The 69,640-nt window shown below is 55.4% G+C and overlaps 1 protein-coding gene across 1 annotated transcript; it reads left to right on the forward strand.

The window, feature by feature from the left end:
• Nucleotides 1–22,350: 22,350 nt before the first annotated feature.
• On the forward strand, nt 22,351–50,185 carry GFRA2 (GDNF family receptor alpha 2). The gene is made up of 9 exons (XM_037371837.1): nt 22,351–22,665; nt 28,430–28,744; nt 32,347–32,430; nt 36,889–37,237; nt 47,714–47,823; nt 47,908–48,048; nt 48,131–48,306; nt 48,894–48,947; nt 49,149–50,185. Exons 1-9 carry the CDS (start codon nt 22,626–22,628, stop codon nt 49,275–49,277), a joined length of 1,398 nt encoding a protein of 465 aa, XP_037227734.1. The 5' UTR covers nt 22,351–22,625; the 3' UTR covers nt 49,278–50,185.
• Nucleotides 50,186–69,640: the final 19,455 nt, after the last annotated feature.

A 69,640-nucleotide genomic window follows, 5' to 3' on the forward strand; every position in this document is an offset into this window, starting at 1 on the left:
AGAGCATGGGCAGGAGCAGATATTCAAGGGGAAAAGGTCTGTTCACAGCAACAGGGACTCACTTGGACATGGAACCTCCCCAAAGGGGTTTCTCCTTTGGGTCTGTCTGGCCTCAGCTTCCAGTGAGACCCTGGTCCTTGGGAAGAGCTGGTTTGCAAAACTGCTCCCACGGGTCCCTCCACATCATGCTTTTCTCCACCCTTTGGTAAGACCAATAGATCAAGGTCCTTGGAGGGCTCCAGAGATCCCGCTGGATTAACACTATCCCACATCCACCAGCATGGAGCACCTCCTGATGCCTGAAGAAGGATAACAAGAGATCACTCCCAGAGGCTCTTGGTCCCATACCTGGGGGGATCCGTGGAGCCTTTGCCCTGGCGGGAGGCTGCAGCATCACTGCCTCAGCCCCCAGGGACCCCCGGAAGCAGGTGGCAGGAGCGGCAGAGTTTCTTTAAATCCCACAACCGGAATCGGGAGCAAAGCATCTCCAGGGGAGAGGGGTAAAAATAGATGCTGCTCTGTGTCAGCGACAGGAGCATGGGAGGTGGAGCAGCCGGGGGTTTTATTGAGGGCAGGTTGTGAACGCTCGGTTATAAATAGGAGTAATTACTTGACTGGGGGCATAGCACTTAATGAGGGGTTGGGCTGACACCAGCGCTGTGATCACAGGATGCTTCCCAGCAGGGGGTCAGGAGAGATTCGTACCATGGCCCAAAGCCCAACGGGAGCGAAGGAGCCCTGGGAAGGAAGACGTGCCATTGCTGCAGGTCCTGGGGGATGCGGTGATGCCTGGGAGGGCAGGAGCATCGCAGGGAGGACGGCTGCTTCGTGCCAGGGCGGAGGTGGTGGCTGGGGAAGGAGAAACCTTCACATCTTAATTACATTCCCTGTCAGTGGACTTGATACCTGGTGACTGAGTAATTGTGTCCAGGAGCTGCGGGCAACAGTTAATTTTAATTAAAACCTGTGGCCACAGCTGCCTGAGCTTTCTGCATTGGCAATGGTGGGCAAGGGCTCTGCTAGGGAGGATCTTCCCTTGACAAAAGCCAGCTCTCGTGCCCCCTGTACCCCCCTGGTCAGCCCCCCAGACAGGCTGCCTGCTGCAGCCTGGGGAGTGCCAAGACCTGGGGGTTTCCCCTCGGGGCTGCTCCAACGAGGAGGGTGAAGGATGGTGAGAGGAGGAAGGAGCAAGAACAGGAATAAAGCACCAGGAGGGAGAAGAGAGCTTGCGAAGAGGCAGCGTGTGGGGCTGGTGCCTATGGGAAGGACAGGCAAGAGGGGAAGATCTATGGGGCAGCCCCAGCTGCCTCCTGCCCCTCACCCTGGCATCGTGCCAGCAAAGCCCCCCCACCTCGGCATGTAACAGGCATGACCTGCCTTTGTTGCAGTCACATAAAATACACATTTGAGTGATAATGGAGCGAGAAGCAACTGAGCACAGTCTCGAAGAAATATTGGTGCATTAAAAGACAGCAGAAGCTGCTGCTGCAGCTGGTTAAGAGATGGCAGCGGCAGAGCCCTTTCCCCAGCAGCGGGGTCCCCACCTCCTCCCCTTCCCTGCCCTCTGGAGAGGGATCCCGGGAGGCAGCAGGGATGCTCAGAGCGGGCAAAGGCTGAGGGGTCTGGGGCTCTGCTCCTCACCCTGTTGCAGAGCTGGGCTAAGCACTGGAGGACATTCATTGTAGCAGATTTCCAGTGCCCCAAGACCCCAGAGCCCATTCCCAGCCCTGGGGGACTGAGGGCATGAGGCAGGATCAGCCGTGGTGCAGGCAGAGCTGATGGCAGCTCCCGTTCCTGCTGACCCAGCTGGGGGAGTGTGATTCATGGCCCCATCGATACTGTGTATTTATGCATAAGGAAGTAATAACGGAGACGAAGCAAAGCCGTCCTCTCCGCCAGCGCTTGGCAAGATTTATGGAGTGCAGCCGGCTCGCCTGACCTTGTGGGCTCTCCCCCACATCCCGCAGGGCTCAGCACCAACCTCTCCCCAGCCCTGGCACACGGCTGTGCCGGGAAGGTGCCACCCAGGGCACATCCCCATCCCCAGCGCCACGGGGAGATGGAGGAGCCCGGCAGAGCAGCACCAGATCCATCTTTGCTGAACAGCAGCGATCTGCTCAGGAGAGAGCTGGGGTGGTGTTAAGGTGAGTCTGTGCAACAGCCTCGAGCATAAATGAGTTAAAAAGTCAATCGATCACTAATCACTAAGCTGCAGATCCACTTTTCCACAAGTTGGGCTCTCGTGAACGCTCCAGCCTTACTTTTGCTTCGGATTACCCGGCTTTTCCAGCCCTGCTGATAATATCATCTGTTTTCTCAGCTGCTCAGTGAGACCACATCTTCATCCCATCCCCTAAACACACACCTGGCTGCAGACCCCAGCTGATGCATAGGACCTGATCCTGCCCTGCTCCAGCTGCCACCAGCACCCAGAGCTGCTGCCCCTTGGCTTCCCTCCCCCAACAGCATTGCAACTAAGGGGAAATGTGAAATACCATGACCAAGGCACGAATAACCCATGGGCAGAGCCCTTCTTGCTCCGTGGGGACAAGGAGTGCCCAGGAAAGGGAGCAGAGTGACCTGGCCGTGCAATGCCGGTTCCCATTTACACTGGGATGCTTCTGCACAGGCACGGAGGCAGTGGAGCTGCTGCCTCCTGCCCCGACACCTTCACCCTCAGGCTCCACAGTGTCAGGGAGCAGACATCTGGCATCCCGGCACTGAAACAATGCACAGCACCCCAAGGCCATCAGCTTTTCCCCTTGCAGACCCGTTACCGAGGACCTGATTGCCTTTCCGCCCCGGTAAGTACAGTGTTCCCCCCAGCTCCCCCTGCAGCCCCTCCTGCACATGCTGTAACCTCGAGCGCATTATCGCAGCCATCATCTCTTTACTGTCCCCCAAAGCCCCGTTAGCCACCAGCTCCAGGCCCCTCCGCTTTATGACCTTTGCTTCCTTGGGCTCGCTGCTCCCCTGGCTCACTCTCATCAGGGAATCTCAGGGCTGCTGCACTCTCTGCCTCCTGGGTTATTGATCCCTTATTCCCCACCATGAGGGACCTGTTTTCCTATTACTTCAGGGTTTTTCCACACACACACACCCCCCAGCTGCTGTTACAGCTTCTTTGCAGCCCCCCGTGCCCCAGCAATCCCACGCTGCTCCCGTCTCCGCTGCACCAAAGGCAGGAGCATGCATCACACCAGGGGCCAGGCCTGGGAACACCAGGCTTTTGAGAGCAAACTGAACAGCAAAGAGCAAAGCACAAAGCTGCCGAGGAGGGACAGCTTAAAAACAAGCACTTCTAGGCAGGGAGCAAGCAGCATTTTACCTGTACGGTGCAGCACTTGGAGCTTCTGCTTCAGCCCAGTCCTGAGAGAAAAGCAAGAAGTGCTTTTTCCCTTGCAAAAAGAGGAAAAAAAACCCAACCCAAACCCCCACAACCCACCTTGCCATGCCCTAGCAAAGCTGAAAGCCACCCCCTTCCACCCACCGGGCTTTTATTGCCTCCCCATCGGTCCCAGCTGGGGGGCAGCTGTTTTCCCAGAGCTGGGATTTGGCTGCTCTTACTGAGCACACCCAGACCAAAAGCAGCTCTGAGCTGATGTACCTACAGCAGAGATACATATTAATGACTCCAGGATTTTGTAGTCATCCTTTCATAAGTGCAAGGAGTTCTAGGACAGGAGAAAAACTCTGCTGACCAAAAAGGCATCGCCAGCCTTTTTGAAGCTTGAGAGCTCAAAGTGAAGACTACTCATGGTGATAACTAGGAAAGATATGATCCTTAAGGGCTTTTTCCTGCCGGAGCCTTTGTGGTACCCATCTCCACCCAGCCGTGGTACCCAGGTGCCTTGCATCCGTCAGGGTCCGCAGCATCCCTGGCCCTTTGCTTTTGTAGTTTGTTTGTTTGTTTGTGCTTGCCTGTCAGCTCCCCTTCCACCAGCATCCCAGGTGAGAGCAGATTGCATGCTAATAAATTCTGGATTGGCAGCCGCATCCAGAGACAGGGAAAAGCTGCTTGCATTACAAAGAGAGCTTTGCTCCTACACCTGGATTTGCCTCTCAGCCCAAGTTTCTTCTCTTGGGGCAGTGATGCTGTGCCCTGGGGCCACTGTGGCTAGGGCAGAGGCAGGGGATGGGCAGGGAAGGCAGGAGGTGGGATGGAGGGAGCGGGATGAAAGAGAATCAGGGTGACGGGACTTGGATTGTTATAACGGTGTTCACGCCACAAACGGCCTGGCTATACCTTGTGCCCATAGGTGGCACATACGTTGCCGCCTGCCTCCACGGTACGCACAGAGCCAACCCAGCCCAGGTCACTCAGAGATGCTTCCCCAGGCCCCTGCCAACACCCGGGATCCAACAGCAAAGATTAGGGCTGTTTCCTTTTCTTCCACAAGGAGTGTAATCCCCCCTTTGAAAGGCGCATCCTCCGCTTGATGCTTCCTGACATTAATATTATCATCTCCAACCAGCCGCAGAGCCCAGCTGTCGCCTGCGATTAGGGCACTGACACAGATCGGTGCAAGATTTCACAAGCGTCTCATTACCGCTGACTCCGGTTCTGCACGGCTTATATAACTCATCTTGCATAAACCTGTCACCAGCAGGAGCTGCTCCGCCGCTCAGCCCCGGTGCATGCTGATGAGGGGTGGCCGAGGGGGGACGGATGCTGCTGGGCCCCTGCATCCCCGCACCGCTGAGCATCCCTCCCGGCTCAGGTCCTTCCAAGGTTTTTCTTCCTCTGAAGCAGCCTGTTCCTGCACCGTGCACTGGGTGCTCTGGGCTGGCAGACTGGTTACGCTGGGGAGCATCTTCCAGGGGCATGGCACAGGTGTGGGAGGGGTGAAAGGATCCCCAGAGCTCCCCAGCATCCCAGGTTTGCTGGAGAGCCATGGATGGAGGGGCTTCTGTAGTGAAACACAACCCGCTCCAACAAGAGCCCCAGCGGGGCTGGGGACAGGGCGTGCTGAGCCACACGCTAATGCTCTCGCCCGTTCTAATTGCACAGGCAAGGGATATCTTAGGAGGCAGAATGTAATTACCGTGGCTGGAGCCGGGCCAGAGCTTTGCGGTGAGCACGGGGACTCTTTCAGAAAGAGCTGTGGGTTCATTAATGGCCCCAAACAGGCAGGAGCTCTCTGTTTGCTGGTGGCCGGGTGGGTGTTTTGTGCCTGGCTCATGGCAGAGCTGCTGCCTCCAGCAGCACGGTGGCTCCCGAGCTCTGCCGCACCGCTTCGGCTTGGCTTGCCCTGCGTGGGCACCGGTGGCACCGGTGGCACTGCTGGCCTTGCACCCCGCGCTGTGGATGCAAAGCTCCCTCCCCACCCTGCTGCTGTAAAGGGAGGGCGCAAGGAGGGTTTTCCCAGCTCTCTTCATTCCTGCTCATCCTTGCTTTGCAGATGCAGCATCCTGGGGGCTGCGGCGCAGGCACAGAGCCTTTGAGAGCGCGATTGAGTGTTGCTGGGTCTCACACGGAGCAGGACCTGTCCCCCAGCCCTGGTGGCTTGCCCATGGGATTTAAGCTGGATGCAGTAATGTACACCCGGTCGCAGGGCCATTCTGCCGTGTAAAAGCAGCAGGGTGACAATCTGTCCCTGCGAAGCTGCTGGCATCCCCTCCCCGCATCTCCTTCTGCAAAGTCAAAAGCCGCTTCCACATCCCCGTGCACCCCATCATGTTGGTGTGGGGGTCCTGGGAGGATGATGGCTGTGCTGAGTGACCTGGTGTCACATCACACAGTTCCAGGGGTCCCACTCCTGCCTCATGGCTGCAGAACCCCCCTGCCTGGCTTCAGCCCTTCCTGGGGCAGGAGCAGAGCTGGCAATGTGACCCTAGTCCCCCAAGGGCTCATCAGCCATGCCAGCAGAAAGTGTCGCCTCCCTGCAATTAATCAGAGGAGCTATTTGTAAATGAAGACAACCGCTGCTCATCAGCTGGCAAATGCCTCTTGCCAGGCACTAGCTGGTGAGCTGAGAGCGGCAGACAATTAAAATGAGGTGCCTTGGATTTCTCTCGCAGCCGGGGTTGGTTTTTTTGCCCCCCGTTTTCAAGTGTCCTGAGTTTAAACCTTCCCCCGCGAGATCCCAGCCCACATGCTCCATCTCGGGTGATGCCAAACCTGTACGGTTCCCGCAGAGGAGCTGCTCGGGGCAGAAGCCTTCGCTGGGGCTTGTGTCTCGTTGTTCCCCCTTAATCCCTCTCCGTGTAGCCGTGCGCGCGTGGCCGTGTGTTTGCCATATCCGTTACCGGCAACATTTGGGATCAGGCACCCGGTGAACAAAAGCTTCATGAAATCTGAGCTCACCTAGTTGCTATGTAATTATTTCCACACTACCTAAGCGATAGGCAGGGAATTCATTCTCTTGCCAATATGTGTATTATTCCCAGACACCTCGGTGCCGAAGATGCCAGAGCATGGTTGCAATGGCCAGAACAGCCTAATTAAGAATAAACCATTAATGATGAGCCCTGCCTTGCTGGCAAGGGGAGGGCTAAGCTCCAGGTTGGCTCCTCCAAATGCTGCCCTTGCCCTGCTCTGTGCCGGTAGCACTGGGGAAGGATGTGGCACTGGTTTAGCTGCCTGCAAAGGTCCCGTGCATGCTGGTCCTGCCACCTCAGATTCCTGCTCCCCCTTCCTCTCTGCCCCTCTTTCCCCTCCCTCTCTGCCAGCCCCAAGGCAGGGAGCAGTGTCACTGTTAAAGCACTGATCGTGTGACATCTATTCAAAACACCTGACCCTGGCCTTATCATTAAATGCAAATGCTGGGGAGTAATTGCTGGCAGTAGCAGCAAGGAGAGAAAAATGACAGTGAGCCCGGGAGCAGCTATTAGATGGGAAAGTGGAAAGTGTAAACAAAATATGGACCATTAGCCTGTAGTAATAGCGGCCGTTTTTCCCCTCCTAATGGCTGGTGTAGCTAGTTGGTGGCTGATGGGGGGTTCCCTTGCATTGCTTGGGAAGGAGATAGCAGAGAAGAGGGGCTGCATTACGCCGCCATGCCCCAGTGCCCACTGTGCCCCTGAGGGGGGGTGGAGGTGGCCATGGGCGCCTTGTGTCCCTCAGGGTGGCAAGGACCCCTCTTCCCGCTCCATTTCAGAAGAAAAAAACCCTTTTCCTTGCTCCCTGGACCTGCTGGCGGGCAGATGGAGCCGAGGTGGGAGCCTCGTCCACGGCTTAGCCCCGCTAATCTTTGCTTGTCAGCGCCGGTGAGGCTCTGTCAGCTGCCGGCGAGCGGTGCTGAAATCTGCCTGCTAAATCCGACAGGATAATTAAAATCAGGTAGGGAGATGCCTATCAGCTAATTTTTGTGATGCCCTTCCCTTTTTCCCTCCCTCAGTTCACTTTCCATCCCTCCCTGGCAGTCACTGTCTCCTCCTCCTCTGAGGAAGCAGATGGGCTCGCCAAGGATGCTATGGGTCTTGGGGGTCTCCCTGTGCCCCCCATCCCCTCTCCACACAGTGCAGAGACCCTTCCAACCATCTCCGAGGCTCCTTTCCAGCCCTGCCAGGCTGCACAAGCAAATTCTCCAGGGGAAGAGCAACATTGCAATCAATTAGAGGCATAAAAAAAAAAAAAAATTATCAATGGAGAAATCCGAGGCGAGGAGGTGGGATTTTCTGTTCCGGGTAATGGGAGCATCATGTCTCCAATTAAAGTTTGGGGGATTCATCTTGGAGCTGGGGTCCATCAGAAGCCAACATTTATTAGGCTGTCAAAGTCAATCTCTTTCAAGAGCTGCTTCCCCAAGCACATCGAATTATGTATCATTGATGCCTTTTCTACTGGGGCACCCAGTTTTGGGTGGGTTGTTTTGGTTTACATCTTGGTTTGTTTCTCCTAACAGGAAAGAAACCCAGTGGCACAAACTGATCCCATTTCAGGAAAGCGATTTCTGATTAATTAACATTATTGCTATGCACAGAAACCTGGAGCAAAGACCAGGGCTTCCTCGTACCCGGGAGAGGGGGGTGGGGTGCAGACCCAAGCAGCACAGAGACGGGGGGCTTTCCTGGGTAACTGGGGAGCCAGCTAGCTGGCAAGGGAGGGGATGCAGACTGGGATGCTCTGGGCTGTGCTGGGAATGGGACATCCTGAAGGTAGGGGTATGGAAGGGTGCTGGTGCCCCCACTGTGTCTGCACCCCACCTTGCTCCAGAGGGATTTTGGCGTTGCTGGCTTGGGATGCAGGCAAAGCTACAAGCTCCCACCTGGGGGACGTGCCAGCCTCTCCCTCGCCTTCTGGATGCTCCAGCGATACAAAGAGGTACGGACCAGTGGATGCTGCCAGTTTAATTGATCACAGCAAGGGCTGGCACTGACGGCAGAGTCTCATTACCCGCCGTGCACACAGCGGATGGGTGACAGGAGACTTTGTTGCGTGCATGTCTCCAACCACGACTATTTTTGCTCCCCTCTCAATTCCAGTGATGCAGGGGCATTTTCTCTTAATCTCCTTCAATGCATCCAGCAAAGCATGGGGGAAAAAAGTCTCCTTTGTGCCTGCCTGCCAGTCCTGCATCCCAGGGGGGTCGGCTCTGCTCCCCAGCCAGCGCCGGTGGTGTCAGCCTCCCTGGGGAGAGGCAGCTGGATTGACGGCTCCGTCTCCTTTCATTGCTCGATGCCGGGAGAAGAACTATTTTTATCATCTCCTTTCACTGTTCCCAGCTTCCTTACCTGTGTGAAGGGACTGGAGGGGTTTTAAACAGAGCTTTTATCTTGATCCTTGGATGTGCTTTGAATCCTTTTCCCCTGTTTTTCCCCTGTCCCGGCTGCATGCCTGGTGCTTGCACCCCAGGGACTGCGGCCGTTCTGCCTGGGAATGTCTCGGGGCTCTGCAGCTCTCAGCGCGCGCCATCCCGTATCGATCCCTCCTGTCCCTGTCTGAGTCCCTCTGTCCCAGTGATTTATCAAGCTGGTTTGGAGATGGGAATATGGTGTCTCTTGCTGAGCCTGACCCTCTTTAGCATCCCTGGGGATGCTGTGTGGAGCAAGAGTGGCTTCCGTGCTATGGGGGGACATACCCTTGCCCAGCAGCAAAACACCCGCACCCCAAGGCATCTCCCAGAGCTGGCCGGAGGTTCCCCTTGCCCAGGTTCTGGGGAGGAGTGGGGTCCAGGGCTGAGCCCCGTCCCAGGAGACCAGGACTGGTGAGCTTCTGCCCCCCACAGCACCCAGCCCTCACCTGCCACTGTGACTGAGCCTGGTCGGACACCCTGTTACTGGAATTCAGCCTCCTCGGAGCTGCCTGGACAGGGTTATTACAGGATATTATACAGACCATTTGCATGGCCACCTTCAGGTCATTTCGATCACTTTAAGCTACTTATCTGCCCATTTTCTTCCCCATAATATTTGCCTAATTCGATTACTCTGCAGCCTCAGCATGCTGCAGTGAAATAATCAGGAGATATTACCCAGAGCAAGTCAACTGGATCCACGTTTCCAGCTGCTTCTCTCCCCGTGGGGCTCTCCGCCTGCCCTTGCTTGGGGACATTGGGGACAGCCCCAGTGCCCGTCGCTGCTCTGCTCAGTGCCAAGGGCAAGGACTCTCTGTGGCTAGACATGAGCCCCTGCCTGTCCCCTGGCTGTCTGTCCCGCCACAGCCCTCTGCCTTCACCAAAGCCAGCCGCTCCTGGCATGCTGCAAGGTGTCCCCCAGGGCTTGTCCCCTCCTGCTGCTCGGGACGTTGGGCTGGATGAAGCAGCCGCTGCGTTGGCATCTGCTGTATGTTGGTAGGGCAGGACCAGCCTGGCCCTGGGTTCGCACAGGGGAAAAAGAACTTGTTGGCTCCCCGTGGCTACGCAGGTCCTCACCTCTGCCCTTGCACCTGTCCAGAAACAAAGCAGCAGGCTGAGAGGAGAGCCCCGCTGCCCCCAGCCCACCAGCCTTGCCCAGCGTGCATTCCCTACCCGCTAAGCTCACAGGTCGTTTGTGTAATGACCCATTTGCAGCAGGTTTTGCCCAGGCACCCGCTGGCCCCGAGCCAGGTGGAAGGTACCAGTGAAGGCATCGACCCAAACCAAAATGTATCGATATCCTTCTTTTCTGGGTAATTCAGCCAAATCTGTTTGCCAATAATCTCCAGGAGAGTTTCCTACCTTAGTCACACCACTGATCAACTTAGTAGTAGTATTTGAGTTGTTTCTAAGGCATGTTTCACACCTCCCTCTAATGGATCTGATAATCTTTGTCATGGCCCTACTTATAATCGTCTTCTGAAGGTGTTTCACTAAATGTTCAGTTCCCCACTTGCCAGAGCCACCCTCCAGCGAGGTGCTAGCCCATGCCTGAGGTGAAGGCACCCAGAGCTTGCTCTGGAGGATGCTGATGCCTCAATTTCATGCCAAACAGGAGGGTTTGGGCACCAAAGTCCTGGAGCTGAGTGGGAGCTGGGCTGCAGGGAGGCTGCTGCACAGTTGCTCCCATCTGGCCCGTTGCAACAGTTCTTGGGGCAGGTGGAAGGGTTGGATGCCCATGGAAGGAGGACCAAGGGCAAGCCAAGGGGAGAGGGAAGAGGCTGAAGCATGGAGGGGACAGAATCATAAAATCATTTAGGTTGGATCATCAAGTTTAAGATCATTGAGTCCAGCCGTTCACCCAGTAAGTCCAAGTCCACCACTAAACCATGTCCTTAAGCACCACATCTATGCATTTTTAAAATACTTCCAGGGATGGTGATTCCACCACCTCCCTGGGCAGCCGGTTCCAGTGCTTGACCACCCTTCCAGTGAAGAAATTCTTCTTAGTATCTAATATAAACCTCCCTGGTGCAACTGGAGGCCGTTTCCTTGGATGGGAGAGGGGAGCTGCTGGCTCTCCCCAGCCAAAGCCCCCTCACAGGGCTTGGAGCTGGAGGAGCCGAATCCACTTCCAGGCTTGTTTCAGCCACAGCAACTCCGGGGGGAGCCCTGGCAGGCCAATCAATGCCAGGCCACTAACGAGAGGCCCTGAGTTAATTGGCAGGAGCGGTTGCCTAAATGAAGATTCAGTATGCGCAGAAGGAGCTGGGGAATGGCCTGTTTTTGGAGCTGGGCACATTCAATTTGTGCCTGCAGCAGCCTTGGGAAGCTCAATTAAGCCGTCTCTGGCTTTTCTAATCAAACCCACCTCTGCCTCCCCACGGGGCTGGCGAGGATGGTGCAGGCAGCGCAGGCAGCGCAGGCAGTGGGGCCATGCCTGGGCGCTGGCTCTGGCAGCAGGATGGAGATGCCATCGTGGGAGCGCGCCCTGCACCTCCCCAGGGAGCCAGGGCAGATTGATGCTTCGCTGAGCTGGTTTGACCCCAGCAGACCCCATGTAAGAACTTGCCTGGCTCCTGAAATACCCAGCTCTGTGGCTCCAGGGACCCTCAGCCCCTCTCCCTGCTTTCAGCCCCCCTGCAAGTCACCCCCGCCCCTTCCCAAGGCAGAAAAGGACGCAGGAGCCCCTCCGAGGTGCCTGAGCCCAAACCTTTTCCTCCAGCACATGTGCAGGGACACGCTTCTGCAGCCCTCCATGGAGAGGCTGGGATGCAGAGCCGAGCCTGGGGATGCTCAGCCAGCTCCCGTGCCCACACTGCGGGGTCTGCAAGCCCCAAGGAAACAGCAGAGGCTCAGCCTGGAATCCAGCACCTCCAAGGAGCTGCCACCGGGACCAAAGCGCTCTGTTCATGGAGAGAAAGGCATTTTGGGGGGCCACGTGTGTGCCGCCCGGCCGTGCAGCACTGCGCTGCCTCCCCACCATGAGCTTAATGGGGAGCAGCAGATGCACGGTGCTGGTTAATAGACCCTGACCCGGCAGCATCGTCAGCTTCGCGGCCGTTTGAGAACCTCCATCCATCTCGGTAACTGACCATCCTGCTGTGGTGGCAGGGAGGTGCCAGCTCTACCTGCCACGCAGGGGTGATGGGTGATGGAGGAGGCTCTGCTGCTCTGTGCCAGGTTCAGGGGGGATTTGCTCTGCTCAGAAACACGGGTCCCTGCTGGGGGACCAGCCCAGCGAGGTGCTGGGCACTGCTAAGCTGATCTGCCCCACCAAAGCCTTATAACCCTCCCGGGGTGGGCTTACCTGCCGGGTGGTGGGCAGCCACCTCCCCTCACCCCTGCATCCCCATTCAGCGGGGGCTTGCAGCATCCCTGGGGATTTCTCCCGGCCACCATGGGTGCAGGATGATTCCCCCGCAGAGCCAGGTGTGCTGCCATGCCCTGGTTATCCAGCAGGCTGGAACGCTGCCCCTGTAGCAACCCAAATAAAAACCACAAGCTAATCCTACCTGCTCCAGAGAGGTACGCTAAATCCCCCAGGTTTATACGCTTTGGTTTCAACAAGAAGTTTGCATCTGCCTGCCCAGCCCCCCCCCCACCCCCCCCAGCTCTCCCCGTGCTGAGCATGAGGGCTTTCCTTTGCGTCTGCCAGGGCAGGCAGCGACACTCCGCCGGAGGCGGCTGCATTTCCCTACCTTCACAGCTTATTAGTATTTTGTTATTATTATTTGGCTTATAAATAAAAAATGCATGCTCTCCTTTGCAGAGAGGTAGAGGGGTTCCTGGAAGAGGATTTTTTTTTTATTTATTTTTTTTTTGGATGATGCTTGAAACAGTTTTCCCAAGGGAGGCTTCCTTCCAGCTGGCAGGATCTGCTTTTCAGAGAGGGTTTTGATTATTTGGAGTATTATCATTGTTCTTTGCACCCTCTTATCCTCCTTGACGTTCCTCAGAGGAACCGAGGAGTAAATGACAGTGAAACATGTACTCAGTCTGGTTTGCAAATGCGGTGCGTGTCTGTGCCCACGCACATGAGCTCCGGGGCACAGAGGCATTGCTCCACTAAAAGGGAAGCATTTCTCCAGGGTTTTCTCTAAAATGGATCCCCAGCCCAGTGCCTCTTGGTGATGCTGGGCCAGGGTGCCCCGCTCAGCTGGAGATGGGGATGGGTGCCTCCGGCTCTTCCCCAGGGTGGGAGCCTGGAGCTGGAGCTCCTCGGTGCTCGGCCGAGCTCTCCCTTGCTGTGCTGGCTCTCCCCAGGGATTGCGTGGGGATTATTTTCCCCTGCAACCACCCTCGAGAGCAACCCCAAGGAGCAGGAGAAGCAGCTCGCAGCAGCCAAGTGGCAACACCAGGGATTTGTCCCATGGAGGAAAGGGACAGCTGAGACCAGCAATAGCCCCTGGTGGTCCCTGGGCCAGCACACATCTCTCCTGCCTCCGTTTAGGAAAAGATCGCCTTCAATAAACACTGCTCACCCCTCCAGGACCTGGAGAGCCATAACCCAACCGGTGCTGGCCCGGGCAGCATCCAGCACTAAGAGTATTTCAATGAAAGAGCACGCTGCATGGGGCTGGGGGGGCTGCCTTGCCCCCACAGCCCCCCAGCTCCCACCCAGAGCAGGGGTCCTCACTTCCCTCGCCCTGCTGTCCTGGCTTGCAGCAGTGCAAATGTTATTAATGCGGATAAAAGCATCCATAATTAAGCTCACCTTCCAGTGCCAAGGCAAACGAAAGCAGCAAATCCCAGGCAGGAGGAGGGGGAGGTGGCTGGCTGGAGCCGAGCTCAGGGTTGCTGCCACTCACCCCTACCCATGGCATGGCCCCCCCAGGGGATGGACAGCCCCTTGGGGATGTTCCCTGGGGCTCCCCATCACCCAGAGCTGCCTGCAGACAGCTGGAAGGTGTTTGCATATGAAACATCGTGCTCCTGCGGAGCAAAAGTCAGCTGCAGAGAAAAAGTGACAGCAAGTGCCTCGGCCAGTGTCAAAAAGCCTGGAGTGACAGGTAGTGATCAGCCTGGGAAAAGATGCTCCTGACATCAGTCTGGGAGGAGAGCGATGCTATAAATACGCCTGCTGACACAGCAGGCAGGGCTCGGAGTGGAAGAGAGACACAATAAAAATAATCAAGGGACTTGGGGATATTGCCAGGGACTGAGGGGCAAGTCATGACAGCGGAGCAGGGAATGGCTTTGGACATCTCCTGCCATGTTTTCCCGGGGGTCTGTCCCCGGTGCACGCTCCAATGTCTGACACCCGGGTTGCACATTCTGCCGCAGCCTTGCCCACGGCAGGGATGCCAATCCCAGCTCTCCTGTCCATTCCCCGGCCCGTTTTACAAACCCTGGGGTTTCTTCACCATCTTCCCAGCCCGACAGCCCAGGCAAGGGTCAGTGCCAGCTGCCGGGGAGGTGGGAGGGCTGCCAGGCACTGGTGGGGGGCAGGCATCCATGCCTGCACGGGATGGGGGAACCTCACCTGGCACCCAGCAACCGCTCTCCAGAGGATGCAGAAACTTCTGGCACACATCTGCAGCAAAGCCTGTCCTCTCCCATCCTTCCCCGTCACCCCGCACTGGCAGCAAAGGACTGTGCATCCCACCCGAATTGCATCGCTGTGACAAGGGGAGCATCCCACAGCCTCTGCACCTCTGAAGAAGGCAGCGTCCCCCCGACACCCCCTGCCTTCCCCAGCTTTCCTCACAGAGCAGTTTCTCCTTTCCTGCTGCAGGAATTTCGGCAGAGTTGCACTGTGCTGGCAGTTACAAAGATCTGGTGGTGGCAGCGGGCTTGCTGGGATTTCGTTGCCCTTCCCACCCGTTGCTTTGATTTTCCTCCCAGTTGCCCCTCCCCCCACCCCAGTCAGACCATTTCTGCTCCCCTGCCCTCCCTCGCACCGCAGAGGGAGGGAGGCATCCCGTGCGCCGTGTCTCTGGTTTCCTCCTTGCCATCCCTTCGGTTGCTTTTGTCCCCATTTCTGCTTCTTTCCCAAAATTCAAATTATCCTAACAGTTCATAAAGCCACCCAGCCGCTCCTTCAAGCTTCCAGTGCCCAGCTGAACCTCGCAGAGGTTTGTCTTGGGTGGAAGGAGGAGCAGGCAGTGCTGCTTTAGAGAAGGGTCTGTTTGGGGATGAGGATGCAATACCCTTTTAAATGACACCACATTCTGGGCTCATGCCTGCAGAGATGCACTGAGCACCATTTGCTCTTCAGCAAAGCCACTCTGTCCCCAGAAATCACAGGAGGGGACAGGGAAGAGCTGCCATTCCCAAAATTTCCAATGGCTCACAGCACAGAGCCCCCGGACCCAGCCACCTTGCTCCTCTGCCCTCAGCGCTGCTGGGTTGTGGTTATCAGCAGCTTCACCGGGGTGTTGGGTGGCCAGCCCTGGGCTCCAGGCTCCATCCCCAGCTCCGCTGCATGCTGGCCCCTTCTCTGGCAGAAACCAGCCATGCTCCCCATGCCCCCTTCCCACCCCTTCACTACCCATCCTGCCTTCAAGCCTTGGCACCTTTGGAGGGGGATGCATGGAGAGCATCCCCACTCCAGGAAAGGGGGCTCTGGGGGGGATGTGACACCTCCTGGGACCCTGCTTGCAGCACAGGAGGATGGCACCACATGCTTAGCTCGCCCTTCATGCTGGGGCTGATGTGGGACCACCTGCTCGCCTGCCAGGTGGCCAAGAGGGCTGGCTGCCAGCATGCCGGCCGCCAGAGCGGTGCCAGGCAGAGGAGGGAAGGGGACCCACGCTGCGCCTGAGGCCGAGCCCAGCCCGGCAGCAGCTCCCCGCATCCTCCAACGATGCATAGGCACGTGCTGCAGGGACCCCTGCCCAGCTTGCGGCCGGGACCCCTTCCAGAGCACATCTCCACTGCCTGCACTGCCAGCACGCTGATATATAGGAATTTAATGTTGTTTAATGACGTGGGCCCCAGTCCTGTTAATCCACTTGAGCAGCAAAGGCATGGGAAGCATCAGCCGAGGATGCCGTACCCACACCAGCACTCCCTGCCCCAGCGCAGACCACGGCAATGACTCATTTAACATCCAGGGAGTGGATGGAAATCTCATTCGCCAGGCCCAGGCAGCATGGGGGTGGGAGAGGGCTGCCCAGCCCAGGCTCCTGAGCTTTTAGTAAAACTTAATTTGCTTCATTGCCTGATTAGGGCTGAGTGCGTGAACACTGGAACCAGCCCTCATTAGCCTGCTTTTTCCCACATCATTACCAAAGCATCTGAAAAGCCCCTTTTCTCCTCTCTGCCTTTGCCTCCAGCCCCATGCCCTTCATCTGATGGAACTGCTTGCACGTGGAAGGGTCCGTCACTCTGTCCCAGCAGGGTCCTGACCTAAAATCCGGGGTGTCCCTGGGCTGATGTGCCCAGCAAAGCTACACAGTGGGGCTCTGGGGCTGGGAGCCTGTGCCCAGACACTAAGGAGAGAGAGGAGTAAAGCAAATATGTTCCTTTGCAAGAAAATCCCCAACTGCTTCCCTTTCAGCTCGGCGTCTCGCTCAGGTGCCGTGGGGTTTTATTTAAATGTCAGCTGTAATTTGGGGCTGCGGAGGCTGACGAGTGTGTGAGCATAAGACCTGACAGCTCAGCTCCACGCATCCCGAATGGAGCTGGCTGGGCTGCTCCGTCCCTCCGAGTGCCACCAGCTGAACTGCTCTGCCATGTGCAGGTCACTGCAAACTCCGACAAACTCACCGAGAGGAGAGGAACGGCTGCAGCATCCCCTGAGCAGACCGTGAGCTGTGACAATCCAGCATCCCTGAGGGCGCCTTCCCCAGTTTGGCTTCCCAAAACTTGGATACCTCAGGACCTGTGGGACTTGTCCCCTGTCCCCAAACATGCTGCCAACCCAGTCCCCTCAATGGAGAGGCTGTATTTTAGGGATAACCTGGCTCCGGCTTGGAAATCCTTGGCGGGGTGGGACCCGCTGCTTCCCCCTGCCCGTGTGCTGGGCGCGGGGCACGTAGGCAGATCCACTGCCTGCACGGCAGCTCCCAGCATCGATCGGTGCTGTCAACGTGCCGGATGGAGCCCCGTGCTGGAGCATTCAATTAGCAGGGAGAATCATGTCCTCCCTGAACTATCGCTTTCTCTCCGGCAGGACAGAGCAGGGAACGGGATCGATAGGGCTGATGGCTGTCACCGAGGCGCTCTCATTAGCGAGAGCCGCAAAACGAGTCGAGGATGGGATAGAGGAGGAGCTGCTGGCTGACCTGGCCAGTGACACTCTCCACTCTGGCAGGTTTGGGACCTGGCAACCAGCCCTGTGTTTTATTTGGCGGGGTCAAATTGTGATTTGGTATCGGCTGGGCTCCTTTTCTTCAATGCCTCTGCAGGTGCCACTTCTTTCCCCATGACCCCCGAGACATCAGGCGATGGGGAAGCAGGCAGTGGAAGGAGCTGCTTTCTTCAGCAGAGGTTAAAGAGGGAGAATCAGTTCAGAAAACAGCAGCAAGGGAAAAAATAGCCTCTGCTTTGCGTGTAGCTGTCGGGGTCCATCAGTGTCGGGGTGTTGTAAGGACTCCCGTAGCCAGTGGCTATGAGCTGGCTGCTGGCAGTAGTCCTGTAAACATGATGCCCAAGGAGACACCCGGAGGGAGCAAAAGTGTGACTGTCTGTGCCAGGGTGAGCCCTGACGGCATCAGCAGATTCGGCCCCTGGGGACTGGCTTTTTGAGGGCACCCCTGAGTGGAAAACCCTGCTAAGATGCAGCGGTTGAAGGAGGAGGGAGATGCAGGGCTTCCCCAGCAGCAGCAGGCATGCAGCCAGCTGCAGGTGGGCGTTCTGCATGGTGAGGAGCAATGCAGCCTTTCCCCATGGATGCCCACTGCTACGGGCATGGTTTTGCACGAGCAAATTGTCGCCGCGCACAGCAAATGTGCCCACAGTGACCCAGCCATGCCCTCTCCACAGCCAGGACTCAGGCAGCCCTTCGCACGAGTTTCTTTTTAAAAAAATAATATAAAAGAGAGTCTCATCTGCAAGGAGGGGGGAAACAAATGGGCAAAATCCTGGGGCTTTGGAGCTAAAAGACACTAAACAAATGGAGCATGCCTGCGGTGTCTGGGAAGTTATGGGCTGGCGGCACCTGTGCGGCCGCCCTGCCGTAACTTAGTGCTGCTTGCAGCGTGGCTGAGTTATGGGGCACTTCGGCACAGGGCCTGGCTCCCATCACTCACAGCCCCTGTGGAAACCCTCCAGCCAGTGCTGCGGGGGCTGCTGAGTGTGGGCTGGGGGTCGCGGGTGGTGCGGGCAGCTGGTGCTGTGCTGCTGGGAATGCAGTGTGCTGTGCAGCCCGGGAAGGCAAAGCCCTCACCTGGGAACTCGCAGCCTCATCTGGGCTCTGCAAACTGAGCTGCAGCTTGGGGAGGTGATGTGCTGGTCCTGCTCTGTACCTGGGCTCAGGACCCCCCCCAGGACTGGGAGCAGAGTCCTGGGAGCTGGTTCCCAGCCGTCCCTGGGAGCCACTTGGGACTCTGCAAACCCCCAGTGGTGCGAAAAATCCTGTGTGGGACCCAGTTTGCTACAGGTGCCTGATATACAGCATCGCTTGGAAAGCAGAGCCAGGGTACCAGAGGCGGGGAAAAGAGCATCCCTGTGAGCCACAGACATCCAGGCAGGATTGTGCCCTCATCCCCTCCAGCCAGGCACCCCCTGCTTGACTCCTGCCCTGCCCGTGCACCACCTGAGGGCAGAAACCTGAGGACCCTGGGTCACCCTCTGGCTGCCTGGGGAGGTGCTCATGCTCTTCTCATAGCTGCCAGGACTAGAAGAAGACAAGGAGTGTAGGGGAGAGCTCCAAGGCTGGTTCTGCCCCCCATGGATTACACTGTTAATGCATAATCCATCACTTTAACAACCTTGACTCCCATTAATGTGATAACGCTTTGCAGAATTAAAGCCTAAAGTCAGGAGGGTAAGCAAATCCAACTCATATTAATGGGACTTAAACGGAAGGAGGGGAGAAATCCTCCGGTCACATTTATCAATTTCTATGCAGAAACAAAGCCCAGCTGGAGAAGGGCTGTCCCAGCCCCACGCAGGGATCTCGTCCCCACCGCTGCCAAGGGGATGCTTGGGTGGGATCCTCTGGAAGCAGAAGACAATTTGGGGAGGGGAGCAGCACCCCGTGACTGCCATCCACTGCCCCTCACCCCAAATTTGTCCAGCCCCTCTGAAGGCAGCAGAAAGCACCAGGGCGACTGGCAGCAGCACAGGCAGCCGGCGCCAGCCCAGCCGCTGTGTTTCTGTAATCGGCTTTGGCGATTAGCGTTGTCATTTCACAAAGGGTCTGAATTTGCCCAGCGCTGTGGCATAATAAAGTTGTTCGTTTCGTTATGTGGTGGGTTTTTTTTTTTTTTTCTTCTTTTTTTTCCCACCCCCAACAGAAATACTTGCAGGGTTGTATTGGTGCTCACCCCTCCTCCCTGGCACGATGGTTCCTTGCAGGTCTCCCTTGGCCCCTAAGACCTTTGCCTCCCATCCTCCTCCCTCTGTGCTCCCCTTCTCCCTCCGACCAAGACCTTGTCAATGGCCACACAGCTTCACCCTGGACAGAGCCCCCTTTGTGCTGCCAGGGCGGCGGAAGGGAAAGCCCCGTGTGTGCCCCCACAAAGCTGGAAAAGCTGCCTCCGCCATCCCGCACAACCCCCCTTCTCCTAAAGGAGACCACAACCTGCCCTGCCCCCAAAACACTGGCTGAGGGGGGAAGCTGGTCGGCGTGATGCTTCCCCTGCCTCCCAGTGACGCGGGGTATAAATTCCCCTGGAATAAATTCTAAATGAGAGGCTTGGTACCTGGTTGCTCCTGATAACGCTGGAGCAGGGATGCACTGCAATCAATGCCTTCAGCAGGAATGCTGCTGGGATTAACCCTGCGGGATGCGATGCTCACAGCCCCTGCCCAGACCCTTGTCAGGTGGGCTGCTGTGGCCAAGCTAATGAATATGCTCAGGCAATTAGAGGCGGGTGTTTTCCGGTCAGATCCCATGGTCCCCAGCACTGGCTGGGTGCTCACATGGAGGATGAGCCATGGCTGGGTGTGTTAACACGCTTCCAGAGCCCCTCCACCCTGCTTGGGGACAGGGACAGGACATGCAGACTCCTGGAAGGTTTGGGATGGGGTTGGCTGGATGTCACCCATCAGAGCAAGTGGGGATACCCATCCTGTAGGGCTCCTGCACCACCCAGAGCCAAAATGGGCTGGGAAACCCAAAGCCACCTCTGCTAAAACCAGCAGCAGCCTCTGGGGTGGGGGACTGAGGGTCTCTGTCCCTTTGTAAGGAAACAAAATGCAGGGAAATGCCAGGTTTGAGCTGTGCCTCTCCTCCTGGGAGCAGCTGTGGGGACAAAAGTCCTCAGATGTCACCTCTGTGAAGGCTGAGCGATCCTTCTCCTCCGACACAGCCCAGCCTTGAGCTTGGGAAGGCAGGAGAGGGAGACAGCGGTGAGGCCGAAGAGTGGAGAGAAGAGAGGAGAGCAGATCCCTCTCCTGGCCAAGAAAACGCTTTCCCTCTGCTCAGCTCTGAGATGGCATTAAAGCAGGTATTAAAGCAGGTATTAAAGCAGGTATTTGCCTTCCCGAGGAAGAGGCAGAGGTGCCCGGTGATGGGTTGAAGCCGCTATTGTTGTTCCTGCTGCTGGGATCCCATCTCCGGCGAACGCAGGGGATAAGCAGAGGCACAAAGGGGAGAGAGGAACAGTGGCTTCTTTGCAATGGCACTGGGACTTTCGGGTAATCTTACTGCAGAAAGACAAGTGTAACACCCGGTGGAACGAGCCACTCCGCGACCTGACAAAATGAAAGTGGTGCTGGGCAGCTAAGGACGCTCCTTTTCACTGCTGTCTCCATTTAGGCTCTGTGAAAGCACAGTGGCATCCTGCTAAGTCAGAGTCTCTGTGTTGGTTTTTTTCATACATATAAAAGAGAAGGCAAGCCAAGGAGAGCAAAGAGCAGGAAAAGAATAGGACGGGAAAGGATGTTGTTAAATGGGAAGTCTCACTAATGCGTATTGCTCTGATCCGTTGTTTGTTGTCCCCCCCCCTTTCTTTCTGGCTGAATCTTGACTCAAAGAGCAGCGTGATCCTGTGTGCTATTTGCCAAGGCAATGTGCCAGCCGATTTCTCGGAGCCCCTTGCTCCAGAGTGAAGGCTCTGTGAATAGGGGGAGGCTCAGTGGTGTGTCCCCCCCGACCCCGTGGTGCAGAACACATGCTGCCTACGGGGCTTACAAAGCAGGGTGCTCCCCCCGGCTCCCCCTGTGCTCCTGAGGCCTGTTATTTCAGAGGTGAACAAAGCAGAGCATCCTCCCCGTTGCCACTCAGGACCTTTGTGGGTCCCAGGTCAGGACCCCCTATCGCTGGCACTTGTAGGGTCCTGACTCCAAGTCAGGGACAGAGAGAGGCGCGAGGGTCTCCACCACCTCACGCAGGGCTGGGAGGAGGAGGAGGAGGAGGAGGCTGTGGCCGGGAGAGCTGCACCATGCCTCTGCAGTGAGGATGCTTCCAAGGGCCAGGGAGCGGCAGAGGGGTTGGGGAGGTGATGACCCCCATTCCCAGCCCTGCTGGGGGTGAGGGGCAGAGGGGCTGGGTGCCAGGAAGGGCTGAGCAAGGTGCTGCTGCCTGGGAAGCCGGGCTGCCTGCAGAGCCTCAGACGTGAATGAGTAATTCCCACGTCTGGATGTGTGTGTGCACATGTGCGTGTGCAATTCCTCCCACACACCCCGGCAGTGGGGAGCGCAGAGCAGCGGTAGGTCCCCATTTGGGTGGGGTCCCCTGCCCCCTCCTCTCCCCTCCCCCCCCCCCCCCCCCCCCGCAGCTGGTGGCATTTCCCTGATACAGGGACGAGGCACCCACGTCCCTGTGCCACGGCAGGTCTCTAATCCTCACGGTTGGAGCAGAGTGGGGGCCTGGGGCTGGTCCTAGGTGGGGTGGGGGGCACACATGGGCGTCTCGCCTTTGGCTCTGCAGCAGTGGGGCATCCTGGGGGTCCCCTGTTGCATGCAGGCAGGTGCATCCTGGCAGAGGGAGGGATGGAAAGAGGGATGGAGGAAGGGATGAGGAGCTGGGGGTCTGCACAAAGACCCCCCCAGGCAGGTGCATCCCCATGGAGGGAGGGAGGGAAGGCTGGAGGGATGGATGGAGGGATGGAAAGAGGGATGGAGGAAGGGATGAGAAGCTGGAGGTCTGCACAAAGACCCCCCTGGGCAGGTGCATCCCCACGGTGGGATGAATGGAGGGAGGGAAGGATGGAGGGATGGATGGAGGGACGGAAGAATGGAGGGATGGAGGGAGGGAGAGATGGATGGATGGATGGAGGGAGGGCGCGCTGGGGACCCGGGGGTCCACAAACAGCCCCCCGTCCCGGTCCCCTGCCCCTGCGGAAGGGCGGTGGAAGGGCGCCCGCGGCTGCGCTGCCCTCCGCGGTGCGCGGCTCCGGGGCCCGGCGGAGGGGCGGGGAGGGCAGGGGCGGGGAGGGGCCGGGCGGTACCGCCGGCTCTGCCCCCTCTCCGCCGCCGGGGCTCGGGGAGCGCAGCCGCCCCTCGCCGCGCCCCCGCTCCCCGCCCCGGCAGCCAGAGCTCGGCACAAGCCGCGGGAGCCCGCGGAGCGCGGAGCCCCGGAGCGCGGAGCCGGGCGGGGATGCGGGAGGCGGCGAGGGGCGCTGCCCGGCGCAGCGGCTGAGGGCCCCGGCTCCGCGCCGGGCGGAGCGCACCCCCTCTCCCCTGCACCCCACATTCCTCTCCCGGATTTGGGATCTACCTTGGGAATTATCTTTTTTTTTTTTTTTTTTGCTTCCCTTCCTTTTTTTTTTTCTTTTTTTTTTTCCCCTTACATTTTTTTGCACACGTGGAGGAACGCGTGGATTTACTAACATGATCTTGGCAAACGCCTTCTGCATCGTCCTCTTCGTAGGTGAGTGGCCCCGGCGGGGGTGCCCGCGGGCCGGGGGGGGGCTGCTGTCGCCTGGCCGGGTAGGATGGCAGAGGTGGCGTGTCCTTCCCCCGGGTGAGGGTCTGCGGGGGCTGGAGAGGGACCCGCGCCCCTGCGAGACGGGCACTGCCCGGCTCCAGGTCTGCAGCAGGAGAGGGACAAGGCGACACAAAGATTATAACTAGGAGCAACTTTATTTTCCTTAAAAATAAACCCGAGGACACGCACCCCCCCACACACCTCCCTCCAGCCGCCCCATCGGGGCAGCCGCCGCCTCTGGCACCGATCGCGATCCGAGGGAGCGGGCAGCGATCGCAGCAAAGCCCTCCTCGGTTTTGATCCACTCTCTCCTTGCAGCCTACGTGGATTTGCATTTATGGATTTGCATTTCGGAGGGTATCTACCCCCTCCCCAGCCCCTCTCCCAGTGCCCTCCAGCCGCTGCCGCCTTGCCCCCCCCCCCCCCCCCCCCCCGCCCCGTCCCTGCCTGTGCCTGGGAACTCGGCGTGGAGAATCGGTTCGGAAAGTTGAGCTAATTGCATGTGTGTGTGCGTGGGGAATTGCTGTCCCCTCCGTTGCAATTCGTGCGTGTTGCTTTAGATCATGTGTGAGTTATTTCGGAGCTTTGTCTCCGCCAGGAAGAAAGCTTTGCATTTCTAGGGCAGCCTCCCACGGAGACAGGGAAGGTGCAGCTAAAAAAGGGGGGAAGGCAGAGGCTGTGGTGGGTCTGGGTGAAAAGGAAGCAAATGAGAAAGGTCCATTTGTTTTGCCTTCTGCGAGGCTGGGCGCCACGCAGGACCGTGACTTGGTCGTGCTCCCTGTGCCGTGCCGGCAGCACCCGCATCCCGCTGCCTCTCGGCGGGTGCCTGCGTGTGTGATCCCCAGCACACTGCAGCAGCGAGCGCCCACAAAAACTCTGCTGAGCTCGCCTGGGCTGGAGGAGCATCACCCTGCCGGCGAGGACAGGGTGATGGGCAGCTGCTGAGGGAGACTTGAAGGTTGGCAGAGCAAACCTTCCAGAGCGTCCCATGGTGCGGGGCTGGGGGTGCAGGCAGAGGGACCACCATGCATGGGGTGCTCGGCATCGCTGGGGAGCTCTCTGCATCCTGGGTGAAATGGGGGTGACAGGCTTTTGCTCTCCCCTGCTCCCCAGCATGATCTCTGGCTGGCGAGGGGAATGGGTGATGTGCTGGGAGTGGGGGGGGGGGCGGGAAGCTGGTGCCTCATGTGCCTTTGTGTGGGATGGGAAACAGGCCTGAGCATTTGGGGGCTGAGCCCCCATTTGGGGGTGCCCTTCCCCATGATCTGTCAGTGGGACAGTGTGCCCGGGGAGTGTTGGGGCAGAGAGAGCACGATCCCTGCCTTCTGAGCCAGAGAAAGCAAGGAGGGATGCTCTGGGGGCGAGGTGGGGGGCACAAATGGGGAGAGGAAGGGCTCTCCAGCGCTGGCTGGGGGGGCAGCTGGCCACTGGCCATTTGTACGCATGTCCAATTCGCCGCTGGACATCTCATGAGCGAGATTCTGGAGGACAAGGACCTCCAGCATGCCCCACCTAAGGCAGCCAAAGCGTGCTCCGTTTGCCCTCGCAGGGGAGGTTGCATGAAAGCGAGACCCTCTGCCCCCCTTCCGGGCTTCCCCAAAGGTTACATGAGTGCTGGGGTGGGGAGGCTGCCCCCCCGCCCACCAGAGGACCTGCAACACTCCGAGTGGTGATTGCAGGGAAAATGTGCCTCCTGACTGAGCGTGAGGGATGGGGTGACCAGGGGGTCCCCATCCTGCTGCTTTCCAAAGCAGCCCCCCATAGCATGACCTCACGGTGAGCACCCCAGGAGAGCAGGGCCTGGCACGGGGGAGCACAGCTCTTCACATCTGGGCTTTTCTTCCTGATGAGCCAAAAAACCCCTTTGACTGGGAGAAAGCCACCTCTGCCACAGCACCCAGTCTGCCAGGGCGCACGTTCCTGAGCAATTTTTTTTTTTTTTTTTTTTTTTGAGTCCAGTTATGAGGGCAAATATTTACCTCTAAAGCTGCCTGTGTCCAAAGGTCTCTGGCAGGACCAGTAAAAGGAAACGTGTGTTACAGCTAGAAAAGAGGCAACACAGCCTGCTGCTGCTGGGGGAAGCCGTGGGAGCGAGAGGAAAGCGGGCCATCGCGTTGTTTGCTGGCTGGCTGGCTGGCGGAGGCTTGTGCATCTGCCTGCAAATCCTTGCTGTGCTCTGACACCCCAGAGACTGCTGAGGATTAGGTTTAAATTCTCTGCAGATGTTTTATTGATACGAGTTTAGCGGGTGTGTATCTGTGAAACGATTTCTTTTGGAGAGACATTCACCACCACCCCCCGGCCTGCCCCTCCATCCAGACTCCCCACCTTGCGCCTCTGCGGGGGTCTGCAGAGCTTTACCTGGCTTGGCAGTGCTGTGGACCGGGAGGAGAGGAGGGCCCCAGGAAAAACCACCAACCTGGCAGCCAGGGCTGAGCATGCTGCTGGATTTAGGGGGACCAAGCTGTCCTGTGCAGGCTGCGAACCATGGGGAAGGGCTGCTTCTGCCCTTCCTCCTCCAGCGGGATGGCTTTGTGCTGTGCTTTGGGGTCTGCTGGCACTCCCGGCTTGGACGCGGTGCGGGATGCTGCAGGCACCTTATCGGGGCTGCCCTGCTCCCTGTGAGGTCGTGGAAGCAAGGTGGCAAAAGCCAGGAGGCTGAGGCCAACTCACCGCCACGCATCCCTGCCAGCTCCCCAGCAGGTGGATTTACTGTTGGGCATCCCATCCTGGCAAGAGCCAGTGCCCATCCGAGCGTGCTGCTGAGGGTGCCGGAGCCCCTTGCAAGGATGCTCCATGTGGTCCAGCGCCTTTTACACCGGGGCAGGGCTATGTCCCTTCCTTGCCTGCCTGCCAGCCCTGCTGTCCCTGCCTGGGAGGCCCATGGAGCCAGCGGGGAGACAGCAGTGCAGCCAGAGGAGAGGCTTCGGATGGTGTTTTGGGAAGAAGCTTCATGGCATCAGCTGGAGAAGACCAAATTGGAGCTGAGAGCTGGGTTGCTCCGGGCAGAGGGCTCAGAGCGAGCACTAGATCTGCAGCTGAGCTGGGCAAGGGCAACGGTGGTGGAACATGGTGGAGCTGCGGGATGGCTCTCCACGCTGCGGGATGGCTCTCCACGCTGCGGGATGGCTCTCCACGCTGCGGGATGGCTCTCCATGCTGTGGGATGGCTCTCCACGCTGCGGGATGGCTCTCCACGCTGTGGGATGGCTCTCCATGCTGTGGGATGGCTCTCCACGCTGCGGGATGGCTCTCCATGCTGTGGGATGGCTCTCCACGCTGCGGGATGGCTCTCCACGCTGCGGGATGGCTCTCCATGCTGTGGGATGGCTCTCCATGCTGTGGGATGGCTCTCCACGCTGCGGGATGGCTCTCCATGCTGTGGGATGGCTCTCCACGCTGTGGGATGGCTCTCCATGCTGTGGGATGGCTCTCCACGCTGCGGGATGGCTCTCCATGCTGCGGGATGGCTCTCCATGCTGCGGGATGGCTCTCCATGCTGCGGGATGGCTCTCCACGCTGTGGGATGGCTCTCCACGCTGTGGGATGGCTCTCCACGCTGCGGGATGGCTCTCCATGCCTGGAGCAATCCCGACGGCTGCAGCAGGAGCAGGTTGTCCCGGCTGCTGTGCAGGGTGCCTCGGGCTGTGTTTTCCTGCTGTGTAAAGGTGCAGAGCTGGCCCGTTTCTACTCAAAGCGTCTACCAAAACATCCTCCATCTCATGGTGAAGACCTGGCATCTCTGCCCTGAGGAGTGTTTGGGAGATGCCAGTTTCTCCTCCACCAGTCCGGGCTGTGTGTCAGGAGTGTGCCTCCACCGCTCATGGATCCTGCCTGCCTCCCATGTGGAATATAATCCTGAAAGGCCAAGAAGGGCCTTCCTGAGGGGTATCTGCCACCTAGAATTGGTTCTAACATGGGTGCAGGGGCTCTACACCTGCTCCTGGTACCCGAACACCCTTCAGACCTCTCTGAACCCAACGATGTTTGTTTGGGGGCATCGGCTGAAGACCAGGAGGACGGGATCTGTTCCTTGGCTTGACCCACCGACAGTGGAAGGGTTTCCAGACCCAGGGCTGCTGCCCGTCCTGCTCGTTCACCCCAGACATCGCCCCATCCCTCCCGCAGACTCCCCCCCTCGAGCATCCCCACGGCCCGAGGAGCGTGTCCCGACTCGGCGAGGTGGGCAGAGGCATGCATGGCTGCATGCTCCCGTGGCACCACAGGAGGCAGGGGACAGGTGGCCACCCCAGGGTGGTGGCAGGGGACAAGCCCTGCCTGCGTGGAGTAGCTGCTGCTGGGGCTGAGCGCCTGCCAAGCCTGAGAGCTTGTCTGTCCTGGGCGGGGGACGGGGACGGGGGGACAGGGGTGGCCCTTGTCACATGCCTGTAGGTGTCACTGTCCCCCTGCCATACCCAGCTGAGTGGCCACAGGTTGGAAAGGGGATGGCAGCTGGAGGCTGAGGTTTGCTGCGCCCACGTGGTGCCTTGCGTGTGGCAGCAAGGGGAAGGGGAAGCTACTCCCCATGGGTGTAGGTGTTGCACGAGGTGGGGTCTCCCTCTGTGTCACCCTCCAGGACAGCCGAGGATGCCTTCTGGGTCCTGTCGTGTCCATCTTTGCCTGCTCCAGGGCTTTCTCTGGCTGCAGATGTAAGCCGGTGGATGCAGGGGGTCAGGAGTGGCAGGGGGTCCTGCCCACCCCATCCTCATCCCCTGGCTGGTGCAGGCATGGGGGGACCAGCCATGCCAGTGCGGCCTGTCCCCCTCCCCCATGCACCCGTGATGGGATGGGCCAGTGGCCTTGCCTGGGCTTGACTTGGCAAGAATCTGTTTCAAAAAGCAAAAGAAAATGAGAAAATCATAGAAATAGTGCGAGGGCTGAGGGAGTGCCGGGTGGGAAGAGGCATGTACAGAGCCGCCTGCTGAGGCAGGGTCCAAGGGGCAGCAGTGGCTGTGCAGGGGCAGGAGCCGGGCGGGCTGGGTGGTTGCCACCCCGAGGGGTGGCTAGCACAGAGGCACGCAGGAGGCCATCCCCGAGGGGAAGAGTTTGTACCGAGCTGCTACGGCCAATCTGCAGCCCTGCCAACCCCGAGCGCTCAAAAACCCATGAGTCAGATGCCCTAAAAATCCTGTGACGGGCCTGAAAACGATAAGCTGCAAAATCCAAACCAAACAGCAACGTGCGCAGAGAGTTTGGACGGGCTTTCTGCTTCCCTGGGCTCTTGAGAGGTCATGCGTGGAGGTTCGTGTCCCCAAGCACCGGGGCTGGAAACATGCTGTGTTTGTTTATTTGCCTGTTTGGTTTTAATACGAAACAGAGTCCTGTGGCATCATGTGGCTGCCCAAGGCGTTGGGTTAACCCTCCACCGTCCCCATCCCACGCCTCGGGGCACGTCACCGCTGCCAGGGGTGCCCAGTGACATCCTGCTCGGTTTTTCAGGCCACCGGCTGAATTTTGCCATGTGTGACAGCCCCCGGTGGGGTTATGGCTGGGGACACATCCAGGCCCGGTTTAGGCATGATGGAAGGATGCTCTCCCCCTCTGGAGCAGCCTGAAGGTGGATCTAACGCCAGGGACCGGTTGGGGACTGTGGCTGGGGCGGGGGCTGTGTGGGGTCCTGGGGAGGGGTCACAAGGGGTTTGCCCCACTGGGCCACCCTCCCTCACCTCTCTCTGCCCTCGTGTCTCCTTCCCCTGCCCCTCGCCCAGACGAGATCCTCCGCTCGCTGGCTGGCCCCCCGTCCCCCCCGGGGCAGGACCCCCATGGCTGGCGGGTGCCCGTGGACTGCGTGCGAGCCAACGAGCTGTGCGCGGCGGAGCCCAGCTGCAGCTCCCGGTACCGAACGCTGCGGCAGTGCCTGGCCGGCCGCGACAGGAACACCATGTTGGCCAACAAGGAATGCCAGGCGGCCCTGGAGGTGCTGCAGGAGAGCCCCCTCTACGACTGCCGCTGCAAGCGAGGGATGAAGAAGGAGCTTCAGTGCCTTCAGATCTACTGGAGTATACACCTGGGGCTGACCGAAGGTACGGGGCAGGGCTCTGTGGGGTTGCGTTGGGGTGGAGGGTGCTGGAGGAGAGGTGGTCCTGACCCACCTCAAGGTTGGGAAGCTCTGAGAGCACCTTGCTGCTCTAGAAAAATGGGCTGAGCAGCGCCCTGGGCTGCATGGGCACCCCAGGCAAGGCAGATGGTCCCCCCTTTCTCAGGAGGGGCTGATGGGGGCTGTGCCAAGAGCTGGCCTGCCCAACGTGGCCATGGGGCAAGGGAGAAGCAGGCTGAGGGCTACATTTGCAGCAGAAGCTGATGGCTATCGTGGCAGAGCTGTTGTGCCTGGGCATCTGGGCACCTGCAAGCTGGTATATGCCCATGGGGTGCAGAGGGAAGCAAGGCTGGGGCATGGCTTTGCACCTCGATACATGCTGTGGGGATCTCTTGGGGTGCAGAAGCTGTTGCTGCCTCCTTGGCTCCCCCAGCCCCCCATTAGCCCTTGCTCTGGTGGGGTTTGGGGGGCTGGGGAGCAGCAGGGAGGGCTGGCTGGGGTCGTGCCTTGCAGAGAGGTGATGCACCAGAGCCTGCTGTAATTGCAGCCTGGTGAAGGAGTAAATCAGAGGCTGGAGCAGTGCAGGTAATTGAAATTGGATTTTGCTAGCCGGGGGTTGGTTTATGCATTGAAGTCAGGATTATCTGCTGCCTGAAGGCAGGGGAAGGCAGTGGGCTTCACCCGCTGCCCCTCGCCCCTCTGCAGAGGCATCACCGGGGCTGGGGCTGCCCTGGGGGTTCATGCTGCTGGTCCAGGGATGCAGAGGGGCAGTTTACTGGGCTCAGAGGAAGGAACTGGCCTTGAGGGGCTCAGCTGGGGCTGCTGCTCGTGCTGGTGGGGTTTGCTTTTCTGTCCTGTGGGCTCTACCCACTCCTGCCACCCCTGTGTGGCTCTCCCAGCACCCAGACTGGGGAGGAGCAGAGCTAGCATCGGTTTAACAATCTAGATCTCTTTAATGGGTTTAACACTGGCTCTGCACATGGAAGCTCTTAAATCCAGCTTCAACTTGTGCAAAACTACCAGTGCCAGAGCCCCCAAGTTGTGGCACTGTCCTTGCAAGGGCATGTGTCCGCCTGGCCCGTGGCAGCTTGCGAGCAGAAGGACCCTCGGCCACCCGAGGGGGCTGGGAGCTCGGCCCCGCTTCCACCAATGATTTGAGCCTGTAAAAATGCCTGTTCCTCTGCCGTTGCATCACCTTGGCTGAAAGCCACCTCCTGTAGTGGCTTGAGCTGAAGGGGTTCATTTGAAGGAGCCTCGGTCCTCGGCAGGCACGTTCCTGCAGTGGGCACAGCTCTCTGACCTCCCTCCCGAGCTGGGACTGAAGCCAGAGGAGGTGATGATGGTGCTGGGAGGTCTTTGGTGGCAGTGGGGAGGATGTGGGGAGCTGTATCCGAGTATGCAGCTTTCCCCTGGCTGAAATTGCCTTCAAATCTGGGTCAGCACAGGGACTAGGAGCCCCAAAACCAGCCAGAGCAGGAACTATTGCTTAATTGTTTTCTACCCCTCATTAGCAACCCTCATTCAGCAGTTTCAGAGGGCTTTGCAAACATGAATGAAGGATGCTTTACTGCTTGATGGCTACTCCAAGACCTGTAAGGGGAGGGGGAGGAGGAGGAGGTAGGAAGAAAAGTGATTATACTGAGTCTTCAGGAGAGGCTGAAGCTTTGGGGAGATCCAGCAGCTCATAGCTTTAACATGGATAAACCAGTGAATGTAAAAGCAATGAGGAGCCCAAGGTAGACCCTGATCTTCTGCCGTTTAGCAAAGCTGCTGTGCCTGGTGGCCTCCAGTCCAGCCTCTCGGCTGTGGGAGCTAACCGGTCCCTACCATTAAGGAGGACTGCTCTCACTCCAGCCTCATTCCTGGAGGTTAATTGCATCTCAGTGAGCTCAAGAAAAGTCCACTGCCCTTTTAATGCTCAGTAATTTTCCTAGCAAGCAGCAGGATTCGCTTAGTATTTAATTATTTATTGCATTGGCAAAGCAATATACCGGGAGGTTACAGTGTTTCCTAAATGCACTTTAATAAAGGTGCTATTTGTCATCGGAGCATTAGGAAACCCAGCAAGGCGAAGGGGGCTGGCCTGAAGCAAACTGCTTGGTGCTTGTCTCCTTCCTCATGACGAGCAGCAGCAGCAGGAGCTGCCCTTGGCCCTGGCAGGGGCTGTTGCACCCATGTAGCATCACCCAGCATCACCCTGAGGGTGGTGGCAAGGCCAGGGTCAGGGTGATGGGCTGAAACCCCAGAGCTGTTGAGAAAAGCCCAAGGTGGCATCCCAGCAGGATCTCACTGGCCAGCCACCCAGCTCTGCCCTCCCAGATTCCCAAGGAACAGCGCTGGGCTTGGAGCAAGCCCTCCCGCATTGCTCCCCGCCTCTTAATGAGCTTGTTTTCCAGCACAGGGTTTCAAGTGGCTCCTTAATTACACAGGATAAGTGCCGCTGCCTTGGGCTAATAATAACTCGGCAGAGCACGCGTAGGCTGGCGTGGTCGGGGCTGCCGGGGTCCATCCCGGGGGCAGACCCGGCTCACCGGCAGCGAGGGCACCCACTGCGGGCAGGGATCCTGCTGCAAGGGCTGCCAGGCACAGCGGAGATCGATGCTTTGGGCTGCTGGTCAGCCTCTGGCTGGAGCTTTCAAAGTCCAGCCATTGATATTTTTTTTTTTTTAATATATATATGCATAAAAATATATATATTTTTTTTTTCCCTGTGGCTGCTGGGGTTTGAAGAAAGCGTTTCCTCTCCTGAGAGCCGTGGCTGGCTCTCCTGAAATCAGCCTTTTCTGGAGTTACACAAAAGGCAGGCAGCAAAATTTGCACTGAAATCAAAGATGGGAGAGAGCGGGTTTGCTCCTAGCCTGGGAACAGCTGGACCGCGCTCAGGTTCCCTCCGGAAAGTGTGGATTGCAGTGGATGAGCCCCTGGAGTGCAGCGTGGGTGGATCGGTGGTGGGGATGCTCTGGTGTTCAAATGACGAGGCTCTCCGGTTGGGTCTGTATCACCCCACCAAAATATTTCCATTTTCCCAAAGTGTACCAGAGGCAGAGTGGAAAACGTTCTTTCCAGTATTTATTTAGGCAAACGCTTTTTTTTTTTTTTTTTTTTTGCAACAACAAGAAAACAACCCAGCGTTGAGTATAGACCCTAAAACTTTCAGCTTGCAGCTGGCCCAGACTCTGCAGCCACAGTCGGGAAACATTGACCTTTCAAATCCAAATTCCCTCGACTCCTGAGGTCAGTTTGAATGCGGCCTCTGCCAGACCTGCCTTGCATAAGGAGCCGAGGTTGTGGCAGGACCCAGCCGTCAGGCAGCTGCAGGCAGCAGTGCAGACCTGCCTGCCCGGCCACAACCTCCCAGCCAGCAAGAATTAAGCTGAGCTGGTCCAAAACAAGCTTTTCCTTTCGTTGCAGGGCGGTGCTTTAAAGGCTTTTTGCTTTTCCCTTCCCAAATTGCAGATTGCCACGCTGGGCAGGGGTGGGGGTGGGGGGTGCCAGCACCCCGCCATAGCCTCAGTGGCAGCTGGGGTTATTCGTTGTGGGTTTTAATTTGCTTTTTCTCCCCCTTGTGTTTCTTCCCTCCCACTCTAGGAGAAGAATTTTATGAAGCTTCCCCCTACGAGCCGGTCACCTCTCGTCTCTCTGATATATTCAGACTTGCTTCAATTTTCTCAGGTAATAAAAGCAACATGCTTCTGCTGTTTTATCTTCTCTTGCCCATGAACATAGACCTGCTACTGAGCTCCCTGGCAAGGAAAACCTGCAGCTCCTTCCCTGTGGTTTAGTTCTTTGCTCCTCCAGCTCCTATGGCCACGCTCCTGCCCGTCTTTTCCCCCACCGCCCCAGACTTGATGCCCTGAGCATCACTCAGGGATGACATGTGGCCCCCACAGCCGGCTGGGATGCTGGAACCTGGTGGAGGGGTGCGATGTAGGGGCTGGTTCCTGAGTGCTGCCAGGGTCTGATGCACTTTGGGACAGATCCTGTCTGTCCAGACCTCCCTAGCAGGATCAGACGTTGCTGGGAGAAGGTGAGCTCGCCCTGGTTTGAGCCCCTGCCCGGCAGTGATGGCAGAGCCATGGGCAGCATCCTTCTCCTCGGGCTTCCTATTCCCCGCCCCGGGCTGTGATTTAGGTTTTTACTTTCTAGACCCAGCTGCCTCCAGCCGTGGGCTTATATAAAATAGCCGAGGTGGGCTGGAGAGCCTGTAATTCCCTCATTTCTCTTGCTGATGCCTCCCTTCGTGCAGCTGAGTGTCGCAGCATTAGGCAGGGGAGGAGGGGGAGGCACAGGCACAGCCCAGGCTCTGAGGGGGACCAGACCCTCCCGCTGCCCATCCATCGCTCCATGTAACGTGTTCTGTCTTCTGGAAGATTTGGGACTGGCAGGACACCCCATATGTGGGGAAGCCAAGGGGGGGCCCTATCTGCTGTCTCTCCCTGGGGCAGCTGGCCTTGCGCTGAGCGATGGGATACTGCTGGGAGAAGGATGCCGCGCCCTTCGGAGCATCTCTGCCTCCACATCCTCCTCTCGGGAGCCCAAACTCCACCACCATCCTCAGGAACTTTTTTTTGCCGTCTATTTCCATAGACGTCTATTTCCATGACAACCCCTCCGTGCTGCGACCCGCCCCCCACCCCCCCACCCCCCTTTTCAAATTAGGTCAGCAATGCCTTGGCTTCTCCTTGCTCTTTCTCCCCTTAACCCTCTCCCCAAAAGCCACCCACCAGGGTTTTGGGGGCCTCTGTGTCCCCAGACCTTATGGGGTGCACATGGGCAGAGGGTGGCAGCACCCTGGGGACCCCACAGTGATGCTGTGCCCCCCCCCCACCCCACCCCGTGCAGCCCTGTCTGCAGCCGCCCTGGCTCACCTGGGGACACCTCGGAGAAGGGCTGTGACGTCCCATCCCCTCGCTGCCGTCACCTTCTGGGTTTTAGCTCCCAAAGTGAATTTGCCAGGCTCCCTCCGGGGAGCTTAGCACCGGTTCAGGATGACGATGCCACCCCCTCCCGTCTCCCGCACGCCTTTTTGGATTACATTAGCGTCAAGGAAATATTTTAGCTGCTGGAAAGTATGAAAAGCAAAGTGTCTGGAGTGGGGGATTAAACGCTCATGGGTTGATTTATTCATAAAAGCAAAATGAGAGGAGAAGGAAGCCTGTCTGGCAATTTTGGGGCTGGGGGAAGGGGGGAACTGGCTGTTGCTATGCTCCGGAGATGTGCTGTGGCCAGCAGGGTGGCCTTGATGCTTCTTCCACCCCTTCTCCGTCCCCACACACGGGGCTGGAGCAGTGTGAGCAGTGAGCAGCTGCCCCCCAGGACCCCCAGCCCCGACCTGGAGCCAAAGCAATTGAAGCAAATGAGCTGTTAGTGTTGTTTCTTGATAACAAGGCTGAGGCAGAGCCGGGCTAATTGCCTGTGGGGCTAGCGGCGGGATTACCTTACCTTTCTAGAAAGAAGGGGCTGTGCAAGCGAGGAGGGCAGCGATGCATGCCAGATGCATGCCACCGTGCTCTGATTCCTTGCACCCTCGATGGGCAGCCTGCCGGGACCGGGGGAGAGCTGCAGGCACCATGAGCGAGTATCGCAAACGAGCACCACCGCAGCCCTCCCCACACAGGGGGCTTTGCGCTCCCGGTGTCCCCCCCCACCCCCCTCATGGAGCAGAGCATCCCCGGCCCACAGTGAGGATGCTCTGTGGTGCCAAGAGGAGCTGGCGCCTGCCCTGTGGAAACCACAGCCTGCAGGGAAGAAGGAAGAGGCTCCGGTTGGGAAAGCAGCCCCATGTTGTGTTTCTGCCCATGTGGGCACCAACGTGAGCCAGCAGCATCCAAGAGGTGGGTGGGTGGCAGACCCCCAGCCTCAGCCCACGCTGCACAACACAGCATCGGCTTGCAGCAGCACTGCCTTCCTCATCACCCTCCTCCTCCTCTGCCCCTGACCCCTTCCTGCACTGAAAAGCCATGCAGTGCCTGTTGAGGGGACGGCTGGTGGCACCAAGTCTCCTGGCTTTGTCCCCTCCCCAGCTCCTTGGCCCCCGTTTCCTTCTCGCCTCATGAAATTTTCATGCTTGTGCTTTATTAATGAGCTCCCCAGAAACCCTGCACTTCCAAGCATCGGCTCTATTAAAATGCATCCAGGTCCCTGCAGGTCTCGGGCAGGGCAGGAGCGATGCTCAGGGGGATTAGAAAATAAGCCGACACTTTGTGCAGATCCCAGCTGGTGCTGGAGAGCTGCTGCGCTGGCTGTTAACTGCCTGCAGGGCTCGGAGCTGGGGCAGCCACCAGCACACTTGGGTGCAAAGAGTGCTTGGTGCATCCCCCCAAAACTGGGAGCTGGCCTGGGCAAGGAGGAAAGAGAGCCATGTGTCCCCCAACTCCTCCGAGCATCTTTTTCCCCTCCTGCTCCTTGGACATCAGTGTCATGAGCTGTCTCCATCCTCAGCCCTCAGCTGGAGGGACCTGGGCAGCAAAATGACAATCCCTGCCCCATCCTGTCTTTGGGGCTTGGCTGCACAAGGAGGGTGTGAAGTTTCAAAGGATTTGTCTTCACCTCTTTTCCCTCCTCTCATGGCTTTGTTCCTAACAGGGCTCACAGCCCGTTCGCAGGAGGAGCAGGGAGGAGGATTCCCCCCCAGCACAGCACCAGGTCACACTCCGACCATCCGCCGGCTCCAACGTTAGCTCAGGCGACCTTCTGGCCTCTCGTGCTATTTTTCAAGGCAGATCTACTTATATATCATATATCATAAGAACTACTCACTTTACATATGTCTTACTAAACTTCCCTCTCCCTGGTAGATCTCCACGGTGGGCGTTCATCACTGGGATGACACATTTGGCATTTCAAGGGCTCTCTCCAAACAGTTTTACCCCCCTGGCTCTGGGGTCTTATGGCACCACAGCCCAGCTGGGGGTCCTGGCCCTGGGCGAAGGGAGCTGCAGGGACCCCACGGTCATCACAGCACATGTCAGGACTGGGGGCAGCCAGCCCCCAGTAGCTCCAAACACCCCCCAAGGGCAGTGGGACATGGGCTTCCAGCTTTACTTTTTAAGCAGGATCCCTGAACATAGGCAGAGCTGTGCTGGCAGCTCCCAGCTCCGAGGCTCACGCTGAGTTGTTTAAGATTGTGGGAAAACGAGACAAAGTCAGGTCCCGTGCTGCGAACAGCACCCCAAAACACTGCTCAGCCCCTGGGCAGCTGGGGAGGCAGGGGGAGGCGGAGGAGGATGCTCACCCAGGCAGCTGCTTGCCATTTGCTAATTAGCAGGGCCCTACAAATACCCCTGTTAGGAAGCCCTCCTTGATGCTGCTGTTCATCTTTGCTGGTGGAAGCTGGGACACAATGGAGGAATCCACAGGCTGGGGAGGAATTTAGGGATTAGGTGGCTGGTCCAGTCAGGTGGCTTCTAAAATAGCACCTGGGCTGTGGAGGGTGATCCATCATTTTGACAAAAAAAAAAAAACCCAAAAAACCCAAACCCAAAACAGAAAAGCAACAAAATTCAGCATCTGGTCCCGTGTGTTGGTTTGGCTTTGTCCATCCTCTTCCTGTTTGTTTGCTGGCAGCTGGGATTCCCAGGGCGGGGGTGGGATCCCACCCACACCTGGCTCCGGTGGCAGCCTTGTCCCTGCCTGGATAGTGCTCAGCCCTGGGGAGGATAGCTGGGGGGGTGATCCAGTTTTGGGGAGCCCCAGTTTTGGATGTGGGGGCCACGGTGCCCTGTGCAGCTCAGCAGATTATTCTGCTTTGGAGCAGGCTGAATAATTAACAATTATTCTTTGAATAATTGACAAGGAAAAAAAAATATTGCAAATTCATGGCATAAATTATGCACTGAAGACTGTTTGACCGTGTCCTGTCCCTTCCCCCCATGGCTGCAATCGGTGTGCATTAACTCTTTCTGTGCTGGAGAACCTCCAAATTGTGCAAGGGGATGGGGATGAAGTGGGAGGCAACTGCACAGGTGCATCCAGCCCCCTCCCCACTGCCAGCAGGGACAGGTTGTGCTGGAGATGCCAGGAGGTGATGCCGATGCCAACCCCCTTCCCCACAGCACCTCCCTAGGTTGAGGGCATCTCCCCATCCCTCAATGCCACGCTCACCCCTTCTCCCTCTTGCGTTCCGGGCAGGAATGGACCCTGCCACCAACTCCAAAAGCAACCACTGCCTCGACGCGGCCAAAGCCTGTAACCTGAATGACAACTGCAAGCGCCTGCGCTCAGGCTACATCTCCACTTGCAGCAAGGAGATCTCGGCCACCGAGCACTGCAGCCGGAGGAAATGCCACAAGGCTCTGCGCCAGTTCTTCGACCGTGTCCCCAGTGAATACACCTACCGTCTCCTCTTCTGCTCCTGCAAGGACCAGGCTTGTGCCGAGCGCCGGCGGCAAACCATCGTCCCCTCCTGCTCCTACGAGGACAAGGAGAAGCCCAACTGCCTGGATCTGCGCAACACGTGCCGGACGGATCACCTCTGCCGGTAAGGGCTCTGTGTGGGCTTCTCCCAGCGCTTCCCAGTGCCGTGGGGATGACCTGCAGACTGTAGACGGGGATTTGTGTGGGGCCATGGCCGGGATTGTAGCGCGCTTTTGTTGCATGACCCTATTCCAAGTTTAGTGGTTGCATCTTCCCAGTGCCGCATGGCACCCACCGGCTGGTCTTCTCCAGTAACAGCTGTATTCTGTGCGTGGAATGGGGCCGAGTGAGCGGGTTTTGGCTACTCTTGGAGAGGTTTGTGGGGTAGGACGTGGCCTCGAGGTCAGTCTCCCTTGCTCTGGAGTGAACCTGTGGCTTTGTGCAGGGCTGCGTGTGGTTTGCAAGCACTGGGGCTGCCAGCCAAGACCCCCACCCCATCCTGAGGTCTGATCTGCTCTGAAACCCCCAGTGCAAAACCAGCGCTCTGCCTTTCCCCATGCTTGGCCAGGGAGGCTGCGGTGGGGTGATACCTTCCAGCAGTGCTCGGTGTGGGATAGAGACGTGGGGCAGAATCAGAGCAGTGGGGACAGAGGTGCCTCTCTGCTGTGAACAGTGGAGCTGAGTCCCTGGGGACCATGCTGGCTCTGTTGCCCACCCAGGACTGCTCCGTCTCCCCAAGCTGTGTGTGTGGGGTGAATGTGCAAAAGGTGCTGCGGCGGTGGGGGCACCCGTGCCCTGCAAACAGCAAAACCCCTCAGCATGCCTTCACCATCCCCAGCGAAACTCCATGGCTGGTGAAACCCACTCTTTTCCCCGTTGCGAAGCAAAGTCGGGAGAGCAGGCTTTTGTTCCGTTATGAAACTCATTATTCATACGGCAAAAAAACTCCTGTCACCCTCCAGGGGCTGGATCAGCCTCATAAAGAATATGTTTCCCACGAGAAGGAGGGTCCTTTTGCCATCAAGGTGATGGAGTTTCCCAGAGCCTGGTGGCAAAATAAATAAATAACACCGCTTCAGGTCTTCCTCTGGCTGCAAGCGAATGTGTTTGAAACGTAGGAATGTGGCTTTTTATCAAAAAGTAATACAATAAGCCAATGTCTATGAATAAAAGATACCAGAGCTGCGCCGAGTCGCGGCCAAATTAATGGTAGCACCTCTCCGTCGGCAGGCCTGATGCTTGCTCAGACATTAGATGCTGCGGATGCATCCGCTCGTGGAGGGGAATAACCTGCATTAGCAGCATGTTGGGGAGGGCCAGAGAGGCCACGGAGCTGCCGAGAATTAATTATAAGCCTATTCCTGCATGAAATGAAATTCTGCCAGAAAGAGGTGAAGCAGCAAAGGGGGAAGCATGTGGCAGCTGCTTTGGGTGTTTGCTCCAAGTTGGAAATGTGTTTTTCTGGCAGCAGCGTGGATGCTGACTGGCTGGGGAGAGGCAGCCCCAGCTGGGGGCTCTGCAAAGTGCCCAAATCCAGCATTTTTTGAAGCATCCAGCTGTGGGCATTGGCTTGCAGAGTTTTGCCTTAACCTTGGCTGTTTCCTCCCCGTGGTGCAGCGTTGCAGGGCTGTGCATGGATGCACTCCTTGGATCTGGGCTTGCAAAAGGTCCCATCCCATCTGCTTCCTACAGCTCTGCCCTGGGGGGCTCTAGCAGCGTTCCCCAAGGCTCGGGCAGGCAGGTTTGCTCCAAACCCCCTGTTAAAACCAGTCACATTAACCAGGCTGTGGCACTGGGGTACAAGCCTGCGGTGGGGAGCCCGCACCCGGGGATACTCCGAGATGCTGCTGTGCTCCAGCAGCTCACTTGATCTCCTTGTGTTTGCAGCTGCAAAAGTGTCTCGAAGTGGTGACCTACCTGGGGTAAGCCGTGCCCGGCACCTGAGCTGAGGGGGGAAAAAATAAGATTTTTTTTCTCTATTGATGTTGCCTTGCAAGTGAGAGAGGGTCTGGCTTTTTTCTCCCTGGCTTTTGGGATGGAGAGGGCTCTGGCAGAGCCTTCTAGCAGGGGCGGTGTGTGCACTGTGCTGTCCCTGGACACACATGCTGGCTGCAGTTTATGCTCCTTGCTGCTGTTCCCCCCATCCCCATCTCCATCTGGAGATCTCCTGCTGGTACCTCTTCCCTGGGGATGAAGGAATGGCCCTTCACCCTGTGCCTGATGCACACATGGGCGTCATGTCCCCTGGCCCATGGGGGAAGGATGCGGAGGAGAGCTGGTCAAGGAAAACCGTCGTTGTCAAGAGTCTTGGCTGAGTGCTGGCTGTCCTGTCTACTCGACATCAGCTGCCTGGCTGCCCAGTGGCCCCAGGCACGGGCAGGGAGTTGTAGCTCCCACTGCTTCGGGTCCAGTTTCCCAGCTTAGAGGTGGGCATGGACTTACCTGCCAGCTGAACCCTTCTCCCACAGCCTCATCTCCTCTTCCATGCACCTTCTTGGCATTTCCCAGCTGCTCCAGGCTGAGAACTCCTAGTGAGCCTGGAAAGCACAGGCTCGGGAGCTGGATGAAATCTAGGCTAACCACCCCGTGGGTGATGCAGACTCCACCAGCAGCTGCTGTTTGTTCTTCATCAGAGGCTTTTGACCAATGCAGAGGTGCCAGAGGTATTTAGAGTGGATTTGGCTTGGTGAAAGGGGGTCTCATTCAGTGGTGATGCAGAGGCCCCTGCTGCGGCCTCGGTGCTTGGAGCCACTGTGCAGACAGCGCTGCACCCACAGAGCCACAGGACGCTCGGGGTTGGAAGGGCTCTCTGGAGAGCATCTAGTCCAACCCCCTGCTAAAGCAGGTTCCCCTAGAGCAGGTAGGGTGTGGAGCATCATCAGACTCTAGTACATCACTCCAGGACCCCTTGGGATGCTGCTGGCCCAGCTCGGGGGGAGCAGCTCGTGCCACTCTCCTGTAAAGCCTGGTGAGGTTGGCATCCATGTGCGGGCAGGGTGGGCTTGGTGGTCTGACATCCCCGTTGCTGAGCGGTTCTGGCCTTGTTTTGCAGGTACGGGGTGATCTGCAGGGCTGCCTGGTGCTGGGGGAGGGGAGGGGCATCTCCTCTCTCTCCAGCCTCTCCAAGGCCCTCTGTGTTTATAAATAACAAAGCATTGACAGGCAGCCTCTGCCAAGATCATCACCAGGTGCCGGGAATGGGTATAAATAGAGAGTGCAGGCTTTGTCCTCCTTCCCGTGGCATCTGCACCCACCAGCCTCCCCCCAGGTGCAACTGAGCATCAAACCCCTCCACGTCCTGGTCCTGTCATCCCCAGCCCCTGCCTGCAGGCAAGGCAAGGCTGGGGTCTGCCGTGGGATTTCCCGTCCGTGCCGGTGCTTATGCTTATCGCACCGGCATCGCAGATGGATGCTCGTCCTCCTTATCTGCACGCGGGACTGGCAAGGGCATTGAACTCCGAAGCAGATCGGCAAGCTGCTCCGAAACCCAGCGGTGACAGGAGATGAGATAATGCTCCCGCACGGGCTGCGAGCGTAATTAAGCCTCCTGGCTGAACGCTTAATGAACGGCAAAGCCCTCTCTACCCAGATAGGACTTTGCTGGGAGATATTTGCTGCCATCTCGCTGTGGTCGGTGCTGAGCTGGGTGCAGGGGGCTGCCCCTCATAGGGGCTGCTGCTCCTGCAGGATGCGGCCCACCCTGAGGTCGCATGGCTTCCTTCCCAAAAGCAGAAGAGTTGGAGGAGAGGGCAAATTAATGGTCCAGCATGGCAAACTGATGAAAATTCTGGAAGCTTTCACAGCTTTCTGCAGCTGCTTTCCAGCTGCATAGGGCTGATGGTTAAATGGACGTTGAACACCAGCCCCTGTCCCCTCAGTGGTCACAAAGGTGGGGAGATAAAAGCCACCAGCTCTTCTGTTGTGGCCAAGAGCGTTCTGCAGGTGGCTGGTTCCTGAATGCTTTGGGCTGGGGTGTTTTAACCAGTGGGCACCATCCTGGCATAGAGCAGGGGCTGGATCACCTGGGGGTCCCCACAGCCCATGTGGCCCCCGAGCTCCTGTGCATCCCTGCGTGGGCTCACGTCCTGGTGGGGGCAAGCGCTCAGCCTGTGCCTTTCCCTTGCCGGGAGTGGGGTGCAGAATCTGGGTTATTCTGGGCTAAAATCCTGCATTTTGCTCTAGACGAAGCAGTTCAAATGGTCTTGACCTGTGAGGCTGCTAAAAATCCCTGGTGTGATGCTCCAGCTCCAAGCCCCTTCTCCAGCTCCCGGCTGTGAGAGCAGGAGCAATCGGGCTCAGATCGCTGCAATTTGTGAAGATTTTCGTGCCAGGAAGCTTTTCCCGGCACAACAGAGGAGCCTGACAAACTCCCCGAGCTTTGTGTCTGATTGCAATGGACAGGTTTTAGCTCCAAGAATATAAAAACCTTTTGCAAAACACTAACCTCAGCTAAGGGGAAAGGGAAGGAAAGGGGAGAAAAGAGCTGATTTCAGCAGCTGCAGTTTGCTGTATTTTTCATCTTGCATCAGCAAGTCAGGAACACAAATAATCTGGTCTTATATGCTTCAGTGATGCTGGTGCTGAAGAATTTCCCAGCCTCCACTGGCTGTAGCTCCTCAGCATCCAAAAGCAGGGTGATGTTTCATTTGCCTGACTGTTCTCCCCGTTTTCAGCACGTTTACGGCTGGGAGGGGGACGGACACTGCCCAGCCCCTCGCAGGACCCCTGTGCCTGCGTGCATTGGTGAGATGCCGTTCTGCACAGCAGAAACCAGCTCTCTTCGGCTGGGGTTGGGATGCTAATTCAGGAGCGATACCTGGGGGAGGGGAAGGCTTGCTTCATTACTCAGGGACCCACCAGTGAGGCTTGGCTCGGGGTGCGTGCAAGGGAAGGAACGGATCCAAGCTGGATTACTGATCAAACACCAAACACAGGAACAAAACTTTTTTTTAACCCACGTCCTCGTCTTCACGCCTTTTGTTTAGCACAGACAAAAATGCCATCTATAATGGATGTTTCCTTGATAAACAGCGGAGCAGCAGCTCAACTTTCTCATTACATCGTGTAATGAGAGAGGCTCTGAAGTGCTGCTCGGCTGTCCAGATAGCTGTCTGGGAAGAAGAAGGAGGAGGAAAAAATGCTCGTGGATTTAACAGACGCTGTGGGTGCTGGTAGAGAGGAGCAGTGCTTGAGGCTGGAGGGGGACAGGGCACCTGATAGGTGCCCAGGGTGGGTGGCTGCACCAAGGCTGGGCGACTGGGGCTGCAATAACGTGCTGAGGGAAGCCTCCAAATCCGACCTGAAGTTAGCAAATCTGCAAAGGATGGTGGCTTTGGCTTCCCGTTACGGGGGCACAGAGGGAGAGGGCCAGTGGGGCAGCACCCCCCGAGTACCTGTCCCCCAGGACCCTGTGGGCACCCATATGCAAAGGCAGCTGGAAGGGACCGCTGAGCTCTGTGGCCACCTTGCTCAGGGCTAGCCGCACTCTTAACACAGTAATAAGTCAATTCACACTGAATAATTAAATAGAGAGCCTTCATAAGTATTGACTTAATGTGACAGCAAGTCTATACTGACTCGGGGTTTGCTTATGTAAACACAATCTCCTGTTCAGCTTAGTTAGCAGTTCAATGAAATAGAACAGTCCTTCAATTAAAATCAAATGATGCGTGCGTTTAATTCTTCCCTTCTCTTACCGGGTAATGATAGGGTTTGAGCATAGGCAAGAGGATAGAAAAAAAAAAAAAAAAAAAAGTCTTTTAACTGCTTTTATCTGTGATGGATCAAAATGTGATGTCCTAAAAATACATATGGATAACTAAAGTTCTTAATCAACTTACTAACTTACCAGTTGGTCCGTTGTCTGTTTGTCCTCATGTTTTTTTTCCTCTTGCTGGCTTAGCTCTGCTTACTCTAATTTGGGGATTTTTCTTCTGCTTCTCTCTGGCTCATTCTGTTTTTTCCTCTTTCCTGCTGCCCCCGCCTCCCGGGGTTGGGGGCAGCTTTGGGATGGGGACCGGTGCCCATCCCACAGAGAGATGCTGTGCTACAGCAGGGATACAGTTTTCACTAAAAGCAGGAATAAAACCCTCCTGGCTTATACCAGAATAGGTCACTTGGTCTGCAGAGGAGGCAGATAACTTTTCCTGGATCAAACAGGTATTTCCATTGATCTTTTTTTTCCCCTCTGTGAATTGTTTACTAGCTTTGGTAGAGGGTCATCCAGAAAAGTGGAGCTCTGCCTCAGCTTCTCTCTGCTTTTTTTTTAGCTGATCCCCATCCCCAGGGCTCTTTGAATTACCTGGCCACTGTTCTTGGTGTTTGAGGCTAATTTTTTTATCTCTGCATCTCCTGACTTCGAAAGCATTCATCTCCAGCAGGACGAGCTGGCAGAGCGAGTGTAGGGAGGAGGATGCCCAGCGGGCCCGTGGGTTTTTTATGTCTTGCTGAGTTTTTGCATGTTGTCACAGCTTCTTGAACATCCACTGCTCTGCAGGGGGGGAGAGGCGCGTTTCTGAGCCGCTTCTCAATGCTCGTGTCTATTAAAACCATTTTTCCTTGGTCCCTGTAAATTGCCTGTGAAAAACATGTCTTGAGTAATCTCCGCATCTTGGACATTTTCTGCATGAAATATTCAGGAGCCTGATACAGTTCGCTTTGATGGGTAGTGAGTTATTACCAGCGCCGGGCTTGGACTTCTCATAGGCGTGTGGTGATGGGAACAATTAGCACCCAATTAGGCACCTTGCATCTGTTCTGGGGATTTTTCTGCTTATAAATTGCAACGCACCAACAAGCGGGGGGGGCAAAAAAACCCACAAAACAAAAAGCCTTTGCTGTGCAGGTAACTTTACTGTCAGAGTGAGGGGGTCTCGCTGGTGCTGGCAAGGTGATTCTGAATTCCTGTGCGATAACAAGGCTGGGAGATGAGGTATCAGCTGGGAGCTGGTGGGATGCTCCCTCCAGCGATGCACGACGTCCCCTAAACACGAGGTATATGCACCGGGGATGTACATATGGGTGCACTGCAGGTACCCTGGGAGGTGCCTGGAGTTGGGCAGGGAGAAAGAGAAATACTAAAACCCCCAGTACCCTGGGGCTGCCTCCCCTTGGTCTTGTTCACCCCAAATCAAACCCATTTTCAGCAAAAATCAAACTCCTTTTCTAGATGCATCAAAGAGAAACAGCTTGGAAATGCCTAACTTTGAAAAGCAGCACTTGGAGCAGGTTTGGGATATGATATATACGTGTATATATAGAATTAATTTTTGTTAATCCCTCTTTCACCCTTTTTTTTTCTTTTTCCTTTTTTCCCCCCTTGGAGGCCTTTCAGGAAAATAATGTGCTGGCCAAGGCTGCACTCTGCAGCTCCCCGTGCTGCCGTCCTCCTTCCCCATCCCTCCATCCCTGACCCAGCTGCCAGCCCAGCTCTTCCCAGTCTGGGTCTGGCCTTTGCAGGCAGAGACCAGCCAGACCCACCTGCTGCCTCGAGCTGCCAGCCAGCCGTTTGGCACCAATTCCTCCTGTTTCTGCTAAGATGGACTTGGCACCCTCTCTTTTTTTTTTTGCCGGGGCACTTAAAAGCAGAAATCTGAGAAGCTATGGGCCAGCTCCAGTAAGGTTTATTCCTGGCAGTTAGTTTCATCCAGCGACTGCAAACTCATTGTATACAACGGAAAGAGTGACATCTGGCTTGGATATTCTGGAAAGATTACCAGCTGGCTTGTCATGTATTATGAAAAGAATAACATTTGCCTTAGAGGATGCTACAAGCCAGGAGCAGAGCTCCGGGGAGCAGCGTGACAAATTTTCGTGGCGCTCGGTGATGAACTTGCCACAGTTCTTTAAGACAATTGACGTGCCTTCACCTCTGATTTGGGGAGAGGGGAAATGCTGTCGCAAACTTTATTTATCTCCCGTGGAGGGGAGGAGGAGGGAGTCCAAATACCTTCCTGCGATGGGGAATGTGTGAAGGGAGTGGAGCTGGAGCTCTGCTGCTCTGCCATACCCCCTCCCCCCCAGGCTCTCCCTTCTGCTCCCACCTTGCGAATGGGGAGCAGCACCCCTGACCTTGAGCTGCTTTGGCTGCTGAGCACTGCAGATGTCCCCTGGCAAAGCTTTTGTGCACGCGCTGGGCTTCATGCACAGCTCCAGCGAGGGAGACAGTGTGCTGCAAGCTGAGCATCGATCCTGGGAGTGAGTGCAGGATTGGAGCCCCTGGCCTCCCTCTCTGTGCTGTGGGCACTGAGGGTGTGTGTGTCCTTCCTCATGTACTAAATCACTAGGGAGGGAAAGAAACGTGGGGCTGGTGAAAATAACATGCTCCTGGGATGGGTGAGGGTTTTTTCAGGAAGGAGACAGAGCAAGTTTGCTCCTTGTCTCACACATGCCGCAGGAAGAGCTGCAGAATCCCCTTTTGTCCCTGAAATCAGCACTTTAGCCCAAGCCCATCCTCCCTGCCCGTGTCACGGAGCAGCCGCCCCACACACCCCTCAGCTACATCTCTCCCTGAGGCGATGCCAGTTGCGTTATTGCTATTTATTAGCATCCAATGTGTAGAAGAACACAGCGGTGCCCAGGAGTCCTGTCTTCTCATCAGGAGTGCTTGAATAACCCAGATGAAGAGGCTGACCTTGCCCTGGAAATGTGCAGCCTGTTGGGAGGCTGTAAGTGGGTCAGGCAGCTGGTATAAGTGGGAAAATAATCCAGTTCATGCCACTGGCAGCCCATCAGCAGGCGAAACCAGAGTGCGACCTGCACACCCAACTGCAGGAAACAGCAGAAAGAAGGTACTAAGGGCATGGGTGGCTCTTGCCAACCCCTAGCTCGGCTGGGATGCTCGCTGTGGGATGATGCTGGGGTCCCCAGAGGACCGAGGGGTCCCCAGAGGAGGCTCAGCCGCTCCGCAGAAGGCGACTGCATCGGTGGCTGTGAAACCCCATGACCTGGAAAAAGCCCCAGTCGCAGATGGCTGGAAACAGTGAAAATCTCCAGGAAACCACTGCATTCCCGCATGGAGCATCCAGTGCTTGGGTCCAGTCCTGAGCAGCTGTGCTTTATTCCCTCTTACGTCCTTTCCCCAGTACGTAGCCTACAAAACCGCCGTGGGCTCAGCAGCAGCATCACTGCTCCTCCCCGGTGCTGGCTGCGTTGTGGTGGTACCTGCACCCCACTCCCTTCGTGCACTCGAGGTCTGGTGTGATGAAAAGTGCTGGGTGGATGTAAGGTATGGCCGCAGATCCCTTCTACTTCATTCAATCGCTGCTTCATTTGTTCCTCTGTCTAATTTGATCAAAACCTTCTGAAAACAAATCATTCCTATTTAAAAAAAAAAAAAAAAGACAATTTCTATCCTTTATTTTCATCAGTTTTTATGGCTTTAGGCAGGTACTGTTGGATGATTCAATCACTGGTTGGACAAAGATGACATTTAATTAAGAAGGAAGGAAAAGGAAGCTACAGAAAATAATGTATGCATTCTTCTTTCTATATGAAGTGTGGAAAAAAAGAGCTGAGGAGATTTTCTGTTGTGAAGTGCAAGGTCTCATCTACAGTGTCAGCAACTTGGCTGCTTTGCGGCGTTTCCTCCCTGTGATTGAGATCCAGTGTGGGCCACAATTCAGCCTCGTGTCTACTCATCTAATGACTGAGTCAATTTGGAAAACTGCAGCCCATCCATCTGTCCACCTGGTCCATCTGCCCATCCCCTTCTACATCCTTCCCATTTCTTTATCCTTCCACCTTGGTGATTCAATTCATCCCAAGAAAAATCCCCAGAGCATCACAGGGAAAGCGTGGGTTTGTCTCTGTGGAGCCAGATTACTGATACACCTGGAAATAACGGTGCTTCCATCGCTCCCTGCGCTGCTTCTGTGCATTACGCTGAGCAGTGAAGAGAAGATGAGAAGGGGTAACCAAGCCAGTAATCGTGTTAGGAGTGGAAATCAGCTCCTCTGCTCCTCTTGTCCCTTCTTTATTCCTCCTGGTCCTTCTGGTTCTCTCCATCTCTGCTCTTTCTGCCTTTGCTCTGCCCCCAGAACTGAGTCTGGCAGGCAGGGCACGAGAATCTCAGCCCCCGGGGTCTCGGCGAGCCTTCCTTTTGGTTTTTTTTCTTCCCTTCTCAGCTTCAAAGGAAGAAAGGAAAAATGTAAACCCCAACCTCAGGCATTTTAATTGCGCTCTAAGCTTTAACATTTCAGGGGGGAGATAAAAACAAGCAGTGAAATTTTACAGTCATGTAATGACGCTGGGAGCAGGGCGGCCAAATGAGGTTGTGAAGTTTACGGTGTGCTCCGCCAGGCGAGCAGCACTTGGGGAGGGCTGGGGGGGTGGGGAGCAGTGAACGATGGAGGAACAAGGGTCCCAGGCTTGGGGACTCATCCCAGTGGGATGGCACCCGTGACCCTCCGGCGGGCTGGGGAGGCAAGGCAAGAAGTTGCACCTCCTGAGTCTAGATTTCATTTAGATCTCTGCTCTCTACCCTGTTTATCTTCTTTTCTCGCCTTTATTTTTTTCAAACGTTGCTCCTTGCCGCTGAGTTGCTCCGTGCCGGGAGCAGAGGTGAAAACCTGTCCCTCTCCCTCTTGCTGTTTGCTCCCAGGTCCCGGCTGGCTGATTTCCACACCAACTGCCAAGCTTCCTTCCAGTCCCTGACCAGCTGCCCCGGGGACAACTACCAGGCATGCCTGGGCTCCTATGCAGGGCTCATTGGTGAGTGCCGGGGGGGTCGGGATGCTGAAGGGTCTCCCCCATCCCGGCCCCTCATCCCTTTTCCTTCTCCTTGCCCGAGAGCAGGCTTCGACATGACGCCCAACTACGTTGACGCCAGCACCACCAGCATCACCATCTCACCCTGGTGCTCCTGTAAAGGCAGCGGCAACATGGAGGAGGAGTGTGAGAAGTTCCTCCGAGACTTCACGGAAAACCCTTGTCTCCGTAAGGCGCATCCCCGTCCCCCTCCTCACCCTGCCCCATCACCGCTGGGGTGCAACCCCCCATAAACATCTCCTGCTCCCAGGAAATGCCATCCAAGCCTTCGGCAACGGCACCGATGTGAACCTATCCCCCAAGAACCCCTCGCCACCCATCACCCTGCCACCGAAGACAGAGAAGAGCCCTGCCTTGCCGGATGACATCAACGACAGCAACACCATGTATGACACGAGTGTCATCACCACCTGCACCTCCGTCCAGGTAGGACCCACACCGGGGCACTGCTGCAAACTGGGGGCACTGGCCTGGACCCTCAATGGGTCTGTTGGTCGGTTGCAGCCCATGGGTAGCAAAAAGTCCTGCTCAGTGTGTGCAACTTGGTCAGGATGCAGTGCGGGTACCCAGGTGCCCGGCAGGATCTGGCCTTCCCTGGTAACTGGGGGTCTGGGCACTGCCCAGGGGTCTGGCGTGGGGAGGGATCTGTGCCCTTCCCTCGCTTGGGGCATCGTCCCCTGCCTGGCACAGCACTGTGCCCAGGGCAAGGTGAGCCGGTGTAGCTGCCCCAAGCCCAGCTTCTCCTGCCTCTGGCTCACTTGGGGTGAAAACAGATTGAATTCTATGATGTTTTGGGAAACCTAAACCCCACATATTTTCTTGCATTGTGCTGGGCTTGTGGGCTCACTCTTTGCTCCTCGGGTGGTAAGGCAGGCATCGCCCCGCGCCCTCGCAGGGCAGCTCTGCAGCCCCCAGGGGAACTTGGGGACCCCAAACCTTGGGGTGCGACTCCAGGCAGGAGCAGCCCCGGGTGCACATCCCTGCCCTAAGCCTTTCCCTTTTCTCCTCTCCAGGAGCATGGACTGAAGCTAAACAAGTCCAAAGAGCAGAGCCTGTGCTACTCAGAGGTACGTCTGGGGCAGGGGGGAGCACGGGGAGGGGGGTCCTGGTGCCAGAGCTGTTTCCCACTGCAAACGGCTCGGGAAGGATGTGCCAGACTGGGAACCGCTGGCTTCACTGCCTGAAGGGTGATGACAGGCATTTTCCAAGGTTGGATGCTTTTCCCAAAAAAAAGCCCTGGTGAAACCCCACTGTCCCCTTGCCCGCAGACCCAGCTGACCACAGACATCATGCCAGACCAGAAGACGTTTGTGGACCAGAAGGCAGGCGGCAGCCAACACTGGGCGGGCCGGACCCTGCCCATTGTGCCCATCCTCCTGCTGATGCTGGCGTTATAGAGGGGCGAGAAAGGCAGCGGCTGGCGGGATGAGGACGCTTGCACAAGCGTGCACAAGTGTGCACGGGGAGCGCCCACTGGCATGCTCGCTCTCGCTTTGGTTCCTGCGGCAGCAACGGGGAAGGGAAGGATTGCCTCGTGTTGGAGACTGAAATGCTCACAACCTCTGGGGATGCTGAGCCTCAGCACACCGGGCGGCAGGAGGACCCTCATCATGCTGGGAAACTTTGGTGGTTTTCTTCCTATTTTCATTTTTTTTTTTCCTTTTTTTTTTTTTTTTTTTTTTTTGTCTTTTACGGTGTGTTGGGTTTCTTTTCTAAAGCAGGAGCCCATGGCCCATGGCAAAACCTCCCCATGTGCCCTGCAAGAGGCGATCCAGAGTGGCACCGGGGAGGGAAAATAAATGTCGAGCAGAGCTTTGGCGAAGGTTCTTTGCAGCACCCATCGGCCCGGGTGCGCTGGGGTGGCCGTGGGGACGGTGAGGTTTCCGCATCGGAGCATCCTAGGGGATGGAGCACCGTCGGGAGGCTCTTCTGCATCCTCCAAGGGAACTCACTGGAGCTCTTGATGTTGTTATTGGGGGTTTGGGGTTTTTTTTCTTTCCCGTGGTCAGCGAGAGTTTTAAAATGGAAGAGAAAAGAAACTACTGTTCAAACGTTGTGAGGTTGTCCTGATGTTTTCAATCTGTCACTTTGAGAGGGAGGTTTTTCTTTTTTTTTTGGTTGATTTTTTAAAAATCCTTGTCCAGTTGAATTTGGATTGGGATGGGATCTGGCCCGTCAGTGGTCAGAACCCTCTATATGTTCCTCTCAGTTTTCTTTCTTTTATATATACATATATAGTGTATGTATATACTGTTCACCTATACCTACATATATGTATGTATATACATAACCATATACATCTACAGTGTGGCTTTTTTAATTTCCTTTTTTTCCTTTATTTTTAAAAAAATTTGCTGAAATGGCAGCAACAAATTAAAAATGTATTATTGTAAAGTTTATTTTTTTTAATAATGTCTATAATGGAAAAAAAAATAAATCAAGAACAACCAACCAAGGAACGAAGCAGCACCGAAAGCCGAGCTCCGCCGAGCATCCACCTGTGCCTGGGTGCGTGTCTGGCCAAGCATCCTGAGCCTGGGGGGTGGGGCAGGGGCCCTTCAGCTGCAAAAACACAGGGATTTGGGTCAGCCTAAATATTCTGCAATGCTGAGAACAATTCCCTGGCTGTTTTGCTCCGGGAGACAGGCAAACAAGCAAACATTTCAAAGGAGCTGACACGTTCCCGTGTGGCAGGTTTGGTTTTTTTCTAATGTGCAATCACTTTGTTTTAGAAAATACCATCCCCTTCCTAATGACTTTCCCCATCCCCCCAGCAACCTGCCAGTGCTTAAAACCAAACAGAAACACTGAAATTTGGGTCACACAAAGCATCAAGTTTCTCAAATTATTATTTTTTTTTCCTTTTTCCGCTTTACTGCTTGTGCCAGGGGGTGGAAATGCTGACACCCACCCAGCTCTGCCCATGAAAAAGGGGATGTCGGGGGCATCTCGGGGACCTCAGGGGCATCTCGGGGACCTGGAGATGCTGAAGGCTGAGCTGAAGGATTGGCTGGGCTGCTCGCAGGCAGGCGGGTGCTGGTAGATCGGGGAGGAATGGATGAATATTCCCTTTTGCAGCGTGGAAAAAAGAAAACACAGTTGATGTGGAAGTTGGCGCGGGGAAAATAAACATGTCACGTCTCTCGCAGGAGTCGCGTTGCAAACCCAGGCTGCTCTTTACCATATTCTCTCCTCTAACAGCCAGGAAAATGACAGCTCTGAAATAGAGAGCCAGATGTGCTGAGCAGTTTGGCACTGAGAAAAGCATCTAGGCATGGAGGGTGGCGTTCAAGGGGCTCTCCAGCCAGCTTTGGGGTCCTTTGTGCGTGGGGTGAGCCAAAATCCCGGCTGCCCTGCCCTGGGTGCTCCCAGCCATCCTTCTGCTTCAGCCATGGGCTTGAAATGTCAGCAGAGGTGCACGGACCCCCTGAGCACTGGGACTGTGCTTCTTTGGGAAAGAGGCTGTAAAATACAGTGCAGGTTTGTCCTTCTCAGTGGTGGTTCGATTTCCTTCTTCCCTGAGAAGGTTCGAAACACTTGAGGCTTTTCTTAGAGGAGTATGAGCTCCTTTGCTAGGAAAGGTGAGGGAGAAACGTCTCCATCCAGCAGCTGATGCCACATCTGCTGCTCACTGGGTACCCGCACCCCATCTGCAGGAGGTGTCCATCCTGCTCCCTGGAGCTCCTCATGTTTCCAGCTAAGGAGGCATCAGCAGAGAGCAAGGAGCTTTTGGATGAGCCCGAGTTAAAGAGCTGCCCCCTCGCCTCGTGGCTGTTTTGGCAGTACTGTGCCCTCGCCGAGCACCCGTGGGGGGACAGGCTGGGCAGCACCTGGAGCTGCTGGCTGCAGTGGGGATGGGGAGCTGCCGTGCCTGGAGCCCCCGAATCCCAGCTGTACCCACCCCGGCTGGGTCCTTAGGCACAGAGATTGTGCTGGAGCTGCTGAATATTCATATGTTCGGGATGAAGGCATTAGCTGTGCTGATAAGCATGCCGCCTTCATCCAGGTGCCTTGTACCTCGAGCTGCTGAAAGCAAAGCTCTTCAAAGTGGAAGTGCTGATCCTGGGGCTGGGGATGCCGAGTCTGAGATGCAAAATCCTGGTGAGTTATCCTCCCAAAGCCTTGCTAAGTCTTTCTCTCCAAACACAAAGCCTTTCCTGGAAGGAGGGCAAGGGGACGAGACGCTATCTGCTTGTGAAGCGGCGGAAGGAGGCTGTGGGAAATTGTTCTGGAGGATGCGGCAGAGCTAATGCAGCGTGCTAAATTGCTGCCTTCCTGCTGGCAGAAGCTACGTGATGTAGACGAGGATTTCATTTGCATGGCGTTGTTTTGGGAATGCTCCTTTTTGAGGGAGCAGCGCAAATGGAGCCCTGTGGGTCTGGGGGTCTCTGGCCCCTCTCAGCCGGAGCCAAGCTTCATCTCATCTGGATTTGGAGAGACCCCATGTGCCGCAGGGATGTTTGGAGACCTTGCGCAGATTCTCCCAGGGCCACGTGGGCAGCTCCGTTCCCAACCGGTGCGACCCTGCGACCCTCATCCATGCAAACTGTGGATCCCGTGTGCTGGCCACAGGCGTGTGGGCAGCAGAGATGCTCTGGTGGTTTTTGGCTCGCTGCAGCTTCAGCGTGAGCAGAGGAACGGAAACCAGCATGCAAAATTCACCCGTGGGCACAGCCCTGAGAAGCTCTATGGACCTGGCGCCTTCCAGATGTCCCAGCCGAGCGTGAGGTCCAGCAGCTCTGGGACTTGCACCTACCTGAGGGCTGTAAAGCGTGTGGGACCTGGACTGCCTGCAAACAAGATTTTCCTTCTCTTTTTCCTCTGCTAGCCCAGATAAACAAGCAAGATGTTGCAAGGAGGTGTCTGCCACGGCTTCCCGAATCCTGGGAACTACCCTAAGCCACGCATCAGGTGCACAACCCGGTGAGCACTGACCCCTTCCCTGCCTGATTCTGCAGGACCCATCACCCGTGCCCGTCCTCCATGGTTTTCCCTTCACTCTGACTTGCTTACAGAAGCAAAAAAAAGGGAAAAAAAAAAAAAAAAGGGATTAAAGGCAGCTCATTTCTGTAAAAGCAAGTTTTCTGGTGTGCCGGTTTGGAGTTTGGTCACTTGCGGTACAACCCACTTGGATTTTGGCTCGTCTCTCACAACAAGTGCTGCTGCAGTGGCGTGGAAAGACTTTTCCAACATGAGAGGTGATTTAAAAAGGATGTGATGGTGCCTTTGCCCTCTGTAATTAATTTGATGTTCTCCTTTAGGCTTTAATAAGCCCCTGGGCCAGCATGGTTGGGCAAGTGTCTTCCTCCTCCCTCTTACTTAACCCTCCACTAAATAAGTTATCATTTTGGGGCACTCCTGACACCTCCACATTTCCCATGGCCAGAAACTTTTACCTTATTAACTTTCCCGAGCTGCTTCACTTCACAAGAAATACTTCCCCCCCCCCCCCCCCCCCCCCCATTGTGCTGTGTTTAATTTTAAAGGCATAAAAATAACTTCTTGCTGGCCACATGGTGATGAGCGGAGCTGCGGGTCAGGGATGGGGTTTTGCACGGAGCTGGGATGCTCCAGTTTAGAAACCTCTTGATCCTCAAGCCCAGAAGTTCTCTTGATGCTGTTTCAGCAGGGAAAGAAAGAGGAAAATGTAGGAACCTGGTTCCTTTTGTTAAATAGGAACAATTCCAGTGAGGTCCTCAAATCCCCCATCATTACCTGGGGTAATCTCACCAGAGGAGGAAGCTGGCAGGAGGCTTGGTGAGCTGTCTGGCAAGGAGAGGAAACCAGAATTGATTTATTTTCTGGTCTTCACTATTCTAAGTGAAGCTCTGGAGACTCTCACCGTTCCTGGGACCTCAGAGATATAAAGGATTAGAGGGAGTGGGATGCCAGGCAGCAGGAAAGCCAGGTCCCTCAACTTCAGTCTGGGGGAGCAGCTGGAGAGGTGTTTTGGGGGTGGCACAGGGGGGCTCTGCCCCACGAGCCGTGTCCCAGTGCTGCTGGGGCTGGGGACACTGGGGAGGCAAAAGGGAGTCTGGGCTTGCTCAGGCCAGCTGCAGTGGCCATCCCCGAGGAGACGAGGAGCTCAGGGGCTGACCAAGAACTCCCCAAAGCTCACAGGACTGGCTCAAAACCAGAGCATTTGCTTTACATATACTTATATCTGCTTTACATACACATATAAACCCGAAATTTTCTTATCAGCATGAGTGAGCTCCACCACGTTCCCTATGCAAAACCAGAGAGTTTATTTCAGTGGCACCCCGAGCTCTGGCCAGGCAATCAAGGAGGTGGCTAACGAGCCCAGGGCTGTAGTGGCCAGGGAAGGAGGTGGCTTTGCCCCCAGCAATGTCAGCTGCAGACTTTCCCCGGGCTGAATTTCTCTCAATTACCACCCGAATGGCCTCATTCCAGCAACAATTAGCAGCCTCTGAGGGACTCCTGTGTCCTGCTTCACACTTTCCTAATATAATTACTGCAGTAAATGAACAATAAATTAAATCAAGGAGAAAGGCAGGGGGAGAAACTAGTTGTGTGTTGCTGCCAGGGGTCACCGCTCCATCTCCCTGGAGGTAGGTAATCTTCCCAGCTCACTCAAGGCTTTTCTTCTTTCAATCTTCTTTGGGAGAGGGATGCTGGCAAGGATGGTGAGGCAGCTCCCAGCTCCAGCATGAAATGATGCAGGTAAGCACCCAGGTAGCTCCCTGCAGCATCACCCTGCTGTTGCGCAGGTGCAGCACAAGCTCCTCCGGAGGCCACAGAGCTGCTTGAGGGATGCAGCAGCCTCCATGCACAGAGATGATTTTCGTAGGTGGACTATGATCAGGAGCAAATCCACAGCTGGAGCAAGACCCCAGCACAGGGACAGACACCCAGGGCAGAGAGGAGCAGAGCTGGTGGCTCCGAGCTGGCGGTGGATGGAGGGACGTGTCACACCTCTGCTGTGAGACCTCATGGAAGTGGAAGGTGCTTTTTATTTTAAAGCAGATTTCATGTGCTCCCGCAGCGAGGCCACCGTGCCAGCCCCTTTGACACGCTGGTACCCAGGCAGCCCCGCTGGAGCCAAAAAGAGGGGAGTGGTCCCTTCCCTTGGGCTGCTGCCTGCAGCTTGGCGAGAGCAGAGGGCTTTGGAAGAGCCTTGTGGAGCCCTTTCCTCCTCAAAACTCACATCACTCTTGCTTGTGTCACATCACTCTTGCTTGTGTCACATCATCCTTGCTTGTGTTTGCTTTCCTGCTTTGAACAGATGCACTGGGTGTTTGCTGAGGGTCTCCGTGCCTGGCACGGAGTGTGAGATGTTGCAAGGCTCTGCCATGGGGATGCTCTTCTGCTTTTGCTGTCGAGGGGTGGGCAAAGCTGGAGAAAGGGGATTTTAATGTATGTTCTGTATGGAGCCGGGTGCTCGCTCTGCCTCTCTTGCTGGATCAGGGCAGCAGTGGCTTTGAGTCCCTCCTGTGGTGCCCTGCCTGGGCTCTGGGCAGGGCACACCGACCCTGGGCTGCCCTGTACTGGGGGACTCAGGACCGGGAGGCAAGGGCCATGACTCTGCTTGGGCATCTCCTGCACAGGGATGGGGCTGAAAGGGTCCCTTCACCAGCGCTGGAAAAATCTCCTCTGTGGAAACTGGCCACAGGGAGGGAAGGCGTCGAGAAGACTGCTTGTGTCCTCCGAACTTGGGAAGATGCTTGGAACCTCTGGACTGATGACAGCAGCCGCTTCTGTTTGCTGGAAGCGAAGACCAGTTACCGTGCACACACAGGCTACCAGCAAGAAAACCACTGCTTGTGCAGATTTAAGCACTGGTCCGCACTGGGCTGGCAAGAGCTCCAGGTTTCCTTTTTCCTGGCGCAGGGAAGCTCCCGGTCGGAGCAGAAGTCCTGGTGCTGGCCCCTCAGACTCGCTCTGCTTGCTGCCAGGCAGTTCCCAAAGCCAGCCCGGGTTTGGGGGGATTGTATCCCTCTGGCTGGTGTGGGACTCATCCAAACCAGGCTTGCAAACAGCCTGGCTGGGCTCGCTCCACTTTCCTGGCGCTCCTGTCTCCGCTCTGCTCGGGTGGCCCATAACTCCCCTCCAACACACGCTCCTCCACCCAACAACTAACCCCTGATACTTTCTCCAACGTATTCAGAGTACATTAATTACAGGAAAGAAAAATGTCTGTGCTTCCAGTTACTGCATAGTAGTGAAAAATGGCTGAGTGTAAAACATGTCTGCTAGATAATTAACTTCATAGATAATTTCTTCTTCATTTTGACTCAATTACTTCCTTGATATGAGAAAGTGCTGAAAACACTTTCTCTTTTTTTTTTTTTTTTTTTTTTTTGAGGTTGCATAAAACAATAATTGAAGAAAACAGCTAAAGCTTTCCCAGAGTGAGCCTCCCTTTCCTTAGATAAAGGAGCCAGGGAAGAAATTGCGTTTAATTCTTGCTCTAGAGTTACAGGGTACAGCTTGGCACTTGCACTGTGCATTGCATCTTGGGGGCGGGGGGGAAGCAGTGCTCTGGTTCTTAGCAAGCCCAGCAGAGCCAGGGTGCAAACGTCATGGCTCTTGCCCAGAGGCAACGCTGCCCTGGCGAAGCAGGGCTCGCTCTGAATAGCAACACAAGAAACACTGTGCTCTGAAACGCAATGTTTGTGCTGGCTTGTTTGCAACTTCAGGGGAACTGGGGGAGCCGAAATGAAGAGTTTGCATCTGTAAGCATCAATTTGTGAGGGCTGCTCCTGTGTTTCACCCAGGGCTGTCACCCAGCACCCAACGCATTGCCCTTTGCAACGGCTCCTCCGACTCTCCCACTCAGCTCTCCTGCAAAAAGCAATGTCAAAGTTGCTGCAAATTGTCTAATTATAACAGATTAATCCATTAGGATTTCCTCCTCTATTTACTGAATGGAAGTCTCCATTTTGCAGCTGTGCCTTGCATCTGACCAGCTAGCAGGCAATTTAAATATAGAAAGCAATTTAACCTAGTCAGAGACCAAAGCATCTTGCTTAATGTCGTGCATAAATTTCCAAGCTCTTTGCTCCCGGCCATCAAAGGAGCAGCCAGCTGCTCTGTGCCCCCAGATACCCGGGGAGCAGCGAGGGACACTTGGGGACAGGGCAGAGGCAGAGGGGATGGGAAGCTTGTGTCCACTAATGATTTCACCTTCAGCATCCTGGCTTGCAGGGTTTTTGTTTCTCTCCCTCCCTGGGGCATTCACCTATGCTCTGTCACTTGCTGCTATAAATCGAGCTCAGTGCTGGCATGTTGGAGGCAGCTTTCTGCAGACAGGCTTTTCAAGCACTGAAAAACTCCCTGTGCTCCTTGCAGGAAATGCCAACCGGTGGGAGCATTAAGGAAAAAAAAAAAAAAAAAAAAGAAGCAAAAGTGTTTTCAGAGGCATTTTTAAAAATAGCTTCCGTTTGTACCAAAAATATGAATGTATGAAACTAAGGTATCATCAGACTTGAGGGGGGAAAAAGCACTTTCTAGAAAATTGGTGTTAATAATGAGCTGTTGTTTGCTGGCGTGGCTTGTGGGAGCAGCAGCGAGATCGTGGTGCTCTGGGGGTCCTTGCTGGGAAGGCAGCAGGGCTCAGCTCCTGGGCAGCTCTCGGTCCTGCAAAAGCAAGTAACAGGTAAAAAAAAGGGAGGAGGAGGGATGCAAGGCTTTGCAACTACTTGAGATTTAAGAGGAAACCTCTCCAATGCTTCATCTCCTCCTCCAAGATGGGTAACTTTGCAAGACAGACCAAACCTTCCATGGGAGGAGACTTAAACCCTGGTAAAGCTGCCCTTCTGGTTGCTACTGAAAGAACAACCCCCTCATCTTCTATCAGGAAAAACTGCAACCTCCGAAGCTTTTTTGTTTCACCTTTGGCCTTGGGAAGAAATGCGTAGACATGTGAAGAAGCTCCTGGGCTTTACATCGGGTTATATAAAGTAAATTCTGAAATGCACTTGTACTAATCCTCCGACAGCCGTGGTATACGGCACGTTACCCTGGGGAGTTAGGTGGGACAACTGGCAGGCTCCTTCAGTAGAGGAATTAATTGGGTTGAGATAGTCTCTTTTAAAGGGCTGTAAAATTTGGGAAAACAGTTTAAATCCTCTGCAGTAGATGGCTGCAAGGTTTTGCTGTATTGGCCAAAGCCAGGGCAAGGCACGTGCAGGAGCAATGGTGCTCAGCACCCGCCGGGCTCCCTCCTGCCCAGCCATGTCCTCCTGAATTATTCCTCCATGCCTGCTCGAGTGCTGCATCTTTGCATACGTTAATTAGACTCAGTGGGTAAAATAAAACCAAGCGCAGGCTCTTCTAATTCCCTGTCTGTATATTCATTATAGAAGCAGCAGCAACTGGGATGTCAAGGAGGATTAAGCAGAGAGCTGGGAAGTCACAAGTGGTTGCAGCACAAATTGCAAACCCTCCTTGCGTGCAGGGCAAAGCTGTGGCTGGGTCTTGCCAGAACGAAAACTGGCTGCAACTAAAAGCATCTTCCATGTTCCCCATCGCCTCTCCTTGGAGGAGCACGGGCTGCTCTGCTCGCTGGTGCTGCCGGAACGGGAAACCCCCCAGGCTGGGGGTGAATTGGTTAAGGTGTCTCGGTTGCAGCCCTGTTTTGCAGGGGTGCTGATAAATGGGGAGGGTGCCCAGCCCCAGGGAGCCCTCTTCCCAGACCTCCCCGCATAAAAGCAGCATTTTGCAGAGCAGCCGCCCCCCGGCTTGTTGTGTGGACAAGGGGGCCGATCCCCCGCAGGGGCTCAGGAGGAACAAGGGCTGCACTGTTTCTATCAGGCTCAGGGTCCTTTCAGTGACCTTGCATGGTCATTTTTGGAGAAAATCAAGCGTGCGGGGAAGGAGGAGGCATGGGGATGGCAAACCTTGGCCTTTCCCACCCAGCCCTGCTGTGGCTCCCGAACCCTCCCTGTGCCTGGGCGATGCTGGGGGGCACCATGGGGGTACCCTGCGGGTGCCCAGGGAGCTGACGTGGCTCACCCCGCCTAACCCAACTGCTGGCTGAGCTTTTTAGGAAGCAAACCCACAGCTCACCCCGGCAGGACGGGTGTCTAGAAGCCACCACGTGCGCCGAAGGGCAATCCAGAGCCCAGTTGCATGGTGCTGGCCCCGGCGGCTCGGAGGCGTCGCAGCGAGCCGGCCGTGCTGCAAGGCAGCGGGCTTGGCCACCGGTATTTAATTAGCTGGTGAACATGACGCTTGTTTTAATTCCATGAGTTTGGAGACGTGTGTTGCTGCCCACACACACCAGTTGCCATAACAACTTTAATTTGTTTTGTAGCCTCCGCTCTGATGGATTTGGGGATTTTTGTTTGTTTGTTAATCTCCTTTCCTTCCCCCGTTTCTCCTCCATTCCCTCTTTTGTTCCTTCTTTCTAATTGCACTTGCTCACACTCTGTTTCCCTGTATTAATAAGAAGCAAAAAGTCATTGTGTGGGTCCTCGACCCCTGGCCGGGCATTCACAGCCCCCTGCCTCCGAGCTGGCAGGACGCAGCAGCTGGGATTTATCCCCAGCAATCCCAGTGTAATAGCAGGGGCAAAGCCGTTGCCTTCCCAAATTACTCCGTCCTGCTACGGAAACGCAAAGAGATGCACGGCTTCCCCTTCGCTCACCACCCCGTGCTGCAGGCATAGGGTTGAAAAGCGTGAGTAAACTTTGCAGAAGGTGGCAAGGCTGTAGTGTCGGGACTCAGAGGGGTGGCTTGGGTTGTTTTAAAGGGATTGACCGTCTGCTGAGCTGTTTAGAGAGAGAAATAAATGCAAAACACAGCAGGGGAGGGGGAGCCCTGCTTCTGCATGCACAGATGGGGAGCTTGTGAAGGTTCCCCCCTGCTTTTTTGGTAGGGCTTTGGGGTCCCCCCAGCACTCTGAGGAGTGCTGTGGAGGGCTGAAAGCCAGGGACCACTGCCACCAGCCTCTGCCCTTGTAGTGAAAAGTATGGCAGTTCTGTGGGCGGCGGGCCAGCACCAGGAAGATGCTGAGATGGATCACTTGGTGCCACCAGGTCCTTCCCTGGTGATGGAGGAGTCATCAGATTGGGATATCTGATCCTTATACCTTCCCTTCCTTAAGCCCTCCCTTGCTCCTGCCTCCCGGATTGGACCCTGTCCTGCCTCCTCCAGCATCACATCCAAACCCTGGCATGGTGCCGCCAGGGAATGTGACACAAAGCTGCTTCTGCTCAGCCCAGGGATCTGGTTTTGCTTCTGCTCGGCTCTGGGGTTTCTCGGAGGGATGGAAGGGCTGCGACTTCTTCCACTTGCATCAGAGCAAAAGGATGGAAAAAAATGCAGTGCTGGCCAAATGGGGCAAAAAACAAGAGCGAAAGGAAAACCAGAGTTATCTGCAGCAACTCTGGATTCGGCAGCAGCAGATGCGCCGGGGGCGTGCGGAGGCTGGTGGGGCGGTGGGGAGGTGCTGGGAAAAGAGTGACCTGGAGGAAGAAGAGCTCAGCAGGGAGGAAGGTCGGTCTCTCAGCCAGCATGACCTGAAGCCAGGGCTGTCATGCTGACTTACAGCAGCTGCCAGCCCGGTCCGTGGCCCCTGGCTCCCCCTCCTCGACCATGTGGGCTCTGCCTTGCCGTGCGGGTGGGTGCAGCCTGGACCCCCTGCTTGAGCTGCTCAGTCCCCCGCAGCCCCATTGGGGTGACTTTCTGCAAAGGGACTGGGTTGGGAGTGCAAACTGGGGAGCGCTTGCGCTATCTGGGGTGCAGGCAGCACATCTTGTGCACAGACATCCACAGCCCGGGAGCTTTCTGCTCCCTGAAGGATTAATTTGCACAGGAACAGTTTTGCAGCAGAACTGACATTAATAACAGGCTGAGTTAGAGCCCTGCTGTGGAGCGGGATGTTAATGACTCTGTGCAGGGATGGAAGGGGGCTGTTACTGAGAACGATCTCTGGGCTGTTGGTTTTTGCTGAACCCTGGAATTAGGAGTTTGTCAGGAGGTGAGCCCATCCCCAGCTGCTGCAGCACAGGCAGCTGATGCCCGTGGCCCTGCGGTGGGATGAACCCTGTGGTTTGATCTCTGGATGCTCTGGCATCACTTGGAAAATCGCAGCAGTGGTCCCAAGCAGTTTGTTGGCTCACCTCACCAAGTTTTACATGGGAGATAGGGAAGGGTGACTGTAGGCAGATAATGCCTGGGGGTTTGAAATGGGTGGATATTGGCCCTGTGCATGAAAAGGATGTAGCTGACTGGGATGCAACAGCCTGAGATGTGGCAGAGGGGGATGCAATGGAGAGGGACGCCGTGGAAGTGGGATGCAACAGCCTGGGATACAGCAGAGGGGAATTCAGTGATAATACTCTTGGTAGCTGCGGTTTTACAGCTTCCCATAAACAGTCCCCTCCGTCTCTCTCTCCATTTTTAATTACCTAGAAAATAACCTCCATTCAATTTACAGCTCATTTGAAGCTATGAGCAAGGGCCCATAAATATTTAATGTGTTTAGAAGTGGCACCAACTGTCCGGGGCTTTTTTTCTTTTCCAGGAGTTGCCTTTGTTTTAGCCTATTTATTCCCCCGTATCTTTACTATTTTCCACTGCCTCCTCCCACAAAATCTGGTGGCACAGGACACCTAACCACTGGCAAAGGGCTCAATCCCCAAATTTACTTAGCAGCGATGGACCGAAACCGGTATTTAGGGCAGCTTCTCCTCCAATTAGAGCAATTAGGAGGAAGAGCTTCCTGAGCATCCCTGAGCCTTCTCATCCTCATGCCGATGCCTGTTCCCCGGAGAAGCTGGATGATGCTCCGTCCCCGTCCCGAGCTGCCAGCCTGGGTTACAGGAGGTTTTGCTGGCAAAAGGTGGTGGCACGCCAGAATTTCTGTGTCCCGATTGTGGCTGTGGCTGAATGTGGGAGGGGGTGATTAGAGCAGGATTCAGCCTCGATGCCTGCCCTGCCCTACTTAATAAGTTTAAAAAAAATAATATATTAGTAGTTATTGCAGTTAAGAGGAATAACCAGAACTTTCCGTCGATGCTATAGTTCCCGCTGCTCTGATGGCAGCAGCAGCTGTGCCGTGCTTTGCCTTTCCTCTCTGAAGGAAAACTTCTCCCATTTTCTCAAGTCCGGGCAGTTACCCCGAATCCAAGATATTATACAAAGGACTTTTACTCCCAGATTTTTGTGGGTTTACCAAGAACATATTTTGGTTGCGTGTATTAATTGCTACAACACATATTTTATTGTAACATAATAGATATATTTACTGTACGAGGAGTGACAGCATTTATTAATTATACACAAGCGAGCCTAGAAAACGGATTTGTTTGCTTTGATGTCTAATGCGGCAGACTTTTTTCTGCTTGTTAAACTTAATCAAAAGCAATCTAAATACGTTCCCATAAATTATAGCAAATTAATTTCAAACAAAAGGGAAAGATATTAGGTAGCACAAATGAAAATAATTAGAAAAGAATCAGCAGGATAGGAGTCAGGCTAATTTGAATACTGTGTTTGGTTACAGGTTTTCTTTTCCTCTGGATGGATGGATCAGGAATAGAAAAGGTGCAGGAATGGGGTCTGAGGAGCTCGGTGGCAGCGAGGGCTCTGGTTTCCCCCCTGAGGAGCCCTGTTGGTGCAGCCAAAAAATATCAAGGGCCGTGCCGGCACGACACAGGCTGGGAGTCACGGTGGTTTATTGCTTCTCGGTGTTGGTGCGAGTGGGTGCATGCAAGACCAGGGCCGTGACACCATCCCCATCCCTGCAGCCCTCGGGTACCACAGCATCCTTGCTGGCTTGCTGCGTCCACATCCTTGCTAGCATCCCGTCTCCAAACTGCCCCGTGGTCCCTCATTTACCCTCTCCACCTGGGTAGAAACCAAGCCCCCTCTCTCATCTCCTCTCCTTCCTTGTCCTGCTGACTGCTTGGAATGTTTAGTACACCCTTAATTAAAAGGCGAGCGGCTAATCTATTCCTGTCAGCTGGCGGCTGGTGCTAAAGGACGTTCCCCTGTGTACGGGCACCTTCTCCCGTGTGCGTGCACCGCTGGCACACGCCGTCAGCACGAGCACACCGGGCTCTATTTACATAATGCTATTGACATTTTGAGGGTGAAATTATGTATGCCGCTTTAATTCACTGTTAAATTAAATTATGAATGTTTGGAACGTAGTAATTTCTTTTGTTCTAGGAACAGATTGTTTTATATATCTGCCTATATTACCAAGTTATTAATTTAATGATTTCATAATAGCAGTTCATTCCTTTGGGTAATATAAAGCGAAAAGTGTGCTCGGTGCACAGCTTAGCCTGACTTGCTTGTCCCTACACAGATTGCAGGGGGTTAGGAATAAAGATGCTGGTTTTGGCAGAGTGTTTAGGAAGTGGCAGAGTGGGACGAGGGGCTCAGCTTGTAGCTCCCACCCTCTGGGGGTGCTGGATGCTGGACAGCCTCCCCATCCATGGGGTGTCCCCTCTGGGGCCAGGGCATGAGCACTGGGGGAGCTGCTCAGCAGCCAGAGGGTCTTGTCCCTCCCCTGCACCCTCAGGGTCGGGTTTTTCCATGCGCTCAGAGCCAGGCTCTGGTTTCCAGCTGTCTGGAAAGCCGTGTGCCCAGATGGACGCACTCCGAGCAGCCCTTTGCCTGAGAGCTTCAGCTCATCCAGATGCTGCTCACGCTAATAGCATCCCCGGAGTGTGAGCAGGGCTTGCCAGGATGCTGGTGTTGCATGGGGCTCAGAGGGAGGCGCACACCTCATCCTCATCCATCCCCATCCCTGTCCCCTTCTGCTCCCTCTGAGCCCCCAGGCACTGGCACACGTGGCATTGCACACCCACGCAATACTGGGATCCCCCCGAGTCTGGCTGCACCTCTGCTTTTCCAAAACTTTAACGGCTCTGCTCAGCTGCCTGTCTTCATTGCTAAAGAAATCTAATCAGCTTTGCAAACGTCAGAGCTGACACTGAGTCCATCGGAGCATCCCTGCCAGCCCTGCGGGGCTGGTACCAAACCTGGTGACATTTCACTGCGGTGCATTTAAGGCCTGAGCTCCCAGTGCCAAGTGACTTCACAAGCTCTTGTATCTTGTATATATATTTATATATATTTATCCTTTTATCCTCCCTGGCACCACCCGCTGTGGTGCGGGGAAAATCTGGGAAAATTTGTCCACCTACATGCTCAGAAATCAAGGGATGACAGCAGAAGCAGCGCCTGTGATTTGTTCTTTAAAAATGGGACTTTGATAAGAGACATGATGTGGGGCCAGGGATCGAGGAGTGGGCTGCCTGGTGACGCGCGTGGATTTTAACATCTCAGAAAAAATGGAGCAGAGGCATCATTTAAAGCTATCCTGGCTTGCTGTGGCCAGGGAGCACCTGGGCAAGAGGGAATACAGGAGGGTCAGGCTCCTTCCACCCCCATCCCCAGCTCTCTTTCCCACATCTAACACTGATTTGCTTTTCCAAATGCACGGGACCCCCCCCTGCCCCCCAAATTCCCCAGGAGCTGGGGCTGCCCCCTGCCCGGCTGCCTGCCTGAGTGCCCAGGCACTGTGTAAGCAGCAAAGCAGCGAGTAAATCAATGACCCGGTGAGGAAACTGAGAGAATTGCTGAGCCCTGAACAATCCCTGCCCAGCCCCTCCAAGACTCCCGAGTAATTTCCATTCTAATCCGTGCTGCTTGACGTCTGAGAAGGTAATGGCTCCTACGGCGCTTCCTTGTCCTTTAGCTGAACAATTTATGGCTTCTGCCTTGGCTGCCTTGTGCTCCTGAAAAGTCTGAGCAGGGCAAAGCCTTCGCGTTATTGCACTGGTGCATGATTGCATGACTGTACCATTGCAGTAGTACATGATTGCATTACTGTGCCATTGCATTATCCCATGACTGCGTTACTGTACCATTGCAGTAGTGCATGATGGCATTATTTATCATTGCACTAGTGCATGATTGCATTACTGTATGATTGCAGTAGTGCATTATTCCATTGCTTACCATTGCACTATTGCATGATTTCATTACTGTACCGTTGCACTATTGCATGATTGCATTACTGTACCACTGCAGTAGTGCATGATGGCATTACTTGCCATTGCAGTAGTGCATAATTGCATTATTGTACCGTTGCATGATCTCATGATGGCATTATCACGACTGCATTACTGTAGCACTACACTAGTGCATGGTTGCATTACTGTGCGATTGCAGTATGCATGATTGCATTACTGTGCAATTGCAGTAGTGCATGCTTGCATTACTTACCATTGCACTATTGCACTATTGCATTACTGTATGATTGCACGATTGCATTACTGTACAGTTGCAGTAGTGCATGATTACATTACTGTACAATTGCAGTAATGCATGATTGCCTTCCCCTGGGCACCTGGCCCACAACAGCTGTGCAGGGTGTTACTGGGTGCTAACGATGTTAAGGGCAGGGATTTAAGGGGGCTGGGGAGCCCTGGCAGGTGAGTGGTTCTGCAGAGGTTCAGTTGGTAACTTGCAGCAGCTGGAGCATGGCTAAAGCAGGTCTCTGCTCCTGGGTTGGACCTTTGCAAGGTGCCCACCAGCTCTCCTCAAACCAGAGCCCCCCCAGGCTTAGTGAGCCTTTCTGAACTGTCTCGTTTACTTGGATTTGTCATTTCCACCCCTGCCCCAACTCTGAATGGCAAACTGCAAGAAGGGAAGATCCAGCCTTCAGCTTCCCCACAGTCACCAAGGTCTCGCTGTGTGACAAGCAAAGCCATTGGCACCGCGGGCAATCCCAGAGCGCTGGGGACTAAACCAGCCCCAAGAGGCGTCATGAGTCACCCACCAGCATCACACCAGCGGTGAAGGGACGCTGTCTCTGTGAGTACAGTGAGATGAATGCGTTAAACTTTTAGAGTGGAATTATATGTGAGATATCCATGAGTCCCGGTGCCTCTGCGTGGGTTGTATCTCTCTCTCCTGGAGGACTCACAAATCCATGCTGCTGGGAGCTGAATGCTGCAGGCTGGCAGGACACGAGAAAATCTGCACAGCTCAAATGAGGAGGGGTGAATCCTTCACCTCTGCTCTCCATGATGCAAAATGAAGTTGTTTTTTTAGGGCTCGTGGGTGAGCCTTGGAAGGGCAGTTTGTGTTGTGCGTTGTGTTGAAGTTCAAGCCTCAGAAGGACCATGAAATAATTTGGGAATAGCTGCTTTGGCTGTGTTGTGTCCTGTGCCTTCCTATTTCACCCGCCCAGCAAGCAGAGGTGGGTGCTGGGCTGACCTCTACCTGCGGAGGGATGTGGCCTGGATTTGAAGCCATTAAAAAGTGCAGAATTCACCAGTTTTGCTAGTGTCCGCCCCAATGGTTAATCAGCCTTCCCGTTAAAACGTGTGCCTTATTTTTCCAGTGGGAAGCTGAAGCCAGACACGATCAACTCCTGCCTCTTGTTATGTCTTTCTTCACTAGATTAAAGATACTTTAGTAGCCTGTATTTTCTCCCAGGAAGGTACTTACTCATGGCAATTGAGTCACCTCCGTTGTCCTTTTGATAAACTAAGCAGCCTGAGCTCTTTAAGCTCTTCCCTCGGCAGAATTTTTACCTGCCCTTGCGACCTGCCAGTGCATCTTTCCTGCACCTCATCAGGCTTCCCTGCACCCAGGTGACTTTGCACAGAAATATCAGTTCATAGGACACCCTGGGGTGCCAGTGTGATGCTCAGAGGAGATTTGGTGTAGCACCAGCCTGTCCCCAGCACCCCTGTCCCCTCCAGCTCCTTTGAACACCCATGCGATTGCCTTTAACAATATTAGAAGAAACAGTGAAGCAGAAAAGAGGCGATGTCAGTGAGTGATAGTGAAATGAATTGATGCCACTTGCAATGTAAAGATTTTTTTTTCCTTTTTTTGTTGGTGTCACTGCTGCTGCTGACTTGCGTGGTCTGTCTCGTATCGTTGCTTCTGGCTTTGTGACACTTTTCTAACCTCAAAGTGTGATATCCAAGGGACAGGGGGAAGCTTTTCTGCCTCCTCTCCAGCCATGGGGGGAGAAACTGCTCATTTCCTCAGTGCTCCAGGCTGGGATAGCTGCCTGGGGAACACAGACACTGGAAAATGGGGAGAAGATGCTGGGGGTGGGAAGAGAAGCCCTAAAATACAGGGCGAGGCTGCATGAGAAAGCAAGGGAGGGGGAAGAGCCTGTATGCATCCAGTTCCCATAGGGGTTTCATGGTTACATGTGCATCGGGTCAATGTATTGCAATATGGGCCTGTCGGGATGTACATCAGCAGTGCAAGTTACTGCCTGCTCTGAGACCGAGCTCTGGGTGATTGTGGTTATGGAGAGAAATGCTGCAAAATCATTTAAACCCAGGAACAACCTGTTAATCGGCGTCTGGCCCTGCTTGTGTCGCTTCCCTTACAAACAGGCAGCGAGGAACCATCCCAAAGCAAGCTCTCGTGTTCTAGTTCTCCTCACCGTGGTCCGTGCCATGCAAAATACCCTGGATACAAAGCTGGATAAATGAGGCAGTTCAGACATTAGAATATTTGCAAAGTGGTGCTCTCCAGCAACAGACACTTGAAATAATCTGTTTGGGCATCGGGTGAATTTGCTCCTACCAAAGGGCCGTCATCGGTGTCAAAGGCACTTAGTGTCAGGCTGGCGGAGTACCTACTTCTCGTTAGCTACCCAACACCCAACAGTAAACACATTTTGCTGTTTTGCCATCTTAAGGAGAGGAAAAAAAACCTTTCTGACAGCTTGGTTAACCTTTCCCCCATCCCTTTCTCACTTGTAAGCGCTGAAGTTCTCAGCTAAGGGCAGCTGTGAAGAGCAGAAAGGGAGGAAGAAGGGGGGGGGGGGAAGTGTTGGATATCTTTTTTCATGCTGTCTAAAAATACAGAGAGTCTCACACATTCTGCCTTCTCCCTTGTAATTAAAAGGCTGGTTGCATGCTGCTGCAAAGGATAACCCTAATCAGAAGGTGCCAAAGGAGGGAAATACTGGGATGAACAGGTTTTTTTTTCAGGTGATATCAGTGCCGTTGCATCGACTCAGGCGAGCGAGTTTCCCTCTTCCCACCACCGCTTCGAAGCTCTTTTGGGGGGAACTTTAGCAGCAAACCACGCTGCAAACAGGCCTTTTTGTGCCTCAGCCAGGGAGCAACGCTCCTGTCCACACCGGCAAACCATGGTCCTGCTGCTGGCACAGGGGCCAGGCGCTCGCTTGTCCCCTCTCTGCTGGGCACTCAGTGCCGATGACGCACTTGCTTCTTACGCAGCATCAGCGGGGAGGAAAAGACCCATAACTAAGCCAAGGCTCATCAGCTAATTGCGTTTTAAAAGCAAATAATTGCGTGAGTCAAAGTGATTTACTAAATTAAGACATTCTGCAGGGGCGGGGGATTTTAATTGTATTTTTCTCCCCTGAAATACGAAGCTTTAATGATGCCCCTCGCTGGTGGCGCACGGGGAGGCTGGCCCTGTGCCATGGCCATGGGGTGCCTGCACCAGCTCCTGCTGGGACCAGTGCCTTGGAATTTGGGTGAGGTTCAGCATTTCCAGCTCCCACCAGGCTGATGCCTTGGTTGGGCTGGGGGGCTGTAGGCTGCTGCTCAGGGGAGGGAAACACAACGGCTGCAGCATCCCCGGTGCCCGGTTCCGGTCCCTTCTGAGGGTGCTTGTCCTGTGTAGCCACCTCCCCCCTTTCCTACAGCCTGAGGGGTCTCAGACCTCCTGCTTGGGGTCCCCAGCTGGGCTGGCCTGTGACCCCCTCCTTATCCTGGCTGGCTGCCCCAACAGGTGGGAGCTCAGACCCTTCTGGAAGTGAGTATTTTATGCTTTATTTTTATTATTTTTTCCCACTATTTGACTTGAGTGAGTCATACAGTTCCTTTAGAGAGAGCTTTTGCTTGTGGGAGCTATAAAATCCCCAGCAGCTGAGAAATGCAAGCTTTAAAACAAGACTCTTTTGGCAAATGCCGGGTTGCAAATCTGGACCTGGATTTTTTCAATTAAGCTTTTTTTTTTGAGGCGCATTAATTGATATTTACTTAGTGTGTCAAAATAGCTCCAGTGCGTTGGAGTGCCGCTCACCATGCTGTTGGAACAGGGTGCTGGGGAAAGGAGGCATGAGTCAGTGGTAAATGAATTAAAAGCAGCAGCTTCTGCTCAAGGCCAATTATGTTTTGCTCGAAGAAATTGGGAGGGAAGCACATGGACTGTGGAGAAACTTCCCAGGAAACTTGCCCTGGTCTCTTCTTGGAGGAATTTGTCATGTTTTCCCTGTGCGGGAGTGCAGTGGCATTTGGGGTCTGATTGCATGGCAAAAGGAACGGCAGCCAGTTGGCATATTGAACAAAAGGATGGTGCAAAGGATGATAATCTTCCCCGGGGGATGGGCAGGGCTGTTTGCTTTGGAAGATGCTGGTGGAATGCTTTGGGCCATGGGTCCCATCTCAGATGGTGGGATAAACACATCCCGTGCACGTAGATGTGTTTTTCTCTCTGACAGAGATGTGTTTGCGTGTCGGATGATTGCTCAGTGAAGCATGGCCTCTTAGAAACCTTAATTATGCCTATTTGATATATAAATTTATAAAAAATAATATAGAGCTGAGAAAATGTATGGGTGAGGAGTTTGAGTGTGGGAAGGAAGACAGCTAATTGCTACGGCAACCCATCGATTGGAGTCTTGCAGGGACGTGGGCTCTCGGGCCTGCTGGTGCTGCTGGAAGGAGGGGCAGGGTCCTGCCAGAGCTCCCAGTTGGCCCAGCAGCAACTGGGTACTGGGGCGGTGTGCAGCTCCCCATCCTCATGATGCAAAAGCACTGAG

The sequence above is a fragment of the Falco rusticolus genome, chromosome 20, assembly GCF_015220075.1.
Source record: "Falco rusticolus isolate bFalRus1 chromosome 20, bFalRus1.pri, whole genome shotgun sequence".
In the NCBI taxonomy this organism is placed as follows: Eukaryota; Metazoa; Chordata; class Aves; order Falconiformes; family Falconidae; genus Falco; species Falco rusticolus.

Excerpts from the sequence above, each read along its gene's own strand:
- GFRA2 (XM_037371837.1), top strand. The coding sequence starts at position 22,626 with ATGATCTTGGCAAACGCCTTCTGCATCGTCCTCTTCGTAG. Across the intron at positions 37,238-47,713 it reads CGGACGGATCACCTCTGCCG|GTCCCGGCTGGCTGATTTCC; the intron begins GTAAGGGCTCTG and ends GTTTGCTCCCAG. Across the intron at positions 48,948-49,148 it reads AGAGCCTGTGCTACTCAGAG|ACCCAGCTGACCACAGACAT; the intron begins GTACGTCTGGGG and ends CCTTGCCCGCAG.